Source organism: Amblyraja radiata, chromosome 11, assembly GCF_010909765.2.
Source record: "Amblyraja radiata isolate CabotCenter1 chromosome 11, sAmbRad1.1.pri, whole genome shotgun sequence".
Taxonomy (NCBI): Eukaryota; Metazoa; Chordata; class Chondrichthyes; order Rajiformes; family Rajidae; genus Amblyraja; species Amblyraja radiata.
Genome location: NC_045966.1, coordinates 62,643,379 through 62,708,479, shown reverse-complemented (window position 1 = coordinate 62,708,479; position 65,101 = coordinate 62,643,379). Strand labels below are relative to the sequence as shown.

Below are 65,101 nucleotides of genomic sequence, written 5' to 3'. Positions count from 1 at the left end.
TCGAGACTTTGCGCCCCACCCAAGGTTTCCGTGCGGCTCTCAGAGATTGTTGTCAGTCTCCCTACCTGCTTCCACTAAGGGCGGCATGGTGGTGCAGTGTTAAAGTTGCTGCCTTACAGCACCAAGAACCCGGGTTCGATCCTATCTGTACAAAGTTTGTACGTTCTGTCCGTGACCGCGTGGGTTTTGTCTGGGTGCTCAGGTTTCCTCCCACATTCCAAAGATGTTTAGGTTTGTAAATAGTCCCTAGTGTGCAGGATAGTGCTAGTATGCAGGTATCGTTGGTCGGCATAGACTCGGTGGGCCAAAGGGCTTATTTCCACCCTGTATCTCCAAACTAAACTAACAAAAGGTCTCTGGATCTGACCCGCTGAGTTACTCCAGCATTTTGTGCCTATATTCGGTTTAAACCAGCATCTGCAGTTCCTTCCAACACATCTTGTCTGCTCCCCTACAACATCTCCACAAGGTGTGCCTACTTTGAAGTTCTCCTCCTCTCTCCGACGACGGTGTTGGCTCGAAGGGCCGAATGGCCTCCTCCTGCACCTATTTTCTATGAAAGTTCTGCAACATCCTCTCTCACTACTCCCCCTCTGTGATTCCTCCTGCTCTCCGAAGTTTTAACCCAGACTCGCTACCACAGCCACAGATGTTTTACAACCTAGTGGTATGAATATTGATTTCTCTATCTTCAAGTAACCCTTGCATCCCCTCTCTCTCCATTCCTCCCCCACCCAAGTCGTATCAGCTTCAAAGTCGTTTTGTTGAGTGTCATTGTCGGTACTAAACTTCATCAGCACACAGCTAACAATGGCCAGTTTCCTTTACTATCATTACTGTTTCGCATATCTTTCATTTATTTGTTCCATCTATCTCGACATCATCGTCTATATCTCTTGTTTCCCTTTCCCCTGACTCTCAGTCTGACGAAGGGTCTCGACCCAAAACTCCTGAGATGCTGTCTGACTCACTGAGCTACACCAGCTTTTTTGTGTCTATCAACTTAAAAAAAGATGCTGGAGTGTATTTCCACCATTTTTTGTTTTGTTTCTATCCAGGGACCTTTTCTTTTACCAGGTCCTGCCAACATGGTTATGAAATGCCCCTATGATTGTACTCAGAACATTTGTCTTCTCATTCTTCGTGACTTTCCCTGAAATCCTCTTTAGATTTCTACCCATCTTCTCCTCTTTTCTTGCAGCCTTCGCTACCAGGAGGAAGCAGGACTTGGAAGAAGCACATACAATAGCAAAAAGGTGGAAGGCTCTCTGAGTGAGGAGTTCAAAGTCCAAGTTTGAGAATAGTTCAGTCACATCATCACCGACCAAGCTGTACAAGAGTTGCCAGAACAGGATGCCCCATCTTACAGCATCTCATTGACGACCTTTCCCATCTCCTGTGGCTTTACGGTCAGACAGCATCTCTGGAGTTTTGGGCCGAGACCCTTCTGCAGACTGAGAGTCAGGGGAAAGGGAAATGAGAGATATAGGCAGTGATGTAGAGAAGAATGGTGCACAGGGGAGAGACAATGACTTTTCCTTCCATCACAGTGAGGAGGAGATTCACTGTGATGGATGTTTGTATAAATTGTGTTAATTGGGAGTCTTGGTTTTTTTTCTTGTGGTATGACGGCAGAAACCAAATTTCGTTTAAACTTCATTTGAGGTTCAAATGACAATAAACGGTATTGTATTGCATTGTATTAAGGATAGAATCAACACGAGGGAATAATCAACATGACCTCTTACTCAACAATCTACATTGCAGAACCATTTGTCCATAATGATATTAGCTGGTGACCATTACATGGTCCTGGTAAATAAATAATTCCATCTTCATAGAGGACCTCACTCAGTAATGTTGTGGCACTGCTCATATGATAAATGGGATAGATTCACGTCAAAATCAGCAGCACAGCACTGAACATGGATGTGGGATATCATTAGTAGCTACCATTATCATTAGATTAGATTAGATTAGACTTTATTAATCCCCTTATTCAGGGCAAATTCAGATGTCCTTGCAGCACACTAATAAAAATACAACATAGTATTCATGAAGAAATTCAACACCAAAACATAAAAACATCCCCCCACAGTGATTCCCACTGTGGGGGAAGGCACAAAGTCCAGTCCCCATCCTCTTGTCCACCCAAAGTCGGGCCTATTGAGGCCTCCACAGTTGCCGCCACGGTGCCCGGTGTTCTCGCCGGGTGATGGTACTCCGGCGTCGGGAGAACCCCCAGCGGCTTGGGGTGCCAGGAACGGCCGCCTTCCCACCGGGGCCCGCGGCTTCCAAGCCAACAGATGCTCGAATACCAATCCTGATTCAATGTGTGTAGTAGGCAGGCCCATGAGCAGTACCAGGCTGTTACCAGATTATCTACCAGACTCTGGCAGATAACATTAACATTACCGATAATTCTGAGAGAAAAATGTATAAGTACACAAAGGAAAATAGAATAAGCAGTGAGAGAATAGGACCCACAAGGATCATAGCAGTCAACTCTGCATAGAGCCACAGGAGATAGAAACATAGAAAATAGGTGCAGGAGTAGGCCATTCGGCCCTTCGAGCCTGCACCGCCATTCAATATGATCATGGCTGATCATCCAACTCATGGGAATGGGAAACGTCGTCAATTTTTACCTTGGAGAAAGACACGAGGACTGGGGAACTTGGGTCAGTCAATGAAAGGGTCTTGGGAGCAGTCAGTATTGTGGTCGAGAGGGTGCTGAAGGTCCTGACTTGTAAGAAGGTGAGCAAACCTCCCGAGTCTTATCAGATATATCCGAGGACACTAGGAAGGGTCTTGACCCTAAACTGGGAAGCTAGAGAGGAGATTGCACGTGCCCTGGCTGAGATTAAATAGTCATCATTAAATACAGGTGAGGTGCCAGAAGATTGAAGAGTGGAAAATATTGTGCCTCTATTTAAGAAGGGCTGCAGAGAAAAGCCAAGGTACTACAGCCAGTGAGCCTAACATCTGTGATTGGAAAGTTACTAGAGAGAATTCGAAAGGATAAGATATACATGCATTTAGATGGACAAGGGCTGATTAGAAACATAGAAAATAGGTGCAGCAGGAGGCCATTCGGCCCTTCGAGCCAGCACCGCCACTCATTGTGATCAGGGCTGATCGTCCCCAATCAATAACCCGTGTCTGCCTTCTCCCCATATCCCTTGATTCCACCAACCCCTAGAGCTCTATCTAACTCTCTCTTAAATTCATCCAGTAATTTGGCCTCCACTGCCCTCTGTGGCAGGGAATTTCACAAATGGGATAGTCAGCATGGATTTGTACATGGGAAGTTATGTCTCACGAACCTTATTGAGCTTTTTGAAGATGTGACCAAAAAGATTGATGTGGGCAAAGCTGTCCATGTATATACACATGTACATATGGATTTCAACAAGGTATTCGACAAGGTTTTACATGGTAGGCTGCTCTGGAGGTATCGCAATGGATCCAAGGAGAGATAGCTAAATGGATAGAGATTTGGCTTCATGGAAGGAAGTGGAGGATGGTGGTGGAAGGATGTTTTTCGGACTGGACTGTGACAAGAGGTGTGGTCCAACGCTCCGTGCTGCATCCATTGCTGTCTGTCATCTATATCAATGATTTGGGATGAGTATATTCATGGCATGATGAACAAGTTTGGAGATGACACTAAAGGGGTGGTATTATAGATAGTGAAGATGGTTGGCTAAAATTACAGCAGGATCTTGATCAGTTGGGCAGGTGGGCTGAGGAATGGTAATGGAATTTAATACAGAGAAATGTGAGGCGTTGTATTTTGGTGAGACTAACACGGGCAGGACCTACACAGTGAATGGTAGGGCTCTGGGGAGCAGAGGGTTCCAGGAGTGCATGTGCAAAGTAACTTGAAAGTGACATCACAGGTGGATAGGGTGGTCAAGAAAGGTGGAAAGTGGTTAATAAATTGGTCTTCATCAGTCAGAGTATTGAGTATAAAAGTTGGAAGGTCATGTTAGTTATATAAGACATAGGCGAGGCCACATTTATAGTATTATTTAGTTTAGTGATACAACGTGATAACAGGCTGTTTGACCCACAGAGTCTGCACAACCAGCAATCCCATACACTAGCACTAACCTACCCTATTCATGTACCAGTCTAAATGTTGCTTAAACGTTGTGATAGTACTCTCCACGGGCTCCCTGTGCGGTCCCAAATAAATTTCAAGATCCTTCTTTATGTTTACAAAGCCCTTAACGGGCTTGCCCCCACCTACATCAAAAGTCTGCTTACCCACCATACCACCTCCAGGTCCCTCAGATCGGCCGACTTGGGGTTACTGAACATCCCGCGGTCTAGGCATAAGCTCAGGGGTGACCGCGCCTTTGCGGTTGCAGCTCCTAGACTGTGGAACAGCATCCCCCTTCCCATCAGAACTGCCCCCTCCATCGACTCTTTTAAGTCGAGACTTAAAACTCATCTTTACTCTCAAGCCTTTCTTGACGTCCTCTGACGAAGGGCTATATGTATGTATGTACTTAATCTATGAACCACTGTTGTATGGCGTTAGTACCTCCACCAATGTAAAGCACTTTGGTCAAAGATAGTTGTTTTTTAAATGTGCTATAGAAATAAAAGTGACTTGACTTGACTTAGACAAAAGTGCTGGAGAAACTCAGCAGGTGCAGCAGCATCTATGGAACGAAGGAAATAGGCGTTTCGGGCCGAAACCCTTCTTCAGACTGTCTACCCTCGATTTTCCAGCATCTGCAGTTCCTTCTTAAACACTTGACTTGACCTGCTTCATCTACCTATTTTGTTCAGTTTTGATCATCATGTTTTAGGAAAGATGTTGCCAAGCTTGAAAGGGTTGAGAGAAGATTTACCAGGATGTTACCAGGACTATAGGGAGAGGTTGAGTAGACTTGGACTTTATTCGTTGGAGTGCAGGAGGACGAGGTGTGATCTTATAGAGGTGTACAAAAGCATGAGTGGAATAGATTGGGTAAATGCAGTCTTTTGCCCAGAGTAGGGGAATCGAGAACCAGAGAACGTAGGTTTATGGTGAGGGGGAAAGATTAAATGGCACCCTGAGGGCTATCTTTTTCCACAAAGGATGGTGGGTGTATGGAACAAACTGCCAGAGGAGGTAGTTGAGGCAGGTACTATCTCAATGTTTTAAAAAACATTTAAAATGTTACATGGGTAGAGTAGGTTTAGAGCAGGGGTCGGCAATCTTGTTCTACACAGGGGCCAGGACGCATGTCTGTGAGCGGATTGCGGGCCACATCTATCACGTGTACACATGGATCCCGCCCCCATCGTGTACTGCTCGGCGCTGCTCAGCGGCTTCTTAAGAAACCACGCCTGGGCGTTGCGGCCTCGGGAGGTACCGTAGATGACGGAAGTCTGCAGGCCAGATAATTACGGGAAAAAAAATGCCTGCGGGCCGGATGATTTCGGGTTACGGACGGCATTCGAACCGGGGGCCATAGGTTGCCGACCCCTGGTTTAGAGCGATATGAGCCGAAACAGGCAGGTGGCACTAGTGTGCATTGGGCATGTTTGTTGGCGTAGGCAAGTTGGGGCGATTGACATTCTATAACGTCGAAGTGTCAATTGATGAAGCTACAGCAGTGGGCTGAATGTTTGCTAAATTATGAAAATAGCTAACCCACAAACAATGGATTAGATCAAGGTTCCGTATGTTTGGCACATCCAGTTGCGGATATTTATAGATAATTAAAGAGTTAAAGGATGGCACCATTGTCGAAACTTCCAAATATAATTGAAAACTGTGGGGTGGCACAGTGGTAGAGCTGCTGCCTTACAGTGCCAGAGACCGGGATTCGATCCTGACATCGGGTGCTGTCTGTATGGAGTTTGTACGTTTTCCCTGTGACCACTTGGGTTTTTACCGACTGCTCCGGTTTTCTCCCTTACTCCAAAGATGTATTGGTTTGTAGGTTAGTTGGCTTAGGTAAAATTATTAATTGTCCCTAGTGTGTAAGATAGTGCTTGTGTACGGGGTGATCGCTGGTCATCACAGACTCAGTGGGCCGAAGGGCCTGTTTCCGTGCTATGTCCCTAAAGTTTAAAATGTTGATATTATGAACCTGAAATGAAAATAGAAAATGATAGAAATATTTAGCACCTCAGGCAGCATCTGTGGGAAAAGAAACAGAGCTAATATTTTAGCTTGGGTGACCTTTTGCCTTTCCTCCATCATAATAACAGAAGTAGCCAGGTTTGCCCACACAAATTTAAATTAGCTGGTTTTTGTAACAACTTGTCATATGTCCTTAATGCATTGAGCGAATGTGCATAATTATCTATTATATTTTGCTCTTAAATGCAATTCCCTCTTCCCCTTGCACATACATCCAGGAGTCTAAATGTTTGTCAAAGATTGCACTATGTTAATGACCAGGCACAACATCTCCAATAATGCAACAGAACAAACCTGGACATTTTCACAATAAGTGACAATAATCTTGCAACACAATTACTAGGCAACGACCATTTCCAACAAGAAAGAATCTAACTAATATGTGACATTCCACCCATATCCATTGACTAAACGATAGGTTAGACACGCCACAAATGTAGGTCAGGAATCGGGCATTCCATGAATGTCAATGTATGATTAACTAATTTGAAAGGTCAAAAGTAAGGGGAAATTATACAGTTAATGGCAAGGCCCTAAACAGAATTGGGGTCCAAGTCCATAGTCCCCTGAAAGTGGCAACACAAGTAGATAAGAGTGGTAAAGAAAGTGTATGCTTACCTTTATTAATTGGGGCATTAAGAAAAAGTCAGGAAGTCATCGTCCAGCTTTATAGGAGTTTGATTAGGTTGCATTTGAAGTATGTGTGCAATTCCTCCATTATAGGAAGGATGTCATGGCTTTGGAGGTGGGGTAGTTGAAGTTACCAGAATGCTGCCTGGATTTGAGGGTATTAGCTATAAGGAGAGGTTGGACAAACTTGGATTGTTTTCACTGGAATATCAGAGGTTGATAGTTGTAGAGGTCCTGATAGTTGTATAGCCACCATATACTGTATAAGGTAGACTGTCAGAACTTTTTTCACAGGGTGTAAATGTCAAAGACTAAAGGACGCAGCTTTATGCGGAGAGGAGCAAACTTTAAAAGATATGTGCAGGGCAAGTTTTATAGACAGGGATTACTGGGTGACTGCAACCCATTGCCAGGGAACGTGGTGGAGACAGATAGAATGGCGGCATTGAAGAGGCTTCTAGATAGGTGCATGATATGCAGAGAACAGAAGGATATGGATCGCATGCAGGTGGAGGAGATTAGTTTTCAATTGGCACAGACATTGTGGGCCAACAACCTTTTCTATGCATTACTGTTCTATGTTCTAACATCTTAAAGCTCTTCCACTATTGCAAGATACGTGTGATAGAATATTCTCCGTTGCCTGGATGAGTGCTACACCAACACATGCTTCTTGCTAGTTGCTAGCTAGTTGGATTGGCAGCTCATATAATGACTAAGTATTACTCTTTCCCTGCTCTGTACACTTTGACAGCTATGTAGGACTGCAATTTTACAATTTTTTTAAACAAAACCATAACAGGTAGGAAAATAGTCATAAAACAATCAATGAGATTCCAACTAAAATGATCTAGGATCACTTTCAATGTACACACATTCTACAATTATGGCTTTTAGAAAAGTTTAAAATGTTTGTTAGAGAATGGTAATATCCTTGGATCTGTCAAAATGCACTGAATAATAATCACATACGTATTAGAATAAATTACTACAGGTGTCGTTCTGAAGCCTCCTGACAAATTGTTCAAAGAATAACTACAGAAATCATAACATCGCGTCATGCCTTTTTAATGATAAGAAATGTGGCAATTCAAATGTTTTTTTGGTCATTATATTGAAAAACAGAAATTTAGAGAAAATCAGCCCTCTTACTGCAATATCATGAAAATTCACCCACTTAAAGGGCGCTGCGACTAGTTAGAAATCAAATAGAGCATAAAATTGCAGATTTACAAGTATAAAAAGTCATGGACTAAATATTCTCTTTCATCAAAGTTATTTCTTTTTCATCTTGTTTGTTGATGCTTCAGACATTTCCAGAGGAAGAAGTTTCATGCTTGTATTTGTCAAACCCTGCAAAATACAATACAGATGTAAATGTGTATACATTTTCTCACTGACTGTCTCAGTTCTTTACAACTTCATATGAAAATGCTTTAATTTTTTTCAAATGATCCACAGGCAGTCGTTTTTTGTAGACAAAAAGGTGCCAGTAGATAAACATAAGTGTCACATTGCTGGGAAACAAAGTAATGATGTTTAACTTTTTAGAAGTGCCGGTACACCATTTATCACAAGTAAAATCAGTCCACAGGTGTCAAATCACTCCCCATTGATGAAGTCACCAGAGGACAGAGACCCATGGTTCAGGTTTTGCCTTCGTTGTCATTTGGCATGTATGTCTCTCACCAGATGCTCTTCCTCGAGCTCAATAATTACATCCTCTCAAAGTAATGAAGCTGACAGTAAGTAGGTATAAAGAGATGTAGAATAGATTGTAAAGAATGCTCACTAGTAATTCAAACAGCTGGCCTTCCAAGCCTTTGTTAATTATAGAAACATTTGTACAAGTTTTAACAATGGTGAAGCAAACTTAGAAATAAACTGATACTGAACTAAAAGCGTTATTGATTAAAGTAGTAGATAAGTGTGCATTCTAGGAAGAATCATGTCTTATAAATTTGACTGTGTACAGTTTTGGTTGCAACGCTATAGGGAGGATGTCATCAAGTTGGAGGATGCAGAAAAAATCAGGAGGATCTTGCCTGGACTGTAAGACCCGAGTTATAAGGAGAGATGGTAGAGTCTGGGACTGTTTACCTTGGTGTGAAGGAAGCCGAGGGGTGATCTTTTAGAGGTTATTAATTGAGGGTAAGAGGGTATATATTCACGGTCTTTTCCCAGGGTAGGGCAATCTAAAACCAAACGGCATAAGTTTAAGGTGTGAGAGGAGAGGGGATCGAACGGGCCAGCTTTTCACACGGAAGGTAGTGGATATGTGGAAAGACCTGACAGAGGAGGTGACAAGAGGCAGTACAATTACAACATTCAAAAACATTTGGACAGGTGCATAGATAGGGAAGGTTGAGGGGAACAAACACAAGCAAATGGCATTAGTTTAGACAGCATCTTGATTAGTATGGAGGATGTTGGAGGGAATTTTGTGTTCAACCTGTATCCTGAAACCGGCTTTCACGTGTGGCCCAGTTGCCCTCTTAATTTACGACTCCGATCGGAAAAGACATAAAGAACATCTCGTAGAGCAGTGGTGAGTTTCTGAAACATGTTGGCTTATTCAAGGCCTTATCGGTATGCACAGAAAAAACACTCTGAGAGAACCCAAAGTGTTTCAAAGAATCGCAACACCCCAAACATTTTTATATTTCCATGACACAAGGGTTACATGTGGATTTTACACCTTTGAAACAATTTACCATTGATCAGTCGCCATAGCCTTTCATCTTTAAGTTCCCCAAAGTTACCTTTAACAGGGGGGTGGAATCTCGTGCAGGACAGAGGCACGTGAGAGGCTAGAAGTTGGTATGGCGGGTGGTATGGAAAAGGTTAGTGGACAGAATAGGCACGTGAAAAGCACAGAGTGAGGAAGGAGGGTTGGTTTAAACTGCACGTATTTTAATGCTAATGGCCTGATGGGTAAAGCAGATGAGCTTAGGGCATGGATAGGTACGAGCGACTGGGACGTTGTAGCCATGACTGAAACCTGGTTAAGAGTGGGCTCAACGTTCCGGGGTACAGGAGTTTCGGGAGAGACAGGGGTGAGGGAGAAAGAGGAGGGGGGGGTTGCATTGTTGGTTAAAGAGGATGTCTTTAAAGGCAGTGATCATAGGTAACATTACGGACGGTTCATCAAGTGAGACTATATGGGTGGAACAAAAAAGGGATGGTCACCTTGTCGGGGGTGTTCTACAGACCCCCGAATAGTCAACGGGAATTAGAAGAACAAATATGCCAGGAGATTGCAGACAGCTGCAGACCAAATAAGGTTATTGTAGTAGGGAATTTTAACTTTCCCAATATAGACTGGGAAAATCATAGTGTGAAGGGTTTAGATGGGGGGCAATTCCTCAAAAGTGTTCAGGAGTGTTTACTTAAGCAATATTCTAAATGCGGAGGAATGGTTGATGGAATTAAATCCAGAGAAGTGTGAGGTGTTAGCATTTTGGGATGTCGAACAAGGGCAAGGCCTACACAGTAAATGGTAGGCCTCTGGGTAGTGTTGTAGAGCAGAGGGATCTAGGAGTACATGTGCATGGTTCTTTGAAGGTCGAGTTGCAGGCAGATAAGATGGTCAAAAAGGCTTTTGGCACTTTGGCCTTCATTAGTCAGAGTATTGAGTATAGAAGTTGGGAGGTCATGTTGCAATTGTATAAGATGTTGGTGAGATCGCATTTAGAATATTGTATTCAGTTCTGGGCACCATGTTTTAGGAAAGATATTGTTAAGCTTGAAAGGGTTTAGAAAAGATTTACAAGGATGTTGCCAGGACTTGAAGGGAGAGGTTGAGTAGGCTGTGTTTCTATTCCATGGAGCACTGGAGGATGAAGGGGTGATCTAATAGAGGTGTCTTAAATCATGAGAAGAATAGATTGGGTAGATGCATAGTCTCTTGCCCAGAGTAGGGGAATCGAGGACCAGAGGATCTAGGTCAGGAAATTGGTCAGGAAATGGTGTTAGGTAAACTGTTGGGACTGAAGATAGATAAATCACCGGGGCCTGATGGTCTGCATCTACAGTACACAAGGAGGTTGCCGTAGAAATTGTGGATGCATTGGCTAATCATTTTCTAATGTTATCTCGACTGGATCAGTTTCTGTGGACTGGAGGGTAGCCAATGTAACCCCATTTTTAATAATGGAGGGAGAGAGAAAACAGGGGATTATAGACCAGTTAGCCTTACATCGGTAGTGGGGAAGACGCTTAAGTCAATTGTTAAAGATGTTATAGCAGCACATTTGGAAAACAGTGACAGGATCAGTCAAAGTCCACAGGGATTTATGAAGGGGAAATCATGCTTGACTAATCTTCTGGAATTTTTTGAGGATGTAACAAGTAGAATGGATAAGGGAAAGCCAGTGGATGTCAGATAAGGGAAAGCCAGTTGGACTTTCAAAAAGCCTTTGAAAAGTGTGCAAAATTAGAGCACATGGTATTGGGGTAGGGTCTGGACATGGATAAAGAACTGGTTTGCAGACAGAAAGCAAAGAGTAGAAATTAACGGGACCTTTTCAGAATGGCAGGCGGTGACTAGTGAGGTGCCGCAAGGCTCAGTGCTGGGACCCCAATTATTTACAATATATATTAACGATTTAGACAAGGGAATTAAATGTGCGGATGACACAAAGCTGGGTGGCAGTGTGAGCTGCGAGGAGGATGCTATGAGGCTGCAGGATGACTTGGATAGGTTGGGTGAGTGGGCAGATGCAGTATAATGTGGATAAATGTGAGGTTATCCATTTTGGTGGCAAGAACAGGAAGGCAGATTATTACCTGAATGGTGTCAGATTAGGAAAAGGGGAGGTGCAACGAGACCTGGCTGTGCTTGTACATCAGTCACTGAAAGTAAGCATGCAGGCACAGCAGGCAGTGAAGAAAGCTAATGGCATGTTGACCTTCATTGCGAGAGGATTTGAATATAGGAACAAGGAGGTCCCACTTCAGTTGTACAGAGCCCTGGTGAGACCGCACCTGGAGTATTGTGTGCAATTTTGGTCTCCTAATTTGAGGAAGGGCATTATTGCTAATGAGGGAGTGCAGCGTAGGTTCACCAGGTTAATTCCCGGGATGGCGGGACTCCTGCACCTATTTTTCTATGTTTGCCGACATGGAAAGCAGCAAAATCTGCAGAAGTACAGAGATAATATTGCGGGTACCAATTCAGGGCAGGATGACCCAGCCAGCTAGAGTTGGCATATTTAAATATAGGGCATTGTATTTAAATACAGTATTTTGTTGCACATGGTTGATTTGCAGGCCTTTTCTATGTGAACATTGTTATGGGCCAGATGCAACACGGTTGCCAGACAGGATAAGGGGAACAGATTCATTTCTCTGAAAAGCTTAGGTGAATCAGATGAAGTAAGCAAATTCAAAACCACCAGAACAGACACTAATTTTTCAACATAATCACTGAGTTTAATGTCTTGAATTCCCATTGAGCGACTTTGCCTCATGTCCCTATATCATTAATAGAAATCTCTAGAATACCAATCCAGTAAATTAATCCTACACAGCTATGTCCATTGGTTGGGTTTTCAGATTCCCTTGTGTTTCCCTCTCAAAGCTCTTCCTCTTCTTTCAAGATCATCAGTACAAACTATCACTTATATCCCCATTTATGGGTCTATGTCAAAACTAGTTCTATTACCAATACTTTGGCTAAAGGCAATATATTAACATAACTCGTTGTTATTTCCTTTACAACAAAAGTATTGTAATCGTGGTCATGAACATCAGGGGTATAAGGCATAAGAGCCAAACAGCGTGAAAACAGGCCCTTCGGCCAACCTACCCATGCCGACCAATCTACACTTGTCCCACCAGCCCACGTTTCACCTATAGGTGTGTAGTCAGGAGATATGAGGGAGTTTCTAAATGAATATTTCACTAGAGAGGATGTGAAGGAGTGAGGTACACTGTTATTCTGGAATATGTCGGTGACAGAAAAAAGAAATTGGTGAAGATATTGGCCCATTTGGTAGAGTTGGCAAGGCATAGCGGGAGCGCTGTGTTGGGAGAGAGGCTGTGTAGTGGTGAAGAGCTACAGTATGTGGAGAGTAAGTACGGTGCTTTGGCTTAGGAGGCTCAAGTGATGTGTGGAGGGTAAATGTGAGGCTTTGGCTCAAGAGATTTCGACAAGGAGGTTAAGGCAAAGAGGCCGAGCAGAGGGGACAGGAGGTACAGATGCTATTTCTTGTCTGTAATTGTTGTGTTTATTTTTCCTCTTGGTTTAGCTCAGTTGTGATGGCAGGTAGAATGGTGCAATGTTCCTCCTGCAGGATAGAGTCACAGAGTGATACAGTGTGGAAACAGACTCTACGGCCCAACTTGCCCACACCGGCCAACATGTCCCAGCTACACTAGTCCCACTTGCCTACGCTTGGTCCATATCCCTCCAAACCTGTCCTATCCATATACAAGGTACACAAAAATGCTGGAGAAACTCAGCGGGTGCAGCAGCATCTATGGAGCGAAGGAAATAGGCGACGTTTCGGGCCGAAACCCTTCTTCAGACTGATGGGGGGTGGGGGGGAGAAGGAAGGAAAAAGGGAGGAGGAGGAGCCCGAGGGCGGGGGGATGGGAGGAGACAGCTCGAGGGTTAAGGAAGGGGAGGAGACAGCAAGGGCTAGCAAAACTGGGAGAATTCAACGTTCATGCCATCCGGACGTAAGCAACCCAGGCGGAATATGAGGTGCTGTTCCTCCAATTTCCGGTGTTGCTCACTCTGGCAATGGAGGAGACCCAGGACAGAGAGGTCGGATTGGGAATGGGAGGGGGAGTTGAAGTGCTGAGCCACCGGGAGTTCAGGTAGGTTATTGCGGACTGAGCGGAGGTGTTCGGCTGTCTGTTTCTTGAACGTTGGGATAGTCCAGCCTCAACTACCTCCTCTGTCCGGCAGCTTGTTCTATACACCCACCACCCTTTGTGTGAAAATGTTACTCCTCAGATTCCCTTTAAATCTTTTCCCCTTCACCTTAAACCAATGTCCTCTGGTCCTTGATTCTCTGGGTAAGAAACTATCATGTTTGTATATACCTCAATAAGATCACCCCTCATCATCCTGCTCTCCTAGGAATGGAGACCCAGCCTACTCAACCTCTCTCTAAAGCTCAGACCCTCTAGCCCTGACAACATCCTTGTAAATCTCTATACCCTTTCCAGCTTGACAATATATTTTCTATAATGTGGTAGCCAGAACTGAACACAACATTCAACCACTTGCCACATCTTCCCATCTCCTCCCCTGTCTACTTTCTGCAGAGACCGCTCCCTCCGTAACTCCCTGGTCAATTCGACCCTTGTCACCCGAACCACCCCCTCTACTGGCACTTTCCCTTGCAACCGCAAGAAATGCTACACTTGTCGCTTTACCTCCTCCCTTGACTCCATTCAAGGACCCAAGCAGTCTTTCCAGGTGGGGCAGAGGTTCACCTGCACCTTCTCCAACCTCATCTATTGCATCCGCTGCTCTAGATGTCAGTTGCTCTACATCGGTGAGACCAATTCATATTTCGCTTGGGCAGTTTGCACCCCAGCGGTATGAACATTGACTTCTCTTATTTCAGGTAGTCCTTACTTTCTCCTCCCCATCTCAGCTCTCCCTCAGCCCTCTGGCTTCACCTCTTCCTTTCTTCCTACCGCCCCCACCCCACCCTCACATCAGTCTGAAGAAGGGTTTCGACCCGAAACTTTGCCTATTTCCTTCGCTCCATAGATGCTGCCTCACCCACTGAGTTTCTCCAGCATTTTTGTCTACCTTCGATTTTCCAGCATCTGCAGTTCCTTCTTAAACAACATTCGAAATATGGCCTCACCAACGTCTTATATAACTGCAATATGCTCCCAACTTCTATACTCATTACTTTGACTGATGAAGGCCAATGTGACTCAACTTTCAAGGAACCATGCATCTGTGCTCCTAGATCCCTCTGCTCTACAACACTCCCCAGGGCCCTACCATTCACAGTGTAGGCCCTGCCCACGTTAGACTTCCCAAAATGCAACACTTCACATTTCCCTGTATTCCATCAACCATTCCTCAACCCACCTGGCCAGTCGATTAAGATCCTGCTGCAATTTTTCATTAATCATCTTCACTCTCTGCAAAACCACCCCCTTTTCTATCATTTCCACCATCACCCTCTACTTCCTACCATTAAGCCAATTTTCTATCCATTCAGCTATCTCTCCCTGGGTCCCATGTGATTTAACCTTCCAGAGCAGCCTACCATGCGTAACCTTGTAAATGCTTTGCTGAAGTCCATGTACACAACATCTACAGCTCTGCCCTCATTGACTTTTTTGGTCACGTCTTCAAAAAACTCAATCAGATTTGTGAGACACGATCTCCTACGTACAAACCCATGCTGACCCTTGTCTATCTAAATGCCTGTATATCCTATCCCTCAGAACACTCTCTCGTAACTCTCCAATTACAGATGTTAAGCTCTATATATTCACAAGGGGTAGTCCATTTAACAATGGGTAGGCCATTTAGAACTGAGATGAGGAAAAAAAATTTCACACAGAAAGTTGTGAATTTGTGGAATTCTCTGCCTCAGAAGGCAGTGGAGGCCGATTCACTGGATGCATTCAAAAGAGAGTTAGATAGAGCTCTTAGGGCTAGCGGAATCAGGGGTTATGGGGAGAAGGCAGGAACGGGGTACTGATTGTGGATGATCAGGCATGATCACATTGAATGGCGGTGCTGGCTCGAAGGGCCGAATGGACTACTCCTGCACTTATTATCTGTGTATCTATAGTTCCCAGCATTTTTCCTGCAGCCCTTCGTGAATAGAGGCACAACATTTGCCACCCTCCAGTCTTTCGGCATCTCTCCTGTATTTAAAGACGACTCGTAAATTTCACCCAGGGCTCCTGCAATTTCCTCTCTGGTTTCCCACAATGTCCTCGGATATATCTGATCGGGCCCTGGAAATTTTGAACCTTCATACACGGTAGTACCTTCAGCACCTCTTGGACCGTAACACTGACTGCTCTCAAAACACTTCCATTGACTGCCCCAAGTTCCTCTGTCCTTCTGTCATTCTCCTCGGTAACTACAAAGGGGAAATACTCATTGAGGACCTTGCTCATCTCCTGTGACTCCACATGGAATTGACCACTTTGATTCTTGAGGGGTCCCACTCTCTTTCCAGTTACCCTTGTCCCCCTAATGTATTCATAAAATCTCTTGCGATTGCCCTTAATGCTATCTGCCATAAGGTATCTCCTGGCCCCTTTTTGCCCTTCTGATTTCCTTTTTTACTTTGCTCCTTAGTTCCCGAAACTCCTCCAGGGATACACAGCTTCGCAGTTATAGTGAGATGGTTGCTTCTAAGGTACAGGAAGACAGTAGATGGCTGAGATATGAGGAAAGGGAATAGACAGAGAGTGCAAGTGCCCCTGCGGCCATTCCCCTTCAAAACAGTTGTAACCTTTTAGATACTGTTGGGAGAAATGACCTGTCAGGTGTGAGCAGCAGAGGCAGTCAGGGCTGTGCCACTGAGCCCGGCTCCGAGGGTCAAGGACATCTCAGAGGAGCTGCATGACATTCTCAAGGGTGAGGGGGAGCAGCCGTAAAGCCCCTGTCCCACTGTACGAGGTAATTCACGAGTTCTCCCGAGTTTTCCCCTGATTCGAACTCGGAGAATGTCCGTAGCGGGTCCGTAGGAGTTCGTGGATGTCTCGTAGCGGCTCGTAATGCTAACGGTAGGTATAAAAAGTAACAACTTTTTTCATCACGGGTATTTTTTTACTCGTGGACATTTTTTGCAGGGATGAAAAAAACGTCACGTGTTTACCGGATGACCCAAGCACCTACCGTTAGCATTACGAGCCGCTTTGAGACATCCACGAATTCCTACGGACCCGCTACGGACATACTCCGAGTTTGAATCAGGGGAAAACTCGGGAGAACTCGTGAATTACCTCGTACAGTGGGACAGGGGCTTAAGTCTGTGCATGTTGGCAGAAATGAGATAGGTAGGAAAAGGGATGGAGTCCTGTAAAATGATAATAGGCAGTTATACAAATGGTCTGGCAAATCCAGACTCCAGGATAGAGATCTCTGGATTACTCCTGGTGCCATGTGCTAGTGTGGCGAGGAACAAGAAGATAGGATAGGTCAATTTGCAGCTGAAGTGTTGGTGCGGGGTGCAGGATTCAGACTTTTGGACCACTGGGATCTCTGGGTCAGAGGTGACCTGTACAAGAGGATGGGTTGCACCTGAATTGAGGGGAACTAATATCCTGGCAGGCAGGTTTGCTAATTCTACATGGGTAGGTTTAAACTAGAATGGCAGCTGGGCAGGATCCAATGCAAGATTGATCTAAGTGAGAGGCTGGAAGTCAGAGTGGAAGGTGGTTAAAGAAGGTTCAAGGACAGGAGCATGGCAGAGAGAGAGGAAGAAGTGTTGGATTGAATTGCACTTATTGAGAGGCGTGAATGGGTAGGTATGTGAAACTGGGACATCGTAAACATTACAGAAACCTGGTTGAGAGAGGGAAAGGACTGGCATCATAATGTTCCAGGGTAACGATGCTACGGGAGGAAGTGGTGGTGCTTTATTAATGAAGAAAAATGTCACGCAGTAGTCCGAGATGATGGTTTGTCCAATAAAGCTACATGAGTAGAACTGTGAAATAAAAAGGGGATGATCACCTTGTTGGGAATGTACTATAGGCCCCCAAACAATCTATGAAAATGAGAAAAGCAAATATGTCAGAAGATAGCAGGCAGCTGCAAAACTACGGAGATTGTTATTGTGGGGGATTTCAACTTTCCCATTATGGACTGTGACTGTCATACTGCCAAGGGTTTAAATGGGGTGGAATTTGTCAAATATGTTCACAAAAGTGCCCTTAGGCAATATGTAGAGGGCCCTACAAGAGAGAGGGCAAAGCTTGATCTACTCTTAGGAAATTGGGATGGGCAAGTGTCTGAAGTGTCCTTGTGAGAGCCTTTGGGACCTGCAAACCACTCTGCTATTAGCTTTAAAGCAGTTATGGATAAAGACATGGCAGGCCCTCAAGGTAAGATTTTGAACTCGGGCAAGGCCAACTCTGATGGTATTAGATTGGAACTTGCTCAAGTTGAATGGAGTAGGTTGTTTGCTGGCAAAGGAACATTTGGTAAATGGGATGCTTTTAACGAGTATCCCTTGATGAGTTTCTGCAACTGAGGCGCATATTTAGGAAGGTAGTCAGGTGGGTAGAAAGGGGTCAGGAGATAGCTCTGGCAGATAATATTAGGAACACCCAAAGATATTTTATGTACATTAAGGGCAAGAAGGTAACTAGAGAGAGAATAGGGGCCCATAGACATCAAAGTGATAATCTCTGTGGGGAACCACAGGAGATGGGCAAGATCCTGAATGACTATTTCTCCTTTGTTTTTACCGTGAAGAAAGTCATAAAGACTGGTGATCTTGGGACACTTAATGGAAATGTCTTGAGGACAGTCCATATTACAGTTGAATATCCAAAGAAGTATGAAGGTCGATAAATCTCCCGGGCCTGATCAGATATATCCGAGGACACTGTGGAAAGCTAGAGAAGAAATTGCAGATGGCCTGGCTGTCAACATTAATGAATCAACATTAGACAAGGGCGAGGTGCCGCAGGCTGGGTCTCGACCCGAAACAGCACCCATTCCTTCTATCCAGAGATGCTGCCTGTACTGCTGAGTTACTCCAGCATCTTGAGTCTATCTATGGTGGGTGGCTAATGTTGTTCCTTTATTTAAGAAGGGCTGCAAGGAAAAGCCTGCGAAATATAGACCAGTGTGCCTAAAACTCAGGAAAGTTATTTGAGAGTATTCTGATGGATATGATGTATATGCATTTGGACAGACTGGGGCTGATTAGGAATAGTCAGTAAGGTTTTGTAAATGGGAGATCATGATTTACAAATCGACAGAGTCGTTGTCTATATGGACTTCAGAAAGGCATTTGATTAAGTTCCACATGCTTGGCTGCTCTGGAAGGTAAGATCACATGGGATCCAACGAGATCTAGGCAACTGAATAGGGAATGGGTTCATGGATGGAAGCAGAGGGTGATGCAGGAAGGTTGTTTTGGGGATTGGTGGTGTGCCTCAGGGATCGGTGTTTGACCCATTGTTGTTTGTGGTTTATATCAATGATTTGGATGCAAATGTAGAATGCATGATTTGTGAGTTTGTAGATGACACCAAAGTGGATGGTACCAAAGGTAACAAAGGTGGTTAACAAAGATTACAGCAGGATCTTGATCAGTTGGGAAAGTAGGCTGAGGAATGATTAATGGAGTTTAATGGAGATAAGTGTGAGATGTTGCATTTTGTGAAGTCAAACCTTCACAGTGAATGGCAGGCTCTGGGGAGTGCTGTAGACCAGAGGACGTGAGGGCTTTGGATATAGAGAGAGGTTGATGCAGGCTGGAACTTTATTCCTTGGAGGGCAGGAAGATGAGGTGACATTATAGAGGTGTCTAAGATCATGAGAGGAATAGACAGGGTAAATAAAGTATTTTATCCAGAGCAGCAGAATCAAGAAATGCTCTATTTCAAAAGTGGCAGTAGAGATAAGTCTCACAATGCCAGAGATTAGGGTTTGATCCTGACTAACAGTGCTGTCTATGTGGAGTGTGCATGTTTTTCCTGCATTCGGTGGGTTTCCTCTTGGTGCCCCGGTTCCTCCCACACCCAAAGACGTACGGATTGGTTGGTCTGTAAATTGCCCCTTGTATGTGGGGATTGGATGCAAAAATGACATAACATAGAACTAATGTCAACGTGTGATCGATGGTTGCTGTAAACTCATTGGGCCGAAGGGCCTTTTTCCACACTGTATCGTTCAATTCAATTCAAAATATAGGCTAGCCAGTCATACGTCAGTGGTAGGAAAATTATTTATTTTAATTCCAATAATTTGGATCGCATAGGATCCCAGGAGAGTTATCCGACTGGATAGAAAATTGGCTTCATGGAAGGAAGCAGAGGGTGCTGATGGCAGATTGTTTTTCGGACTGGATGTCTGTGACTCATGCTGTGCCTCAGGGATCGGTGTTGCCTCCCTTGTTGTTTATAATTTATATCAACGATTTGCATGAGGATGTACAAGGCATCAATAGTATGTTTGCAGATGATACTAAAGTGGATGGTATTTCGTTAGTGGAGTTCATAATCAACATTTACAGCAGGATCTGATGAGTTAGGCAAGTGGGCTGAGGAATAGTCAACGTCTGATGAAGGGTCCCAACCTGAAATGTCACCTGTCCATGTTCACAGAGCTGTTGTCAGACCCACTCAGCTACTCCATTTTAAAATCTTTTTCTGTTTTCACATTTTTAATATTTTGCCCTTGCTTCGGCCCTAATCATATATATACAATATATATACAAATTTATTTGTCATTTGAGCCCCAGTGAGACTCAAACGAAATTTTGTTTCCACAGCCATACAAACAAAAACAATGTCCTACAGACATACACACAATTAAGTTCACACAAACATCCATCACAGTGAACCCACTGTGATGGAAGGCAAAAGTATTTTCTCTCCCCTGCTCTCCATGTCTCTCCCGTGAATCATGTGAAATTCATCAAAAACCAGGGATGACCAGGGATGTCAGGAACCTGCTGAGAGAACGGAACTCAGCCTTTAGATCTGGCAGTGATGAATTGTACAGCACTGCCAGATCTAAACTAAAGAGAGCCATTAAGGAGGCAAAGACAGCCTATGGAAGAAGGATAGAGGGGTATTTCAACGAGAGGGACCCTCGGCGTGTCTGGCATGGCATTCAGCAACTCACAAACTATAAGGGCAAGGGGGGGCCGATCATCTGCAGCAGTAACAACTCGCTAGCTGAGGAGCTCAACAATTTTTTCGCCCGGTTTGAGCTGAATGAGGCAGAGCCTGCACCTGCAGCCGCACCCAGCACTGACAACCCGCCACTCGCTGTGAGTACGGCGGACGTCAGAAGAACACTCCGCAGGGTCAACCCCAGGAAGGCTGCTGGACCAGATGGCATCCCAGGGAGAGTATTGCGGGACTGTGCAGACCAGTTGGCGGAGGTTTTTAGCAAAATCTTTAACCTCTCTCTGTTAACGTGCACTGTCCCTAAATGCTTTACGACTGCTACCATCGTACCTGTACCCAAAAAAACATTCATTACGAGCTTGAATGACTATAGACCTGTTACTCTCACTTCGACCGTGATGAAATGTTTTGAACGGCTGGTCCTGGCCCACATTAAGTCCTCACTCCCACTCACCCTGGATCAGCATCAATTTGCGTATAGAGCTAATAGGTCAACGGAAGATGCCATCAACACAGCTCTACATTCTGCACTGGCACATCTGGAGCGTCCTGACTCATATGTGCGGATGTTATTTGTAGATTTTAGTTCTGCATTTAATACTATCATCCCCAGCAGAATGGTGGACAAACTGTCTGATCTAGGTGTTAATGCAAACACATGTGGATGGATTAAGGACTTTTTAACAGACCGCCCACAGACCGTCAGGATGGGGTCCAATTACTCCCCAGTCCTGACGCTCAGCACAGGTGCGCCACAAGGATGTGTGCTGAGTCCAATCTTGTATACAATATACACTTACGACTGTACACCAACACACAGTACAAACAGGATCATCAAGTTTGCGGACGACACGACTGTGGTGGGACTGATAAACAACGATGACGAGTCTGCCTACAGGGATGAAGTCCAAAAACTGACCGTCTGGTGTACCAAAAACAACCTGGTACTAAACCCATCAAAGACAAAAGAACTTATCGTTGACTTCAGGAGGAAGAGGAGAGAGGAACCTGCTCCCTTATACATCAAAGGAGACATGGTGGAGAGAGTCAACGACTTTAGGTTCCTGGGAATAAACATCTCCCAGGACCTCAAATGGCAAATGAACACCGTCACTCTCTTGAAGAAGTCTCATCAGCGGCTGTATTTCCTGAGGTCTCTACGAAGAGCTAACGTCTCACAGCCGCTGCTGCTGTCCTTCTATCGATGCGCCGTGGAAAGTATCCTCACCTATGGAATCCTGGTGTGGTTTTCCAGCTGTACTGTGGCTGAGAGGAGGGCGCTGCAGGGAATTATAAAAACTGCGCAGCGCATTACAAATGCTAACCTGCCCTCCTTGGATGACATATACAAGGCCCGATGCTTGCGCAGGGCCATAAATATCAAGAAGGACACATCCCACCCTGCCAACCACCTTTTTACTCTGCTACCCTCGGGGAGGCGACTCAGGTCTCTGCAGGCTCGCACCGGTAGACTAAAAAATAGTTTCTACCCACGTGCGGTAAAAGAGCTTAACTCCAATAGTGAACACTGGGAAGCAAGAAGTAACTTCGAGGAATACCGCTAAATTCTTTTAAACTCTTTTCAAAATGTATCTATTATTTTACTATTAACTGCACATATGTGTATTGGTTGTTGTGTTGTATTTCTTTTAATGGAGGAGAAACAAATGGAATTTCGTTGCTCAGTTTTGTGCAATGACAATAAACATATTCTATTCTATTCTATTCTAAACTACAAAGATGACATGTGGCCATCCAGAATTTACATTTCTGGAATAAAGAAATAAACGATTCCCACTATTCACTGTGTTAACTTGCCTGCAGTGTCAAATCTGCACAGCGAGGCGGTATCAAAAATTATTCAATTCAATTCAATTCAATTCAATTTATTGTCATTTGGACCCCTTGAGGTCCAAACGAAATGTCGTTTCTGCAGCCATACATTACAAACAAATAGACCCAAGACACAACATAATTTACATAAACATCCATCACATTGCTGTGATGGAAGGCCAAAAACACTTATCAAAAATTAAGAAAATCATAACAAAATTAACTTCCCCAGAAAATAATTTCTAACAATCTGCAGGAGATTTGTTCCCTTTACCTATGGAGCATAAAGGTGCATTTCCAAAAGCACAATCTGATAATTTCTTCCTTGATTTTTTTTTTGGCTTCATTTTTGGGTTATTTTTGTCTTGACCAACTCTTTTAAGAGTCAAAAATATATCTGCATTTCATATGCAGGTGAATTGACAGAGAGCTGATCAAGCTCTAATTGAGCCCTGGATCTATAATACACTATGGAGATAATGCTTTCAAAGAATCACAATGTGCCCCAGAATATGTTTTGGCCAAAGAAAATGGTGTTCTTTCAATGGAGGATGCAGATCAAGGTTAAAATTCAAATTGCAGAGCCCCTTTAGGAAATTGGCTGAATGGATAGATATATCTAAGTAGCTTACATACACAGATTATCACAGCGGTCTTGATGTGAGTTTTTCCCACGTGAAAAAAATTTGACATTTTTTATCTGCTACTCGCTGCTTATTGCAGTTTGCAGCCAGGAATTCAATAATGTGTGGGTAAAAATGGATTTGTTATAGGACGTTAGTGTGATGCTCAGAATCATTTTCCATTTAGTTATCTCACAAATAACAATAAATCACAATGAACTCACAAATCCTTGGTCACTGAATTTTTTTTTGAAATGTCTGGGAAATGGTGAAATATATATTTGACGTATGAAGGTGGATAAATCTCCCAGGCATGATCAGATATATCTGAGGGCACTTTGGGAAACTAGAGAAAAAATTGCAGACAGCCTGGCTGAGATTTATGAATCGTCATTAGACACGGATGAGGTGCCAGAAGACTGAATGGTTAATATTGTAACTATACATAAAAAGGATCTGCAAGGACAGGCCTGGGAACTATAGACAAGTGAGCCTACCATCTGTGGTTGGTAAGTAATGGAGAGTATTCTGAGTGATAAGATATCTCTGCATTTGGATAGACAGGGGCTGATTAGGGATAGTCAGCAGGGTGTTGTACGTGAGAGATCGTGTCTTACGAATCTGATTTTTAAAATATCTGAGTTTTTTTTTAAATGTAACCAAAAAGAAATAGACATTGTGTATCCAGGCTTCAGTAAGGCCTTTAAGGGTCCACAGGGTGGTCTGCTCGAGAAGGTTAGATTGCATGGGATCTAAGAAGAGTTATACGACTGGATAGAGAATTGGATACATGGAAGGAAGCAGTGGTTAATGGTGGATGGTACACAAAATTGCTGGAGGAACTCAGCGGGTGCAGCAGCATCTATGGAGCGAAGGAAATAGGCGACGTTTCGGGCCGAAACCCTTCTTCAGACTGATGGGGGGTGGGGAAAGAAAGAAGGAAAAGTATTTGGATGAGAATGGAGAATGCATGATTAGTAAGTTTGCAGATGACACTGCAGATGGTATCGTAGAAAGTGAAGATGGTTGTCAAAAATTAAGTAGGATCTTGATCAGCTGGGCAAGTGTGCTGAGGAATGGTTAATGGAGTTTAATGCAAATATGTGTGAGGTGCTGCATTTAAGGAAATCAAACTAGGCAGGTCCTTCACAGTTCCTTGAAACATAAAGAGTTAGTTTCTTGAACATAGGTACATGGTTCTTTTAAAGTGACATTACAAGTAGATAGGGTGGTAAAGAAGGTTTTTGGCACACTGGCATGTTGGCCATCATCAGTCACGGTATTGAGTATCGAAGTTGGGATGTTGTGTTACAGTTGCATAAGATATTGGTGAGTCCGGATTTGGAGTATCGTGTTCAGTTTTGCTTAATCTACTTTAGGAAGTATATTGTTAAGCTGGAAAGAGTGCAGAGAAGATTTACTAGGATAATAACCATATAACCATATAACAATTACAGCACGGATAATAATAATAATATATCTTTTATTGTCATTGCACGTCAGTGCAACGAGATAATGCCAGGACTTCAGCCCAACTTGCCCATGCCAACAAAAATGCCCCAGCCACAGTAGTACTAATTGCCCACGATTAGCCCATACCGCTCTAAACCTTTCCTATCCACGTACCTGTCCAAATGTCTTTTAAATGTTGTATTACCTACCTCAATTACCTCCTTTAGCATCTCGTTCCAGATACCCACTATTGTTCACGTTCCTTTTAAATCTTTCCCCTCTCACCGTCAACCTATGTCTTCTGGTTCTTGATTCCCCTAAAATAATCTGTGCATTGACCCTATACTTTCTCCTCATGACCTTATACATTGGTAAATAATCATTCCGTTTTATTCTGCACTCCAAGAAATAAGGTCCTAGCCTGCCCAACCTTAACCCGATAGCTCAGGCCCTCTAGTCCTGGCAACATCCTCAAAAATCTGCTCTGCACTCTTTCGAGTTCAGCAACATCTTTCCTATAGCAAAACATCCAAAACACAATAGATGAAATGGATTTCACCCTCAAATGAAAAATAAATTCTAATAAGAATAATCTAGAACTTGCAGCCACAGAGCCGCCCCACACACTTTGTATCATTAGAGCATTCTTGCATTAAGGAGTATGAAATTAAAAAATAACCATATTCCTACCTTGTCATTTTTAGCTTTAAAACGCCCACAAGTTTCAGAAAAAGGTATATAAAGCCCATAGTAAAAGTAGTCCATATCATCACAGCAGAGAGTGCAAGACAATTATATTCAAGAGTCTGTGAGAAAGAAACAAAGTGAACAATTTTAGCAAACCACAAATTACTATTTTTAAATGAAACATTTTAATACAAGTTGGCCAAGGTGTGGACTTGCAATAGGTATGTGTCAACCAGATCAAGTTGACATAAGACGCAACACCTCAAGCTCGCAAACATTGTAATGATCAAGGTCCATACTTCATGATAGAGGCACATAAACTACGTGCTGAAATTTGACACAAATCAATGAGCACCCCTGTGGCCATTCCCCTTCAAAAGGGGGACATGCTTTTGGATACTGCTGGGGAGAATGACCCACCAGGAGTGGGCAGTAATGCAGTCAGGGCTATGCCACTGAGCCTGGTTCGAAGGCACAGGGGGAAGGATAATATCAGGCAGAGCCATAGTGGTAAGAGGATTAAGGGGGAAAGACGGGAGATTCTGTGGCAGCAATTGCAATTCCAGGATTGTATGCTGCTTCTCTGGTGTTAGGGTCCAGTATGTCTTAAAGCAGCTGCATGACGTTCTGAAGGGGAAGGGTGAGCCGCCAAAAGTCGTCGTGTATGTTCGGACAAATGACATGGGAAGGAAAAGGGATGAGGTCCTTTAAAATGAAAACAGGGAGGTTGGCACCATATTAAAAAGCAGGGTAGACAAAACTGCTGGAGAAACTCAGCGGGTGAGGCAGCAACTATGGAGCGAAGGAAATAGGCAACGTTTTGGGTCAAAACCCTTCTTCAGACTGATGTTTTAAAAAGCAGGTTTTCCGGGGAAGTGATCTCTGGATTACTCCCGGTGACACGTGCTAGTCAGGGATGACACAGAAGATATGAAAGATGAATACATGGCAGGGGGCAAGAATTCAGGCCTGAGGTAAGGCAGATGAGCTCAGGGTATGTGCGACTGGAATGTTGGAGCCATTCAACAACCTTGCTATGTGAGGGACAGGGCTGACAGTTTAATGTTCCAGGGTACTGGTTCTACAGGAGAAGCACAGGTGAGGTGAGGATATAAGAGGAGGGGGTGTTACTTTATTGATTAAGGAAAATGTCATGGCAGTAGTCCGAGATGACATTATTGATGGTTTGTCCAGTGATATATCAACAACTTGGTTGAGAGTGTAGAAGACATGATTACTAAGTTTGCAGATGACACTATAGTGGGTAGCATAGACAGTGAAGAAGTTTATCAAAAAATACAGCAGGATCTTGATCTGTTGGGAAAGTGGGCTGAGGAATGGGAAATTGAGTTTAATGAAAGTAAGTGGAGGGTGTTGCATTTTGGGAAGTCAAACTATTGCAGGAGCTTCACAGAGAATGGACCTTCACAGAGTAGTGCTATGGTGTGTTGTACAACAAATCAGAATCAGAATTTATTCGCCAAGTGTGTTTTGCAACATACGAGGAATTTCACTGGCCAGGTCAGTCATACAATGAAAAGCAACAGATTCAAAAACACATTTTAACATGAACATCCACCACAGTGACTTCTACACATTCTCACTGTGATGGAAGGCGAAATGAAGTTCAAGTTCTTTCTTTTGTTCTTCCTCGGTCGGGGGCCACGAGCCCTCCGTTGACGGGACGGTCTTGACTCCCGTAGCCGGTGGCGTTCGTGCCCTCCGTGTCGAGGCGTTCAGCTCCTGCATCGGTGAGTTGTCAGCTCACCCGCGCCGGGCGATCGAATGTCGCGTTGGGGCTGGTCGAACCTTTTGCGGCGTTGGAACTCCCGACTAGCCTCTCCCGAGACTGCGAGCCCGTGATGGTAAGTCCGTAGGCCGCGGTGAGAGCGATCCCAGGCAAGGGATCAGCTCCGATGTTATGTCCGCGCCCCGCCGTGGGGCTCACGACAGTCCGAGGAGGCCTCCAGCTCCAGCGATGGTAGGCCGCAGAGCCCGGAGAATGTGAACCGAAATTGATCACATCTCCGGCAAGGTAGGAACTTGAAAAAAAGTTTCCCCCGATCCCCTCCCCCCTCCCCCCACATAAAACAAACCGAAGTACATTAAAACAAACTTTTAACAAACGCAAAAAATAACAAAAAGATGTACAAAAGAACCGACTGCCGGCAGGGCTGCCATCTCCCCGGCGCCCCTGGTGGTCATAATGGGATCTTGGAGTGCAGGTACCCAGTTCCTTGAATAGATAAGAGTGGCCAAGAAGGCTATCGGGCCATTGACCTTCATCAGTCAAGATATTGAGTATAGAAGTTGGGATGTTATGTTGCTGTTGTACAAGACGTTGGTGAGGCTGCATTTGGAGTATTGTGCTCAGTTTTTGTCATCTTGGTATAAGAAAGATGTGGTTAAGTTAGAAAGAGTGCAGAGATGATTTATGAGGTTGTTGCCAGGACTTCAGAGCCTGAGCTATAGGGAAAGGTTGGGCTGGCTAAGACTGTAATCCTTGGGAGCATTGGAGGATAAGGGGTAATCGTATAGAGGTGCATATGATCACGGGGAATGGATAGCGTATTTGCATAATTTTTTACCCAGAGTAGGTGAATGAAGAACCTAAAGACATAGATTTAAGGTGAGAGTGGAAAGATTTATTAGGAACCTGAGAAGCAACTTTGGGAAACTGAGAGTGGTGGGTATATAGAATAAGCTGCCAGAGGAAATAGTTAAGGCAGCTATTATAACAACATTTAAAGGACATTTAGGCAAGTGCATGGATAGTAAAGATCTAGAGAGATATGGGCCAAATGCTGGCAGGTGGGACTAGTGTAAATGGGGCATGTTGGTCGTCATAGGCAAGTTGGGCGGAAGGACCTGTTTCCATGCATTATGATTCTAGGGATCCAAGGAGAGCTAGCCGACTGGATAGAGAATTGGCTTCATGGAAGGAAGCAGAGGGTAATGGTGGAAGGTTGTTTCACACATTAGGATTAACTAACAGTGTGCCTCAGGGATCGTGGCTTCCGCGAGGAGAAGCCCATCCACCCGCGTGACAGACGGCCGAGTGCGAGTCGACTGCGGGTTTTGGGGGGTGGTTAACGTAACTCGCAGCTCGTGAAAAACAGTGCCCAGCAGGCTGCGCGTTGAAAACTCTGCGCAGCTGGCCGCGAGGAGCAGAGACATTGTGACGTCATCAGCTCGTTAGCTTTAAAAAATCTTAGATTAGTGAACAATTTAAATAAAATAATGAATCAAAATTTCAGATGAGTCAATTTTCGAGATCATGAGGTAAATCTCTATCGGAATATGTAAAAATTTCACCGTTAGCGCGTCGTGTTTTTGAGGAGATTTGAATCACAGAAAAACACACAAATCCACACATAAATAAATACAACCATATCCAAGATAAGAGTTTTATGTATATTGATTGATGGAATGGAATCAGGCCCTTTGACCCAACTCATTTGATGTCAACCAAGGTGCCTTCCTGAGCTAGTCCAATTTGCCTACATTGGTCCATATCCCACCAAACCTTCCCTACCATTTATCTGTCCAAATGTTTTTTTTTTTTAATTGTAATTTTACCCACCATTCCCAATTCCCCTGGCAGCTACTTTCATATACCCACCACCCTTTGTATGAAAACGTATCCCTTTAAATCTTTCCCCTTTCACCTTAAACCTACATCCTCTAATCTGAGTCTTCCTTATCCTGGGACCATTCACCTAGCTAGACACAAAATGCTGGAGTAACTCAGCAGGACAGGGAGCATCTCTAGAGAGGAATGGGTGACGTTTCGGGAATTCAGGAATGGGAGACCCTTCTTCAGACTGATGTCAGGGGAGTGGGTGGGACAGAGATAAAATGTAGGCAGAGACAGTAAGACTGGTGGGAGAACTGGGAAGGAGGAGGGGATAGAGAGAGAGGGAAAGCAAGGCTTATTTGAAGTTAGATAAGTCAATGTTCACACCGTTGGGGTGTAAGCTACCCAAGCTGTTCCACCAATTTGCACTGGGCCTCACTCTGACAATGGAGGAGGCCCAGGACAGAATGGTCAGATTGGGAATGGGAGGGGGAGTTAAAGTACTTAGCAACTGGGTGATCAGGTAGGTTAAGGCGGACTGAGCGGAGGTGTTCAGCGAAACGATCGCCGAGCCTGCGTGTGGTCTCGCCTGTATAAACCAGCATCTGCAGTTCTTTCCTACACATTGTGACCATTCACCTTATCTAAGCCCCTCACAATGTTATAAATCTCCAGAAGGTCACCTCTCAGTTTCCCTTGCACCAGGGAAAACAGTCTCAGCCTATCCGTTTCTTCTTTCAACACAAGCCCAACAGCCCCAGTAACATCCTTGTGGAACTTTTCTACACCTTCTCTAATTTAATCACATCTTTCCTATAACATTGTGACCAGAAATGCACACAATATTCCAAGTGCATCCGCACCAATGCTTTCCAGTTGTAACATGGCTGTAATATGACGTCCTGAACTATACTTCTTTTACACCACCTTCAGGGATCCATGCTCTCTAGTCTACAGGACCTGTGCATTTCCTGTTATGGGTCAATTAATCAACATGCTTTATCTTCTAAGAGAAGAGGATTTGATTTAAGAATATTCCTGAGAGGAGAAGTTTCAGTTCGAAAAATATCTAAAAAAGGAATATTTAACAAAGCTGGCAACAATAGCTTTCATAAATCATATGGAATGAATCATAAACAGTTTGATAGAAAAAGACCAGCAAATGTGGTTACAATACAGAAACAAAATGAAAGGAGTTATGAGTCTGTGATCGATAAACCCTGCTGTTTGTTGGGATTTGTCATTTTTAAGCAGCTGGTGTGGTATCTGGTTAGTTGTTACAATTCAGTGTTGTTCTGTTATCTGTAGACATTTCTTAACTGTATATTGAGTGTTCTTTCATTTTCTGCTATGAAATATTCTATTCTTCTACCAAGCTGGATGGTGTCTCTGATGCTAAAGGATAGGTTTCATACATTGAATGTATTTGTTAAATATGTGCAGGAATGAACTACAGATGCTGCTTTAAACCGAAGAGACACAAAAAGCTGGAGTAACTCAGCAGGTCAGACAGCATCTCTAGAGAAAAGGAATAGGTGATTCTCAGAGTCATGGAGTCATAGAGTGATACAGTGTGAAAACAGGTCCTTCGGCCCAACTTGCCCACACCGGCCAACATGTCCCAGCTACACTCGTCCCACCTGCCTGCGTTTGGTCCATATCCCTCCAAACTTGTCCTATCCAGGGATTTACCGGAGTCGCTGCCTCAAAAAGCAGCCAGCATCATCAGAGACCCACATCACCTTGGCCTTATACCATTTCACTCCTGCTATCGGGAAGAAGGTTTAGGAGCCTGAAAACTGTAACATCCAGGTTCAGGAACAGCATCTTCCCTACAGCCATCAGGCTATTAAACACTACAATCTCCAAATAAGTTCTGAACTCCAATAGACTATTATTGTTATTATTGCACTATTATTGTTTATTTGTTGTGTGCATGTATGTGTATATATATATATATATATATATATATGTGTGTGTGTGTGTGTGTGTGTGTGTGTGTGTGTGTGTGTGTGTGTGTGTGTGTGTGTGTGTGAGTATGTATACAGTGGCTTGCAAAAGTATTCATAGCCCTTGAACTTTTCCACATTTTGTCACGTTACAACCACAAACGTAAATGTATTTTATTGGGATTTTATGTGATCGACCAACACAAAGTGGCGCATAATTGTTAAGTGGAAGGAAAATGATACATGGTTTTCAAATTTTTTTACAAATAAAAAACTGAAAAGTGTGGCGTGCAAAAGCATTCAGCCCCCTTTACTCTGATACCCCTAAATAAAATCCAGTGCAACCAATGGCCTTCAGAAGTCACCTAATTAGTAAATAGAGTCCACTTGTGTGTAATCTAATCTCAGCATAAATACAGCTGTTCTGTGAAGGCCTCAGAGGTTTGTTAGAGAACATTAGTGAACAAACAGCATCATGAAGCCCAAGGAACACACCAGACAGGTCAGGGATAAAGTTGTGGAGAAGTTTAAAGCAGGGTTAGGTTATAAAAAAATATCCCAAGCTTTGAACATCTCACGGAGCATTGTTCAATCCATCATCCAAAAATGGAAAGAGTATGGCACAACTGCAAACCTACCAAGACATGGCTGTCCACCTAAACTGACAGGCCGGGCAAGGAGAGCATTGATCAGAGAAGCAGCCAAGGTAACTCTGGAGGAGCTGCAGAGATTCACAGCTCAGGTGGGAGAATCTGTCCACAGGACAACTATTAGTCGTGCACTCCACAAATCGGGCCTTTATGGAAGAGTGGCAAGAAGAAAGCCATTGTTGAAAAAAAGCCATAAGAAGTCCCGTTTGCAGTTTGCCACAAGCCATGTGGGGGACACAGCAAACATGTGGAGGAAGGTGCTCTGGTCAGATGAGACCAAAATTAAAGTTTTTGGCCTAAATGCAAAACGCTATGTATGGCGGAAAACTAACACTGCACATCACCCTGAACACAACATTCCCACTGTGAAACATGGTGATGGCAGCATCATGCTGTGGGGATGCTTTTCTTCAGCAGGGACAGGGAAGCTGGTCAGAGTTGATGGGAAGATGGATGGAGCCAAATGGAAGAAAACCTGTTTGAGTCTGCAAAAGGGGCAGAGGTTCACCTTCCAGCAGGACAACGACCCTAAACATACAGCCAGAGCTACAATGGAATGGTTTAGATCAAAGCATATTCATGTGTTAGAATGGCCCAGTCAAAGTCCAGACCTAAATCCAATTGAGAATCTCTGGCAAGACTTGAAAATTGCTGTTCACAGACTCTCTCCATCCAATCTGACTGAGCTTGAGCTATTTTGCAAAGAAGAATGGGCAAACATTTCAGTCTCTAGATGTGCAAAGCTGACATACCCCAAAAGACTTGCAGCTGTAATTGCAGCGAAAGGTGGTTCTACAAAGTATTGACTCAGGGGGGCTGAATACTTTTGCACGCCACACTTTTCAGTTTTTTATTTGTAAAAAAATTTAAAAACCATGTATCATTTTCCTTCCACTTCACAATTATGCACCACTTTGTGTTGGTCTATCACATAAAATCCCAATAAAATGCATTTACGTTTGTGGTTGTAACGTGACAAAATGTGGAAAAGTTCAAGGAGGTATGAAAACCTTTGCAAGCCACTGTATATACACACACTCAACTATCTTTTCTCTCTCTCGTTTATTATATTGTTCACAATGTACTATGTTTACATATTCTGTTGTGCTGCAGCAAGTAAGAATTTCATTGTTCTATCTGGTATAGATGACAATAAAACACTCTTGACTCTTGATCCAGAGTCTTAACAAAGAAACATAGAAAATAGGTGCAGGAGGAGGCCATTCGGCCCTTTGAGCCAGCATCACCATTCATTGTGATCATGACTGATCGTTCCCAATCAATAACCCGTGCCTGTCTTCTCCCCATATCCCTTGATTCCACGAGCCCCTAGAGCTCTATCTAACTCTTTCTTAAATCCATCCAGTGTCTTGGCCTCCACTGCCCTCTGTGGCAGGGAATTCCACAAATTCATAACTCTCTGGGTGAAAAGGTTTTTTTTCCACCTCAGTCTTAAATGGCTTCCCCTTTATTCTAAGGTTGTGGCCCCTGGTTCTGGACTCGCCCAACATTGGGAACATTTTTCCTGCAACTAGCCTGACCAGTCCTTTTATGATCTTATATGTTTCTATAAGATCCCAACTCGTCCTTCAAAACTCCAGTGAATAGAAGCCTAGTCTTTTCAATCTTTCCTCATATCACAGTCCTGCCATCCCAGGGATCAATCTCGTGAACCTACGCTGCATTGCCTCAATCACAAGGATGTCCTTCCTCAAAACTGTACACAATACTCCAGATGTGGTCTCACCAGAGCCCTAAACAACTGCAGAAGAACCTCTCTACTCCTATACTGAAATCCCCTTGTTATGAAGGCCAATATTCCATTAGCTTTCTTCACTGCATGCTGCACCTGCACGCCAACTGTCAGTGACCGGTGTACAAGGACGCCCAGGTCTCACTGCACTTCCCCCTTACCTAACCTAACCTCGTTTGTCTTGTACCTGTCTAACTGTTTCTTAAATGTTGGGATAGTCCCAGCCTCAACTACCTCCTCTGGCAACTTATTCCATACACCCACCAACCTCGGTGTGATAAAGTTACCCCTCAGATTCCTATTAAATCTTTTCTCATTCATAGTACCTATGTCCTCTTGTCCTCGATTCCCCTACTCTGGTCAAGAGATTCTATGCATCTACCCGAGCTCTTCCTCTCATGATCTTATACACCTCTATAAGATCACCCCTCATCCTCCTGCACTCTGAGAAATAGAGACCTAGCCTACTCAACCTCTCCCGATAGCTCAGGCACTCTAGCCCTGGCAACATCCTCGTAAATCTTCTCTTAACTCTTTCATGCTTGACAATATCTTTCATGTAACATGGTGCCCAGAACTGAATACAATACTTTACATGCGGTCTCACCAACGTCTTATACAACTGCAACATAACCTCCCAACTTCTTTACTCATTACTCTGACAGATGAAGGCCAATGTGTCAAAAGCCTTTTTGACCACCTTATCTACCTGCGACTCCACCTTCAAGGAGCCATGCACCTGCACTCCTGGATCCCTCTGCTCTACAACACTCCCTAGAGCCCTACCATTCACTATGTAGGTCCTGCCCTTGTTAGACATCCCAAAATGCAACACCTCACATTTCTCTGTATTAAATATCATGAACCCTTCCTCAGCCCACCTGGCCAATCGATCAAGATCCTGCTGCAATCTTTCACAACCAACCTCACTATCTGCAAATCCACCCACTTTTGCATCATTCTTTAGACCCTTCTTCAGACTGAGAGTCAGGGGAAAGGGAAACGTGAGATATAGATGATTTGGAGAGATATCGAACAAATTAATGAAAGATTCGCACTAAAGTAATAAAGTTAAAGGAAATAAACCATTGTTAGCTGTGTGCTAGGTGAAAACAAGTACAGACAATGAGACTCAAACAATCAATCAATCAATCAGATGTATTCATCACATACACAATAAAGTGCAGTGAAATGAACTTGCCAGCAGCTGTACAATCAAAAAAGAACACACACTATTCAATAAAAAATTTAACACAAACATCCACCACAGCATTCATCACTGTGGTGGAAGGCACAAAGTACAGTCAGTCCTCCTCCATTGTTCCCCCATGGTCGGGGCCATAAACCTCCGCAGTCGCCGCTGCAGGCGGCCAGATGTACAGGCCCTCGTCGGGACGGTAAGTCCCGAATCAGCGTTTCTCTACCAAAGACCATGGCTTCAGGATGTTGTAGGCTGCAGGCCAGCGGTCGGAGCTCTTCTCCGGGGATCCCCGGCGAGTGATCCCGCTCCGGATGGTAAGTCCACGCTACGCCCGTGGCTAACTGCTCCGCAGAATGTGGCTTCAGGTTGTTATCAGCCACGGGCTGGTGGTCGGAGCTCTTCTCCAGCGATCCTTAGCGAGGGGTCCCAGGTTCCGGACGCTGCGCCCATGGCTAGAAGCTCCGCAAACCACGGCTTCAGGCTGTAACAGTCTGGGCGCCAGCGATCGGAGCACTCCCTTCTGGCGACCCCAGCAAGGGCTCGCCCGCTCCGCGATGAAAAGTCCATGCTGCGTCCGTTGCTGAAACTCCGGGCCCGACTGCGGGAAAGGCCGCACCAATCCATGGTGTTAGGCCGCGAGGAAGGCGACATGGAAAAAGTCGTCTCTCCGTGGAGGTGGCGACCGAAAGCGGTTCCCCTTACCCCCCCCCCACAAGACACACCAAGAGAGATTAAAACACACATTTAGACACACTAAAAAAAAAAAAAAAAGTAGAAATGACGAACACGCTGCTGGCAGGGCAACCGTCTCGCAGCGCCCCCGCCGACCACAAGACCTCTTTGAAGCTGGTATGACGGGTGGGGGAGGGATGGAGAGAGAGGGGATGCAAGTGTTACTTGAAGTTAGAAAAATGGGTATGAATATTGGTTTCTCTAACTTCAAGTAACCTGGAAACAGAGGAAATACAAAAGAGGCAACCGACCACATTGGAAGGAAAAGCCACATTTCCTGTAAAAGGACATTTCAGATATCCACGAATGGAAGGCTTGAGAGCAGATTGGTTTGGTATATTATTGCCGTGACCGAGATACGGTGAAAAACATTGTGTGTTCTAAGTTCATGTCATAGGAGCAGAATTACGTCATTCGACCCGTAGGGTCTACTCCACCATTCAATCATGGCTGATCTATCTTTCCCTCTCAACCCCGTTTTCTGGCCGTCTCCCCATAACCTTTGACACACTCACTATTCACGAACCTGTCAATCTTCCCTTTCATTAGCCATCTGAATACCACAGATTCACCACCATCTGGCTAATGAAATTCCTCCTTAACTCCTTTCTAAAGGTACATCCTTTTATTCTGAGGCTGTGCCGTCTGGTCTTAAACTTCCACGTGGAAACATCCTCTCCACATTCACTCTATCCAGGCCTTTCACTATTCGGTAAGTTTCAATAAGGTCCCCCCCATATCCAGTCAAATCATGTCATACACAAGTTCAATGGGTAATGGAGAGAGAAAAATACCAAGTGCTTAATATAGTGTTGCACCGTTACAGGAGGCATAATTAAAGAAACTGTGAGAGGGGGGTGGTGTCCTTACATGAGACAGTGGAAGGAGGTGCTGTCTAGTAGCTGTGGAAATCAATGAGTGTTGTAAATGTTTGTGGAAAGTTTGTCGCCACTGACATTTGTGAAATGTGATATTCAGCAATATATTTCATTGTTTACAACAATTTCTGGATGGGATTCAATGTCTATCGCTGTTTTGTTGATGTCTGCTGTAAAATTCTGCTGGTGTGCTATCATGGGACCATTTTTAGCCTAAAATTAAAAGGTTTCAAAAGTCAATGAGACTTTGCTGAAAATGTGCGATCGGACCAACGCAGCATAATACCACACTGCTGTTTGTGACATAGATAAGGTTAGGGTACAATGACTTTGACTGCATGCTAAAGGGCCTGTCCCACTGCAGGGACCTAATTTGTGAGTTTAGAAGAGTTTGCCCTCGACTCATACTCGCAGCATGGTCGACACGTGGTCCTAGGAGGTCCATGTAACTGTCCTTCATGCTTGAGAGTAGTCCCCGCATACTCGAGACCTCCGTTTTTTGTTTTTTTTAAGCCACCTGAAAATTTTCTGCGAGTATAAAAAGGTCGGCATGGAAAAAAGTAGATATTATTTTTTATCGTAGGTTTAGTCGAAGTAGGTCGTAGAAGGTCGGCATGTTATTCATAGGTAATCGAAGGCAATCGAGGGTAATTGAGGGTAGTCGAAGGTAATCGAAGAAAGTCGAAGTTAGTCATAGTGTTAGTATAGTCAATGGTAGTCGAAGATGGTCGTCTTCACTCTCCACTATTCGGTGTCCAATTTTCCCAAAGCTAGTCGAAGCTAGTCTTCAACATAGTCGAAGGAGGTAGAAGGAGATCGAAGGAGGCCTTTTACTTAGTCGAAGGAGATCTTCTACATTTTCGTAGGAGGTTCTCTACATAGTCGAAGGAGATCGTAGGAGGTGTTCTACTTCGGCGATAGAAAACGACCATAACATTATTTGAACTCTCCTAAACTCTTAAATTAGGTCCGCACAGTGGGACAGGCCCTTTAGGGTCATTGATCCTTGTGTCACTGTATTCAGATTGTTGGGCACAACATAGAGCCTCAACAGTACATCCCTGTATTTGTATACAAGCACTCTTGAAATAACCGCTAGCTTTGGGTTTGTTTTCTTTACGACTGATTCGATTTGCAGATTAATCTTTTGTGAATACTGCACCAGCACTCCCAAGTCCCTTTGCACCTCCCATTTCTGGATTCTGTCCCCATTTAGAAAATAGTCTACGCCTTTATTCCTACTACCAAAATGCATGACTCCACATTTTGCTATATTCCATCTGCTACTTCTCTGCACACTCTCCCAACCTGTCCAAATCCTTTTGCAGAGTCCCTGCTTTCTCTACACTACCTGTCCCTCCACCTATTTTCATATCACCCGCAAACTTGGCCACAAAGCCCCTTGTCCAAACAATTAATATACACCGTGAAGAGTAGCGGCCCCAGCACCGACCCTTGTGGAACTCTGCTAGTCACTAGAACAGTTTCATGTGTTCATTCATTATTTCTAGTGTAATTCTGCTTCTGAAAACAACATGCTAAATGAGAAATAAAACACCTAAATGGGTTTTTATTTGATTACAGACATGTGACAAATTTATATATCTAGGCATGGGAGCATGTTCATCACTTGGGGAAATAGGTCTTAATGAAAGTGTTTACAATTGAGAGAGTTATGGAAAAGGTGAAGGATTTGGGAAAGATTCCCTTGAGTGACAAAAGGGTGTTGGCATGAGGGGATAAGGGAACATGCGTTAAAATACAATCAGTAAGTAATACAATCAGACACATATTGCTGAAAAATATTCCAGAGAAAGGACAGGTCAGAGAAAAACATAAAAACAAGAACAAAATAATGTGAATTTGAAACATTAGGTTTTATGAAGCAATAAAGGCCAATGAGGATGAGGTTATAAAAGCCTGATGACAGAGTATGAATAATACATGTTTACATTTAATAAAGCTTATGGGGTTTGTGAACATGACATTGGTCATAGAATACTGGAGTACTCAAATGGTAATAAAGACATGTATGAGGTCTTCAGTTCAAGGAGGCATAAGCGGCTGTAGATGCTACAATTTGGAGCAAAAAACAAATTGTTGAAGGATCTCAGCAGTTCAGACAGGATCTGTGAAGGCAAGATGATTGTCCATGGTTTGGGTCAAGACCCTGCATCAGGACTGAGAGTATAAAGAGAAGAGAGCCAGTATAAGGAGGGATGAGCAAGGGGCTGACAAGTGATAAGTGGAGCCAGGAGAGGAGCAGCATGATAGCCAGATGGAGCCATGTGAGAGGGGTGGAGTTGTAAATAACAACGTGAATGATAGGTAGAGACCGATAATGAGTTTGAAAAAAGGGAAGATGGAGCCGGGGGTGGGGGAAGGGGAGGCTGAGGTTAGAGAATCAGACTGTAATGTGATACGTTGAGGCACAAGAGGAATTTGGTAAGCAAGGAAGGCGATCAGTGAAACTAGGTAAGGTAGATGATGGGCAGATGGAAGCAGTTGGTGAAGAGGATATTCAATGGGTATAGTATGTGGTAGCTAGTGGAGGAGGGGTGCAGGGAGGCATGTGCCATGAGTAATTACTCAGGGTAGGCAGTCAATCGGCTTTAAAAAAAAATCTTAAACTGCGCATGCGCAGATTGTTCTCCTCTCTGTAACAATAAAAAATAAAAATAAAAATTATCAATTCAATTTGCCCAAGGCTTCCAAATCTCCTTCATTCTGAATTACTGAATGGGTGGGGGGTGGAGGGTGACGGCAGGTGGATAAATGGTGGAAAAAACGGGAGCACGGGAAAAAACGGGACAAGTTGAATCAGTTGTGATCTTATTGAATGGCAATAATGAATGAATGAATGAATGAATGAATGAATGAATGAATGAATGAATAAGTTTACATTAATACTAATTCAAGGGACCAATTGGGGGAAGAGCACCTTTCACAGCATGTGGAGAGTCTGACCAGGGGTAAAGTAGCGGGGAGGGCAGGAGCATTGAGAAGGAGGGGTCGGGGATCACGTCAGTATCGGGTGGCTGCGAGCGGCCGCCGGGATCCGACCGCAGAACTGCCGCCACTTCAGCGCCTTCTGCCGGTCCGCTCACCTCTGGCAGTGCTCTCCGTCTGAACATCTCTCACCTGCCGCTCGCCGGCTTCGCTCATGTCAGCCGCTTCCCGCAAATCCTTATATTCCAACAGCCGAGTAACCTCAATTGGTCCCTTGATCGCGCTGTCGGAATTTAAGGATTTGCGGGAAGCGGCTGATATGAGCGAAGTGGCCGGCGAGCATGATCCCCGACCCCCTCCTTAACAACGCTCCTGCCCTCCCCGCAACTTTACCCTGGGCCACTCCCCACACGCTGTGAAAGGAACTCTTCCCCCCCCCCCCCCACCCACCCCGGGAAATACGGGTATTTAAAAACATATAGCACCAAGAAATTCACTTAACTCATTATCGGTACACAAACTTAATTCTTCTCTCTCTGTTTCCTAAGATACTTTTAAGATAATGACAAGCCATGTTTGAAAAACCCGCCAAGAAACTTGCGCTGTGCATGCGCAGTAGGCTGCTGCGCATACTCAGTACTGCAAAGGTAGAATTTCAGTTGCCTTCAGCTCTCCCTATCATTGATGGCTTGAAGCAGCGCCGATGGCACATGGGCTGCACAGACCTTCGCGAGTTGCAAGTACTGCGGATGAAAGGCACGGAGAATTATGCCTACCTAAGAGATAGAACTCTTAGATAGGCATAATTCTCCCATGCCTTTACTATTTATATTTAATACTTTCCATTTTATAATTTTAGTCAGGGTAGGCAGTGCCTACCTTGCCTACCCTGGGTGCAGGAGATGAATTGGTGGATAGGGATGGTGTGTGAGAATGTGTGGATCAGGAGAGAAAGGCGCACAGAATGTGGGCTATCTTAAATTGGAGAATTCAAACCATTGGGTTCCAGACTGCCCAATACCCATGAGATGTTGTTCACTGTTTCTACGTTGTTTGGAGCAGAAACAAAATATTATCAAAAAACACAGTTGGATTGCAAATCAATTTGGATTTGCCACTCATGCACCACAAAAAATGTAGAACTGCTTGATCCAGTGGGCAAGTTAAAAACCACAGCTGAATACCAGAGCTTCAGTTATTTTCATCCTCAGAAATGTAACTCCAATGAACAACCGAATGGAGAACTGTATGCAAAATTAGTTAAGTAATATAATTCTGTTTTCAGTCCTTCTGCATTGTGGATTAATTAAGATACTGATAGCATGCTGTGATTTGACAAAGATGCTTCTTTAAAATAATGACTTTGATCTTATAATCTCATAAACCATAAAACATGGCTTTACTTACCACCATTTGTCCTTGGTCAATATATAATCCAGTAAATATCACACCCGATAAACCACCACTCATGTAAACTAAAACAAGATACAAATATTAGTACATTTGGCAAATTCATCAATAATAAAACTATTCATGTAATTTAAACTATATAGTGTCTGAATGATTAATATTAAGTAACAGAAATTGAGCATTCTGCATTTGGAATGACAGACATTTATTCAACAACATAAATATTATAAAATGGATCACCCATATAAATGTAGTTCAATCTCCATAAATCTAATGCATTGGACTCTTCATTGTAGATATGAGCCTTGAAATGACATTAATATTAGCAGATAAATACATCATTCATTCTTTCTTTTCTCTCAGAATCGGGTGCCATTTTTTGCTTATTTGTATTTTCTTGTGTGGGTCTTTTCCTGCAAGCGCTGAATATAGAATGCATAATTCCATGACTTTAGAAAATGGAGAATGTTGGAATGGTGATTCATATCCAAATTAGCATGTGGCAAAATTTGCAGTGAGCATGCATTTAATTAAAAATAAATTAAAATATCATTGGTGTGGGCAGCCATACCGTAAGGCAAATGTATTCTCCATGCATCAAAACTGACCAAGCTTTACATGCCAGCAGGAATGGGGAACCAAAGAGCTTTAGAATGAATATTTACAAGAGCTGAAAGAAATACTGGAAGAGCTATTCATTAAGAGACAAGTATTTATTTAATTTCAGTTTACTGTTTCCCTCCAGGAGGAAGGTGGTCTTGCTGTTCACAAGCTTTGCAAATCAACAGAGGTAGTAATCTTGAGTACACCAAAGGCTTTACAAATGTTAATGGTCAGGTCGTTCTTGGAGTGAAGCCCATTCATCGCCCTCTCAAAATGCTGGTAAACCTTGAAATGTTCTCATCAAAATATATGTGTGATAACTGTTGAATATCAAACAGAATTTCTTAATGGCAAGGGTCTGGTTCATTAAATCGACCAATTCATGGATACGACACATGTAGTTACAGAATTATAATCACACAGCATGGAAACAAGATCTTTGTCCGAACTCAATTGTGCCGACCAAGAAGTCCCATCTAAGCTAGTCCCATTTGACCGGGTTTGGCCTGTATCCCTTCTAACCTTTCCTATTAATGTATCTGTCCAAATGTGTTTTAAATGTTATTACAGTATCTGCCTCAACTACATTATCTGGCAGCTCATTCCAAATAGTCATCACCCTCTGTGTGAAAACGTTGCCCCTCAGGTCTCTATTAATCTTTTCCCCCTCACATTATTCACATAGCCTTGGAAAAAGAGTTTATGCATTGTTCACCTCATGATTGTATTCACCTTTACAAGATCATTCCTCAGCCTCTGGCATTCCAAGGAATAATGTCCAAGCCTGCCCAAGCCCTCGAGTCCTGACATCGTCTTCATATATCTTCTCTAAACTTTCCAACTTAATAGCATTTTTTCTATAGCATTCCTATTCCTAAAACTCAACATAATATTCCAAGTGCGGCCTCAGGTGCTAAAAGTAATCATAACCAGCCTGAATGTGGAAATGTTCAACCTCATGTCTTACTTAAACTAGGCCGTTAGAACCTGAGGCTTATAAATCAACCAGTAATTCCCGCAATCTGTGAATATAGATCATGTAAACAAGAATGGCGAATAAAGACAAATTCTGGAGACAAATTGATAGCAGCCAGCAAAATTTGATCTTGAAAGGAAGTGTACTGAGCTGCAGAGACATTGCAGTTAAGGGACTGTCCCACTAACGCGACTTTTCAGGGACTGTCGTTGACCTTCAAGCTCGAGGACACTAGCCTGAAAAACCTCGAGCTGGATTGAACGTCTACCCACCCTCACACACACACACACACACACACAAACACATCGCAAAGGCAGGGGCCAGGGAAAGCGGGGGAGCGCTGTCTGAAATTCACACCCGTGATGAACAGTAAGGTAAAAGACGGCTGGCACAGTTACGGTAAGTCCTTTCGAGAGCGCGGAGAGGGGGGGGAAGAGAAGGAGAGAGAAAGGGAGAGAAGGGAAGAGAAGGGGGGGGGGGGGTGGGGAAGAAGGAGTGGAGACACTTTTAAGAAGCCAGACAACTTATAATAAAGTTTAGCGGGCATTTAACATTACCGGTCGGTTTTCCTTGGTTCTGAAAACTCCAATGAGCCAATTAAAATGCCCGGTCAGCAAAGCAGATTGCCTACGGCTACCTCGGCAGCCTAGCGACCCCACTCCACTATGAGTTCAAAAGAACCATACCGACCAATTGTTACTCGCGGAAAAATTTTCAGAGTGCTGAAAATTTTTCCTCGACCAAACTGAGGCCGCGAGTATGCGGGAACTTCCCTCGAGCATGAAGGATAGTTCCAGTGACCTCCTAGGACCTGCTAGGACCACGTGTCGATCATGCTGCGAGATTGAGACAAGAGCAAACTCTTCTAAACTCGCAAATTAGGTCGCCGCAGTGGAACAGGCCCTTTAGGAAGGTCTATCATATCAGTCACCAGAGATGTACATTGTCAGGTCGGAAGCATATAGACCTCTAAGAAGTTTGTGAATGTGCAGTGTCAACCTCATGGATTATTCATAGCGGATTTTAGCAGGTTAAGTGAAAGCCATTACCATAAGTTACTGTAATCAGTAATGGTTGATCTTCATAGAATAAAAAAATATGTTTCATCATCATCTGATGAATTCTCAACTGGGGTAAGGCCAACCTTGAGTGTATGAGAGAAGGTCTCGCTCAAGTTGACTGGAGCAGGTTATTAGAGGGGAAAGGAACATCGGCCAAGTGAGATGTTTTTAAAAGTTTGCTGATGAATGCTCAGGATATGTACGTCCCCGTTAATGAAGGGCAACGCAGTTAAACGTAAGGAAGCTTGGGTGACGAGGGAAATTGAGACATTAGTCAAAAACAAGAAGGATGCATGGGAAATGTATAGGCAGCTGGGATCAAGTGCATCCCTGGACTTTAGGGAACAAAGGAGTAAACTAAAAAAGGAAATCAGAGGGCAAAAAGGGGCCAGGAGATAACTCTTTAGCATTAAGTAGCATTAAGGGCAATCCCAAAAGATTTTATAAATACAGAAGGGGGAAAATGGTAAGAGAGAGAGTGGGACCTCTCAGGAATCAAAGCGGTCACCTCTGTGTGGAGCCACAGGAGATGGGCAAGGTCCTAAATGAGTATTTCTCCTCTGTATTTACTGAGGAGAAAGACAGTAGGACGGAGGATATTGGAGCAGTCAATGCAAGTGTCTTGCATTACTGTCGAAGAAGTACTGAAGGTTCTATCGTGTATGAAAGTAGACAAATCTCCAGGGCCTGATCTGATATATCTGAGGACATTGTTGGAAACTAGAGGGGAAATTGCAGGAGCCCTGGTTGACATTTACAAGTCGTCTTTAATTACAGGAGAGGTGCCTGAAGAGGGTGGCAAATGTTGTGCCTCTTTTCAAGAAGGGCTGCAGGGAAAATGTCTGGAACTATAGGCCGGTAAGCTTAACATCTGTCGTTGGTAAGTTACTGGAGAGTATTCTGAGGGATAGGTTATACAGGCATTTGGATGGGCAAGGGCTGATTAGGAATAGTCAGCATGGTTTTAAACGTGGGAGATCGTGTCTCACAAGTCTGATTTTGACCAAAAAGGTTGATGAGGGCAGAGCTGTAGATGTTGTGTACATGGACTTCAGTAAGGCATTCAACAAGGTTCCCCATGGTAGGCTGCTCTGGAAGGTTAGATCTCATGGGATCCAAGCAGAGATAGCTGAATGGATAGCAAATTGGCTCCATGGAAGGAAGCAGAGGGTAATGGTGGAAGGTTGCTTCTCAGACTGGATGCCTGTGTCTAGTGGTGTGCCTCAGAGCTCAGTGCTGGGCCCGTTACTGTTTGTCATCTACATCAATGATTTGGATGAGAACATACAGGGTAAGATTAGCAAGTTTACTGATGATACAAAAGTGAGTGGTTTTGCAGATAGTGTAGATGGTTGTGAACAATTGCAGCAGGATCTGGAACGATTGGCCAGGTAGGCGGAGGAATGGTTGATGGAATTTAATACAGAGAAGTGTGAGGTGCTGCATTTTGGGACGTCGAACAAGGGCAGGACCTACACAGTGAATGGTAGGCCTCTGGGGAGTGTTGTAGAGCAGAGGGATCTAGGAGTACAGATGCATGGTTCCTTGGAGGTCGAGTCGCAGGTAGATAACGTGTCAAAAAGGCTTATGGAACTTTGGCCTTCATCAGTCAGAGTATTGAGTATGGAAGTTGGGAGGTCATGTTGCAATTGTATAAGACGTTGGTGAGACCGCATTTAGAATATTGTGTTCAGTTCTGGGCACCATGTTATAGGAAAGATATTGTCAAGCTTGAAAGGGTTCAGAAAAGATTTACGAAGATGTTCCCAGGACTAGTAGGTGTGAGCTATATGGAGAGGTTGAGTAGGCTGGGTCTCTATTCCATGGAGCGCAGGAGGATGTGGGGATATCTTATAGAGGTATACAAGATCATGAGAGGATTAGATCGGGTAGATGCACAGAGTCTTTTGCCTACAGTAGGGGAATTGAGGACCAGAGGCCATAGGTTCAAGGTGAAGGAGGAAAGATTGAATAGGAATCCAAGGGGTAACATTTTCACACAAAGGGCGGTGGGTGTATGGAACAAGCTGCCAGAGAAGGTAGTTGAGACTGGGACCATCCCATTGTTTAAGAAACAGTTAGACAGATACATGGATAGGACAGGTTTGGAGGGATATGGACCAAGCACAGGCAAGTGGGACAAGTGTACCTGGGACATTGGAACGTTGAATTCTCCCAATTTTGCTAGCCCTTGCTGTCTCCTCCCCTTCCTTAACCCTCAAGCTGTCTCCTCCCATCCCCCCGCCCTCGGGCTCCTCCTCCTCCCTTTTTCCTTCCTTCTCCCCCCACCCCCCATCAGTCTGAAGAAGGGTTTCGGCCCGAAACATCGCCTATTTCCTTCGCTCCATAGATGCTGCTGCACCCGCTGAGTTTCTCCAGCATTTTTGTGTACCTTGTACCTGGGACATTGTTGGCTGGTGTGGGCGAGTTGGCCTGTGGACCCGTTTCCACACTGTATCACTCTATGACTCTATTTATTAAATCAACAGGACACAATCGCCTAGAGTAGGCAATAATTCAACCTGCAACTGGTAGGTTAAACATGGATATTGGTGCTGGAGGATGCCGTTTGACTTAGAGAAAAACTTCTATTGATAGTGTACCCAGCTTTGCTACTTCCCTCCTTCTTGGCTGAACTGACTTTGTTGGAGTGCTTTAATACTTGATGTTGAAAGAATTGGAAGGTAGAAGATTTAAACTCAGAAGAGTGATGACCAGTGAGGACTCTGTGGGCTAGAGATCCTGTTTTCATGCAGTATCTCTCCATACCTTGAGTCATAGAGGCCTTCGGCCCAACTTGCCCACACCGGCCAACAATGTCCCAGCTACTCTAGTCCCACTTGCCTGCGCTTGGTCCATATCCCTCCAAACTTGTCCTATCCATGAACCTGTCTGTTTCTTAAACGATGGGATAGTCCCAGCCTTAACTACCTCCTCTGGCAGCTTGTTCTGTGCACCCACTACCCTTTGTGTGAAAAAGTTACCCCTCGGAATCCTATTAAATCTTTCCCCCTTCAGCTTGAACCTATGTCCTCTGATTGAAAAGACTGGGCTTGTATTCACTGGAGTTTAGAAGGATGAGGGAAATCTTATAGAAACATATCTTCTATATTACTAAAAGTCTGATCTTGACCGCTTTTGGCCCACTGTGCTGCGATTTCTGAGCCCCCCTCTGCCTTCCGGGACCGGAGGATTTTTCCCATCGATGAAAAATCAGAGATATTAATGGGTTTTTTAAAATCGCCATTCTCTCTGCTGCACCTGCTGGCGGCAGGGGGGAGGGACTATAAAACCCTCACTCAGTCTCTGCCAGACCCAGGAAGCGAGAGGGTCACGGCTCCCTGAGCTGCGAATAACGCTGAACGCACATCTACTCCATGGTGAGACCCTTCGATGCGGCTGTAAAGTGGCTGCTGCCCAATTGTTTGCCTTGCCCTTTTTTAAAAGTTTGTGTTCACAAAATGAATTTTGGTTGTCAGGTGGCTGCTGCCCAATTGTTTGCCTCGCCTTATTAAAAAGTTTGTGTTCACAAAATGAATTTTGGTTGTCAGGTGGCTGCTGCCCAATTGTTTCCCTTGCCTTTTTAAAAAGTTTGTGTTCACAAATTGAATTTTGGTTGTCAGGTGGCTGCTGCAATTGTTTGCCTCGCCTTTTTAAAAAGTTTGTGTTCACAAAATGAATTTTGGTTGTCAGGTGGCTGCTGCCCAATTGTTTGCCTTAGCTTGGCTTTTAAAATTGTTGCAACAGTTGGCTGCCAGCCCAAGAATCCATTCGGCCCACAATGTCTATACTAGCTCTCTGGAAACCAGTACCTTCGGCCCGCAACACCCATACTAGAGCAACAGAAATCCCCCCCCCCCCCCAAAGGCGAGCAATATTGGAATTGGTGGAGAGGTGGAATATTGCGTTGGTGACCAGCTCTCCTGTGTGATGCTGGGACCCAACGGATCCTACTTAGTCTAGTAAAATTATAAAAGGACTGGTCAAGCTAGATGCAGGAAAAATGTTCCCAATGTTGGGAGAGTCCAGAACCAGGGGCCAGTCTTAGAATAAAGGGGAGGTCATTTAAGACTGAGGTGAGAAAAAACTTTTTCACCCAGAGAGTTGTGAATTTATGGAATTCCCTGCCACAGAGGGCAGTGGAGGCCAAGTCACTGGATGGATTTAAAAGAGAGTTAGATAGAGCTCTAGGGGCTAGTGTAGTCAAATTTAGGTGGGCGGCGCGACCGACGTCGCAGCGCCCTCTGCAGTCTGTCTGTGTATTTTTTATTTTTTTGTCCCGTTGAGGGTTTAGTTTGTAGCGGGTTTTTAAATGTGTATGTGTGGGGGGTGGGGAAACTTTTAAATCTCTTCCCTGCATGGAGACCCGACCTTTTACCTGTCAGGTCTCCGTTGCTGTTGGGGCCTAGCGCCGTGGAGCGGCCTCCAACCGGAACGACCTGGAGGCTCAAGTCACGAAGCCTGTGGAGCTGTGGAGCCGTGGAGCTGTGGACCTACCTTCGTGGAGCTAGCCAGCTTCGGAGCGTGGAGAGCTGCGGCGGCGCGCTGCTGCGACCCGGCTCCGGTGGATGGTGACACCGGGAGCTCGCGGGTCCCCGGTGGGAGACTGCTTTGCGGGGCACTGGCAACGGCGACTTCTCCCGCTCGAATTGCGGGGTTCAGAGTGACCTGGAGCGGGGCCTTACAACGCCAGGCGCGGCTTTAAATTGCCGCGGACTTGCTAGCGCCCGCCGGGGGCTCCAACACCAAGACCCGGGGCAGGGCCTTACATCGCCCCGCGTGGCTTTGAGTGGCCGCGGTCTTGCTAGCGCCCGCCGGGGCCTTTGACCTCGACCGGGAGAAGAATGGAGAGCAGGGGAGAGACAAGACTTTGCCTTCCATCACAGTGAGGAGGAGACTCACTGTGATGGATGTTTGTGCGAATTGTGTTGGTGTGTGTCTTGGTTCTTTTCTTGTATGGCTGCAGAAACCAAATTTCGTTTGAACCTCATGTGAGGTTCAAATGACAAATAAAAGGTATTGTATTGTATTGTAAAGGGATATGGGGAGAAGGCAGGCACGGGTTATTGATAGGGGACGATCAGCCATGATCACAATGAATGAGGGTGCTGGCTCGAAGGGCCGAATGGCCTCCTCCTGCACCTATTTTCTATGTTTCCTCGATTCCCCTACTCTGGGCAAGAGACTATGTGCATCTACCCAACCTCATGATTTTGTATACCTCTATAAGACCTCCCCTCATCCTCCTGCGCTCCATGGAATAGAGACCCAGCCTACTCAACCTGTCCGTGTAGCTCACACTCTCTAGTCCTGGCAACATCCTCATTAATCTTTTCTGAACCCTTTCAAACTTGACAATATCTTTCTTATAGCATGGTGCCCAGAACTGAACACAATATTCTAAATGCGGTCTCACCAACATCTCATACAACTGCAACATGACCTCCCAACATCTATACTCAATAGTCTGACCGATGAAGGCCAAAGTGACAAAACTTTTTTTGACCACCTTATCCACCTGTGACTCGACCTTCAAGGAACCATACACCTGTACTCCTAGATCCCTCTGCTTTACAACACTAGCCAGAGGCCTACCATTTACTGTGTAGGTCCCTGCCCTTGTTCGACGTCCCAAAATTCAACACCTCACAATTCTCTGTATTAAATTCCATCAACTATTCCTCCTCCCACCAGATCCAGATCCTGCCGCAATATTTCACAATCGTCTTCATTGTCTGCAAAACCACTCACTTTTGTATCATCAGTAAACTTGCTAATCTTGCCCCGTATGTTCTCATCCAAATCATTGATGTAGATGACAAACAACGGACCCAGCACTGAATCCTGAGGCACACCACTAGTCGTAGGCCTCCAGTCTGAGAAGCAACCTTCCACCATCACCCTCTGCTTCCTTCCATGGAGCCAATTTTCTGTCCATTCAGCAATCTCTCCCTGGATCTCATGCGATCTAACCTTCCAAAGCAGTCTACCATGCTTATTCAACCTTGTTGAATACCTTACTGAAATCCATTTACACAACATCTACAGCTCTGCCGTCATCGACCTTTTTGGTCACGTCTTCAAACAAATCAATCAGATTTGTGAGACACGACCTCCCACGTACCAAACCATGCTGAATATCCCTAATCAGCTCTTGCCTATCCAAAAGCCTGTATAACCTATCCCTCAGAATACTCTCTCGTAACTTTCCAACCACAGATATTAAGCTCACCGGCCTATAGTTCCCAGCATTTATACTCCAGCCCTTGAGACATAACATTTGCCACCCTGCAATCTTCCAGCAGCTCTCCTGTATTTAAGGACGACTCATAAATTTCAACCAGGGCTGTAGTTTCAGCTCTAGTTTCCTGCAATGTCCTCAGTTATATCTGATCAGCTCCTGGAGATTTGTCTACCTTCATACACGATAGTACCTTCAGTACTTCTTCGACGGTAACACTGACTGCTCTCAAGACATTTCTATTGACTGCCCCGTTCCTCCGTCCTACTGTCTTTCTCCTCGGTAAATACAGAGGATAAATACTCATTGAGGACCTTGCCCATGTCCTGTGGCTCCACACAGGGGTGACCGCTTTGATTCCTGAGAGGTCCCACTCTCTCTAATTACCCTTTTCCACCTTATGTAATTATAAAATCTTTTGGGATAGTCCTTATTGCTACCCGCCAGAGCTATCTCCTGACCCATTTTTGCCCTTCTGATTTCCTTCTCCTTAGTTCCCAAAACTCCTCCAGGGATGCACTTGATCCCATCTGCCTATTACCTGTCCCATGCATCCTTCTTGCTTTTGACCAACTGTGATGTTTGGTGGACTGTGTGGGGTCCTCCCATGCAGCAAGTGGCGCAGCACAGGACAAAGGGAGATGTATTGTATAAAGTTTATCCTGTCTGTAGACAGTGTGAGTGGGCAGTCAGAATCTGTGTGTGTGTGTAGCTATTTTGAGTAGTCTTGCTGCCAGCATTGAGCAAAGCATTAAAGACTTCTGTTGTAAATTAAAGACTCTCAAGTTTTGTGCAGAAAACGAACATGAAAGTGGTGTCAGGCGTGGGAAATTTCGGATTGTGATCAAATACCCAGATAAGAGCCTATTTTTCGATTAAAAAAAAAAAATATATATAATTTTTGAGTTCTGTAGTGTAGTCAAACTAACATGTCTCGGCAATTCGATCGTTTCGATCCCGAGCGAGAAAGGTGGTCGTCGTATTTAATGCTAGCTGAGTTTTATTTTGAAAGTATGGCAATTACAACTGACCAGAGGAAGAAGGCTCTCTTGTGTTCTTTTGCACTGCTTCAAAATTTACTTACAGAAGAAGTAACTGAAGCCTCATATGCTGAAATCACAACGGCTTTGCAGCTGCATTTCGAAGAAAGTCAAAATTTCCTCGAAGCTCGCCATGATTTCGACAGGACGGTGCAACAGGAAGGGCAATTTTAAAACTCAATGCTGCGAAAAAAGTGCCAAGACAATGCGTTGCGGGATAGACTGGTCATGGGCTGCAGGCACACATTCATCCAGCAGGCGATTCTCAAGGAATCGGATGCCTTATTGAAGAATGTGCTGCAGTGTTAAGATGGCCGCCGATGCATCGCCATATGGTCATGGAGCTGTAATCTCACAAACGGAGCTGAACGGCAAGGAAGAACCAATTGCGTTCGCATCAAAAACGCTGACGATCGCCGAGAAAAACTGCAGCCAAGTGGAGAAAGAACAGCATACTGAAAGCATATAGTGATATCACTTCAAAAGAGAACATTGAGGAAAACTCTATTGATTCTGAGCCTTTAGCAAAAGTTGTGAAATGCAAAAAAGGCTGGAAAAAAAGAGTGAAGCGAGGTCCAGCCAAATGGAGACGTTCAAACTGGAAAGGGGGAATGTGATGTTTGGTGGACTGTGTGGGGTGGAAGCAGGTGGCGCTGCACAGGACAAAGGAGGATGTTTTGTATATAGTTTATCCTGTCTGTCGACAGTGTGAGTGGGCAGTCAGATTCTGTGTGTGTGTGTGCAGCCATTTTGAGTAGTCTTGCTGCCAGCATTAAAGACTTCTGTTGTAAATTAAGGACTCTCAAGTTTTGTGCAGACCTAGAAAACGAACACGAAACCAACGTTGTAAGGTACAGGGACAGAGTCCCCCGTGTCCTGACCTTTCACCCCATCAGCCGTTGCATACAACACATAATCCTCCGACATTTTCGCCCCCTCCAACACGATTCCACTAGTCACATCTTTCCATCTCCACCCCTTTCCGCCTTCCAGAGACTGTTCCCTACACAACTCCCTGCTTAACTCATCCTTTCCCACCCAAACCTCCCCCTCGCAGGCACCTTCTCCTGCAACTGGAGGAGATGCAACACCTGTCCCTATACCACTTCCTTCGATTCTGCCCATGGTCCCCGGCAGTCCTTTCAGGTTAGGCAGAGGTTCAGTTGCACCTCCTCCAACCTCATCTACTGTACCCGTTGTTCAAGATGTTGGTTCATACACCGACCGGACCAAATGTAAACTGGGCAATCGTTTCGCCGAACACCTTCATTCAGTCCGCCTGGACCTACCTGATCTCCCAGTTACTAAACACTTTAATTCCCCTTCCCACACTGACCTTTCCGTCCTCGGCCTCCTCCATTATCAGAGTGACACTAAACGCAAATTGGAGAAACAGCATCTTATATTACGCTTGGGCAACTTAGGTATGAGTATTGATTTCTCAACTTGGGTATGAATATTGATCTCTCTAACTTCAAGTATTCCCTCATTCCCTCTCTCTCTCTCTCTGTCCTGATGCTGGCTGTCCTGCTAAGTTACTCCAGCATATTGTGTCTATCCTCTTAAGAGCATAGCTGCCTCAACCCACCACTCTTTGTATAAAACCTGCCCTGCACATCTCCTCGGTACCCCGCAGCTCTGCGGAACAAGATGGTTCCCCTCTTCCATCATCGATGAGGCACTCACATGTGTCTCCTTGGTATCCCGCAGCTCTGCTCTTGCTCCCCCTACCCCCAGTCGCAACAGGGAGAGTCCTCTATTCCTCACCATTCATCCCATCAGCTGTCGCATACAACACATAATCCTCCAACATTTTGTCACCTCCAACGGGATCTCACCACTAGCCAAATCTTCCCATCTACACTCCTTTCCGATTTCTGCAGAGACCATTCCCTCTGAAACTCCCTGGTTAATTCATCCCTTCCCTCCTAAACCACCCCCTCCCCAAGTACTTTCCCATGCAACCGCAGGAGATGCAACACCTGTCCCTATATCACCTCCCTTTACTCCATCCAAGGACCACAACAGTCCTTTCTGGTGAAGCAGAGGTTCACTTGCACCTCCTTCAACCTCTACTGTGTCTGCTGATCCAGGTGTGGGCTTCTATATATCGGTGAGAACAAGCGCCGGCTCGGCGATCGTTTCGCTGAACACCTCAGCTCAGTCTGCCTAGGCCTACGCGACCTCCCGGTTGCTAAACACATTAACTCCCCTCCCATTCCCACACTGTCCGTTCTGTCCTGGGCCTCCTCCACTGTCAGAGTGAGGCCCAATGCAAATTGGAGGAACAACACCTCATATTTAGTTTGGGCAGTTTATAACTCAGCGATATGAATATTTAGTTCTCTAACTTCAACTAACCCTTACTTTCCTTCTCTCTCCATCCCTCCCCCACCCTAGTTCTCTGACTAGTTTCACTGTCCAACTAATTAGTTTTACTGATTGAATGCTTTGTTGTCACCTGCCCCTCAGCTAGCAATGAACCATCTGTGTCTATCTATCCACAGTTAAGATTGAACCCAGGACATCCCTGTGGACCCCACTAGTCATAGACCTCTGGCCAGAATTGCTCCCTTCCACCATAATATTCTATCCTCTATGAGTAAGCCAGTTCTGAATCCCTACAATAAGTCACCATGAATCCCGTGCACCTTAATCTTCTGAATCCAACTTTCATGAGGGACTTTATCAAACGCCTTACTGAAATACATGTAGACAACATCCACTGCTCTACCCTCATTGATCACATACGTCACCTCCTTAAAGAACTCAATAGTTAGTAAGACATGACCAGCTGCCTACAAAATCCTGTGACTGTCCCTAATTAGCCCATTACTTTCCAAATGTGAGTAAATCCTATCCCAAAGAATTTTCTCCAATAGCTTTCCTACCACTGATGTGAGGCTCACCATCCTATAATTCCCTGCATTCGTTCTACTACATTTCTTAAACAAAGAAACTACATTGGCTACTCTCCAGTATTTTGGGATGTTGCCTGGGGCTAGAGAAGCTGCAAATATATGCCTCTGCAATCTCATCTCTCACCTCTTAACAACCTGGGATAGATCCCATCATGCCCAGGGGATTTATCCATATTAATGCCCTCAAAGAGCGCCAACACCCTCCCTGTTGATCTCAAACTGCCTATGCATATTATTAATCTCCATACTGACCTCCCTGTGCTTCTCCATTCTGAATATAGATGCAAGGTACTTGTTTAATACCTCGCCTTCATCCTCTCACTCCAAGCGCAAATTATCTTCTTTATTCTTGAGTGGTCCTACCTTCTCCCTATTTACCTTCTTGTTTTCACTGTAAGTTTAAAAAGACGGGATTTTCTTTAATCTGACTCAACAAATACATGATCGTTTGAGTTTGTTCTTTCTTGCTTTATATTTCTCAAAGGCCTTGTCTGATTTCATCTTCTTAAAGCCTTACATACGCTTCCTTTTTCTTTTTGACCAGGTTTACTACCTGTTTGGTCATCAATGTTTCCTAACCTTGCCATCCTTATCCCTCGTCCTGACTGGAACATGCATGTCCAGAACTTTGATTAAATAGCCTTTAAATTACTCCCATATATCAGATGTGGATTTACCCAACTGCTCCCAAATAACACTCACATACCCCTGCCTAATATCGTTGTAATCTGCCTTTACTCCAATTTGGTACCTTCCCCCAAGGTCCAGAATTATCCCTATTCAAAACAATCTTAAAATTCTGGAGTTGTGATCGCTATCCTCAAAATGCTCTTCCACTGAAACACCAGTCAACTGGCCAGGCTCATTTCCCAATGCCAGGTCAGTATAATGCTGCCTCGAGTTGGATCTTCCACAAACCTTTTTAGGAAGTCCTCATGGATACACCTAAAAATTTAATTGATTGATGGAATTGATTGAAAGATATAGCATGGAAGCAGGCCTTTCGGCCCACTGAGTCCACACCAACCATCAATCACCCGTTCACACTAGTTCTGTTATCCCACTTTTGCATCCTTCTCTGCACACTAGGGGCAATGTACAAACGCCAATTCACCTTCAAATCCGCACATCTTTGGGATATGGTAGGAAACCGGAGCATCTGGAGGACACCCATGCGGTCACAGGGAGAACGTGCAAATTCCACACAGAAAGCACCCGAGGTCAGGATCAAAGCTGGGTCTCCGTGCCACAGTCATGTCTCAATGCCGCCTCAATTCTGATCCATCTAAGGCATAGTATGTAAGTAAGTAAGCAAGTAGGTCCCAGGCAATATTGGGACAGTTCAAACTACCCACTGTTACAACCCTATTGCCTTTAAATATCTCTGTAAACTGTCTACATAGCTGTTCTTGTATTTCCCGCTGACTATTGGGGGAGGGACTATAATGTAATCCCATTAAAGTGATTGCACCTTTCCTATCTTTGAGCTCTACCCATAACCACCTCATTGGACGAATCCTCCAGTATGTCATTTCTGACTGCCACTGTGACATTCTTCCTGATTGGTAGAGCAACTCTTTCGACTCATTTACCTCCCTCTCTATCAAGTTTGAGACATCAAAACTCTGGAGCTTTGAATAGAATCCCTTTTGCAATTAAGTCTCCATAATGGCCACAACATCATAGTCCCAAACACTGATCCAGGCTCTAAATACATCTGCTTTACTCAAATTGCTCCCTGCCTTGAAATAAACACTCTGCAGCCCACCTGTTTCATGATATTCCTTAACCTCGCCATAGCTCCCATATTCACTCGCAGGACCTCATCCCCAATCCTACCTATGTCATTTATGCCAATGTGCACAACGACTTCTGGTTGCTCCCCCTCCTCCTTTAAAATGTTCCGAAGAGCGCTTAATGGAGTGAGTCATGCTTCGGAGAAACCTACACACAGAGAATAAACAATAAAATACAACATGTTTACAACTTATGTATTGGGAGAACAAAATGTCAAGTATCCCAACAGGCCCTGGGAGGTTACTACCAGAGAGACAGACAGAGAGAGACAGAGAAAAATGTTGTGACCACAAAAAAACAGTATAGTGAAAATGATCACATGGTTGAGAGCATAGTTGAAGATAGCATTACGACTCTGTGGTGTGACCTTGAGAAAACAGTACAGACAGCACCAGAGACCCGACTTCGATACTGTTCCTGGGTGCTGTCTGCGAGGAATTTGTATGTTCTCCCTTTGACCGTCTGGGTTTCTGGTGATCCGGTTTCCTCCCACATCCCAAAGACGCTTGGGTTTGTAGGTTAATTGGGCCCCTGTAAATTGCCCCAAGTGTGTTGGGAGTGGTTGCTAATGTGGGATAACATAGAACTAGTGTGAATGGGTGATCGATGGTCAGTGTGGGCCAAAGGGCTTGTTTCCATTCTGTATCATGAAATTAAACTAAAGAAAAGCTGTCACGAAACAGCCATTTTGTAAAAGGACACTATGATGAGAGAAGGGAAATATGAACAGACAACATTATCAATATAAACTATATAGTCTGATAAGGAAAAATATGTACTTTTTTTATTCAGTCGTTAGATATGTGACAATATGAAATGATTTACTTCAGTCATGACAGCCTTGAGATAGTGAGTGACTTTTATCAGACTAAAGGAAAAATCAAGACATAGGGTGAACCGTGGCACTAGTAATGACAACCCAGGAACAACTAACTCAAGAAGGAGGGTCCTGAGTTTGAAATTAAGAAAAAAAACACCCTGCTACCAGTAGAGTGAATGCCCCCCCCCTCCAACATGATGCCAAATGAACTAATTTCCTCTCACTGCATGTGATCCATACTCCTCCCTTCCTATTGTCCATCCAAATGCCGCTTAAATGCCAATGTCGGATCTACCCCACCACCATTCCTGGCACATATTCCAGCACCCTCCACCCTCTGTGTAATAAACAGACGCTCCAGAGATACCAATCCAAGTTTATCCAACCTCTACCAGCTAAGTTACTCCAGCACTTTGTATTTTGCTCAAGATTCCAGCATTTCCAGTTTCTTGTATGTAGTTTAGTTTGTTGTCACGTGTATCAAGGTACAGTGAAAAGCTTTTTGTTGAGTGCTATCCTGTCAGCTAAAAGTCTATATAAGATCACAATCAAGTGGTCCACAGAGTACTGATACAGGATATAGGGAATAATGTTTTATGCAGGATAAAATCTTAGTAAAGTCCAATTAAAGATAGTCTGAGGGTCTCCAATGAGGTAGATGATAGCTCAGGACCGCTCTCTGGTTAGTGAGAAGATGCCTGGAGATAGCTGGGACGGAACTGTTCCTGAATCTGGAGGTATGGGTTTTCACACTTTTGTACCTCTTGGCTGATGGGAGAATCCAGGATGAGACTCGTATTTAGTTTAGTTTAGAGATACAACGTGTAAACAGGCCCTTCGGCCCACCGGGTCTGCGCCGACCAACGATCCCCGCACATTAACACTATCCTACACCCAAAAGGGTCAATTTGTCCATTTACCAAGCCAATTAACCTACAAAACCTGTACATCTTTGGAGTGTGGGAGGAAACCGAAGAACTCAGAGAAAACCCACGGTGGTCACAGGGAGAACGATCAAACTCCATACAGACAGCACCCGCAGTCGGGATCGAACTCGGGTTTCCGGCGCTGCATTCGCTGTAAGGTAGCAACTCTACCGCTGCGCTTCCGTGACCGCCCTTGATTATGCTGGTGGCCTTGCTGAGGCAGGGTGAACTGTACATGGTATCAATGGTAGGGAGGTTGGTTTGTGTGATGGTCTGAGCTGCGTTCACAATTCTCTGCAATTTCTTGCGGTCTTGGATGGAGCTGTTCCCAAACCAGGCTGTGATGCATCCTGATAAAATGCTTTCTACAGCTCATCTGTAGAAGTTGGTGAGAGTTGTTGGAGACATAGCAAACTTCCTAAGCCTTCTTAGGACGTAGAGGTATTGGTGTGCTTTCTTGACCATTGCTTTGATGTGGCTAGTCCAGAACAAGTTACTCATAATAGTTACTTTTGAAGCTTTCAACCAACTTTACTTCAGCGCCCTTGATCTGAATGTGTACTGTTCCGCTTCTTGAAGTTGATCACTGTCTCTTCTGTCTTACTGACATGGAGGGAAAGGTTGTTGTCATGACACCAGGTTACGAGATTCTCAATCTCTTCCCTGTACTCTGTGTCGTTATCATTTGACATCGGGCCCACTATGGTGGTGTCGTCTGAGAATTTGTTGATTGAGTTGTATATGTATTTGGCTGCACAGCCGTGGCTGTAGAAGTAATAAAGAAGGGGATTGAGAACACACCCTATGCGCCAGTGTTGAGGATTATTTGTCACCTATCCTCACTGATTGTGGTCTGTTCGTCAGGAGGTCAAGGATCCAGTAGTACCAGTAGATACTACTAGTAGAACATCATTTCATTCAGACAATAAAGGATCTATCTATCTATCTATCTATCTATCTATCTATCTATCTATCTATCTATCTATCTATCTATCTATCTATCTATCTATCCATCTATCTATCCATCTATCCATCTATCCATCTATCCATCTATCCATCTATCCATCTATCCATCCATCTATCTATCTATCTATCTAGATGAGGGCTGACTCCAATTTCCACGAGTTTAGATATGAGCTGGGATGGGCTAATGGTACTGAAAGCAGTGCTGTAGTCTGACATAGGTGTCTCCCTTATCCAGATAAGAGTTATAGGGCCTAGGACATGGCATCAGCCTTGGACCTGTTGTGGCTGTAGGTGAACTGCAATGGGTCAAGGTTGCTTGGTAGATTGGATTTAATGTGTTCGATAATCGGCCTCTCAAAAGCACTTTATGATGGTGGATGTCAAGGCCATTTGATGGTAGTTGTTAAGGCTTCTATGTCTCCTTATAGCAAATATCCTCTTATCCAGGCAGCATTCTGATGAACATTTTCTGCAATCCTTCCAAAGCCTTCCAGTCTCGACGACTAGAACTGCACACAACACTGCAAATGTGGACAAACCAAAACCCTATAAAGCTGCAACATGATTTCCGGTCTTTTATGCTTTGTCCCGACTGATGAGAGTCTTCTTTATTATTCCATCTACTTGTGTTGCCACTTTCAGGGAGCTGTGGACTTGGATCCAAGATCCCTCTATACATCAATGTTATTAAGGCACTGTTTAAACTCCAGCTGCTATTCCTCTGCCCATTACTGCAGCTGATCATATATCCTGCTGTATACGTTGACAGCCTTCCTCACTGTCTGGAACTGTTCATGACAAGCCATATTTCTCCTCTAATAACATCTATATTTTCTACCTGGAAAACTTTCAGCCTGAGTTTATCTTCAGGAATTATTGGAAGACTTAGTATCATTCCAAAACCTTTACTTGTAGCTCCTCATAACCTTTCTTGAACCAGACTCTAATGAAGGGACAGAACTAACACTCGAGTATGCTGGATGTACTGATTAAATTCCATAATTGTTCATCCCCAGGGCCTGATGGTCTGCATCCCAGGGCACTTAAGGAAGTGGCTCTAGAAATCGTGGACGCATTGGTAATCGTTTTCCAATGTTCTATAGATTCAGGATCAGTTCCTGTGGATTGTAGGATAGTTAATGTTATCCTACTTTTTAAGAAAGGTGGGAGAGAGAAAAAAGGGAATTATAGACCAGTTAGCCTGACAGTGGTGGGGAAGATGCTGGAGTCAATTATAAAAGATGAAATAGCGGCACATTTGGATAGCAGTAACAGGATCGGTCCGAGTCAGCGTGTATTTACGAAGGGGAAATCATGCTTAATTAATCTTCTGGAATTTTTTGAGGATGTAGCTAGGAAAATGGATAAGGGAGAGCCAGTGTATATAGTGTACCTGGATTTTCAGAAAGCATTTGATAAAGTTCCACATAGGAGATTAGTGGGCAAAATTAGAGCACATGGTATTGGGGATAGGGTACTGACATGGATAGAAAATTGGTTGGCATACAGGAAACAAAGATAGGGATAAACGGGTCCCTTTCAGAATGGCAGGCAGTGACTAGTGGGATGCTGCAAGGCTCGGTGCTGGGACCGCAGCTATTTACAATATACATTAATGATTTAGATGAAGGGATTAAAAGTAACATTAGCAAATTTGCAGATGACACAAAACTAGATGGCAGCGTGAACTGTGAGGAGGATGTTATGAGGATGCAGGGTAACTTGGACAGGTTGGGTGAGTGTGGACAAGTAATGTATCTGGGAATAACCATTTTGTAAAGGGACCAAATGATGAGAAGGGAAATATAAACAGGCAACATTATGATTAAGAATTCTCTGGCATGCTTAAGAAGATTGAAGGAAAAATCATACAGAAGCATGACGATCCAACATATTGACAGTGACAACCCAGTAATAACCATCGCAAGGATAGTCCTGAGTATGAATCTCAAATTCCTACCAGCAGAGTGAATCTGGCTAATTCATTCTTTTGGGTAGCATCTGAGTCCAAGCCGTGATTCTTGTGATTTAGAGAAAGACGAGATAAGCTGGAATTGTAAATGAAATGAGCAGTTATTAGAAATCAGTAGATTGCATGAATGCTTAGGTAACTCAAGTGCCAACAAAGATTAGGTTGCACTAAACTTTTGATTCCCCTACCCTAGTCCTGGCGACATCCTTGTAAATCTTTTCACTCTTTTCAGCTTAATGACATCCTTCCAATAACAGGGTGACCAAAACGGAATAAAGCAGTACAACCTCACCAAGGTCATATACAACAGTAACATAACATGCCAACTTCTATACTCAACAATGTAACAACAATTTTTTTAACCACCCTATCAATAGGTACGCAATTTTCAGGGAACTACATACCTGGACTACTCACAAAGGTAGACAAAAATGCTGGAGAAACAGGTGAGGCAGCATCTATGGAGAAGGAATTGGCGACGTTTCGTGTCGAGATCTTTCTTCAGACTGATGTCGGGGGAGGGGGCAGGATAAAGAAAGGAAGAGGCGGAGACAGTAGGCTTGTGGGAGAGCTGGAAGGGGAGGGGAAGGAGAGAGAAAGCAAGGACTATCTGAAATTGGAGAAGTCAATGTTCATACTGCTGGGGTGTGAACTATCCAAGCGAAATATGAGGTGCTGTTCCTCCAATTTGCGCTAGGCCTTACTCTGGCAATGGAGGAGGCCCAGGACATGATTCGGAATGGGGGGGGGGAGTGGAGTTGAAGTACTGAGTCACCTGGAGATCAGGTTGGTTATTGTGAACTATGCGGAGGTTTTGGGCGAAGCGATCGCCAAGCCTGCACTTAGGCTCACTGATGTAGAGAAGTTGACACCTAGAACAGCGGATGCAGTAGATGAGGTTGGAGGAGGTGCAGGTGAACGTCTGCCTCAACTGGAAAGACTGCTTGGGTCCTTGGATGGAGTTGAGGGGGGAGGTAAAGCGACAAGTGTAGCATTTCCTGTGGTTGCAAGGTAAAGTACTCGGGGAGGGGGTGGTTTGGGTGGGAAAGGACAATTTGACCAGGGAGTTACGGAGGGAATGGTCTCTGCAGAAAGCAGAAAGGGGATGAGATGGGAAGATGTGGCCAGTGGTGGGATCCCGTTGGAGGTGACGAAAATGTCAGAGGATTATATGTTGTGACGGCTGATAGGGTGGAAGGTGAGAACAAGGGGAACTCTGTCCTTGTTACGAGTAGAGGGACGGGGAGTGAGAGTGGAGCTGCGGGATATAGAGGAGCCCTTCGTGAGAGCCTCATCTGTAATAGAAGATAGGAACCTCCGTTCCCTAAAGAATGAGGACATCTCCAATGCCCTGGTCTGGAACACCTCATTCTTTCTTAAACATTTCTTGTGCTAGACACAATATGCTGGAGTAACTCAGCGGGACAGGCAGCATCTCTGGAGAGAAGGAATGGGTGACATTTTGGGTCGAGACCCTTCTTCAGACCTGTACAGTTAAATCATTGTTTTATAAAACATATAAAAATTTTAAGGGATTGGACATAATAAAATAGGATGGTAAAAAAGGCATGTAGTATGTTTGCCTTCATTGCTAGGGACATTGAGTACAAGGGTTAGATCATGATGAAGTTCTATAGGACAGGGTTAGGCTGCATTTGGAATATTCCATGTACTTCTGGTTGGCCCATTCCAGGAAAGACGTGGAAGTTTTGGAGAGTACAGAGGAGGTTTCCTAGAATGCTGTCTGGATTAGAGGGTTTCAGTTACAGAGAGTGTTTGGATAGACATGGACTGTTTTCCTTGGATGGTTGAAGGTTGTGGGAAGACTTGGTAGAAGCATATAAAATTATGAAAGATGGGGTAGACAGTCAACCTTTTTCCCAGGGTGGAAAGATCCAACACGAGGGCATAGTTTAGGTGTCCTTGAGACTCTTGAAAGGCGTCCATAAATAAATTTATTATAGTTGTAAAGTGAGAGGAGTAAGTTTAATGGGGATATGCAGGGCAAGCTTTTCTTACACAGTAAGGTGGAGACATGGAACGCATTGCCAAGGGTGTTGGTGGAAGCAGACACAGTTGTGGCATTTAAGAGGCTTTTAGATAGGCACATAGAAGTGCAGGGCATAGAGGGATATGGACCCTTTGCAGGCAAATGAGAACAGTTCAGCTAGGTATCATGTTCGGCACAAACATTGTGGGCTGAAAGGCCTTGTTCCTGTGCTGCACTGTTCTATGTTCTAAAACTTACTAATCATGCCTTGTACAATCTTATCTAAATCGTTCATATAAACAATGGGCCCAGCACCGACCCCTTAGGCACACCACTCATCACAAGACTCCAATCCAAAAAGTACCCTTGCACCACCACAATCTGCTTTCTTCCACGAGGCCATTCTGCATCCAGTAAGCTAGCTCACCTTTAATATTGTGCAATATAACTTTCCAGAGCAGCCTACCATGTGGAATCCTATCAACAGCTTTGCTGAGGTTCATATAGACAACATCTACGGCCTTGCTCTCGTCAACATTTGTGGCTACTTCTTCAAAAGACCCAATCAAATTCGTAATGCATGATCTTCCACATACAAAATCATGCTGACTTTTCCTAATTAGCCCCTGCCTATACAAATGCATATATATCTTATCCCTCAGAATCTTTTCCAGTAGCTTACCTACCATAGATGTAAGGCTTACTGGTCTCTAGTTACCAAACACTAATTTCCCCACCCCAATTTTCTCAGAATAAGTTAAGCTTTACCCTTTCCCTTATAGGGCCTTCTAAATATTTCCTCGGGAAACCTTTCTGAGCGCATTTGACAAATTCAATACTGTTTAGGTAAGCCATTGGCACTATGACAGTCCCAGTCTATATTGGGAAAGTTAAAATCCCCTACTATGACAACCCAATTCGTCTTGCAGCTGCCTGCATTCTCCGATTCTTTCTTCTAATTTCCGTTGACTATTTGGGGCCTATAGTACACTCCCAACAAGGTCCCCTTTTTTATTTCACAACTTCTCCCATATAGCCTCACTGGACAAACCATCAGTAATATCTCGGTTTACTGGTGTGAGATGCTCCTTAATCAGTAGCTGTGAGTCAGGGGAGAGGAAAATAAGAGATATGCAAAGGTGCATAGAATAAATGAATAAAACGTTTGCAAAAGGACAAATGAAAGCCAGCAACGATGATCAAAGAAAGATGGAGCCCACAACGGTCCATTGTTGGCTGTGAAGAACATGATAACGAGTGATAAATACAGTGAAACTCATCAGGACGACAGTGAAAGAAAGTAGTACGACAACTACGATGGGGGAGGGATGGAGTGAGAGGGGATGCAAGGGTTAGTTGAAGTTAGAGAAATCAATATTCAGACCACTTAGTTGCAAGCTGCCCAAGCGAAACATGAGGTACTGTTCCTTGAATTTGCATTTGGCCTCACTCTGACTGTGGACGAGGGCCAAGACAGAGAGGTCGATATGGGAACCCACTTGGTCAATTTTCTGTAGTGGCTATAACATCCCAGTCACACCTTGGCCTGAGTTCTCCTGGTTTACTCATCAGGTCTCGCACATTGACATAAATCCAACTTAATCATAGAACAATGAACAGTACAGCACTGATCTCATCTGCCCGTGTACGAGCCATATCCCTCTATCAACTGCACTTCCATGTGTATATCTAAAAGTATCTTAAACTTCACTATCATATCTGCCTTCATCTCTGACAATGTGTTCCAGGCCCTCACTACTCTCTGTGTAAAAAACGTGCCCCCTACATCTCCATTAAACGTTGCCCCTCTCACCTTATACTGTAGCTATGCCCTCTAGTGTTGGGCATTCCACCAGGAAAAAGGTCTACACTATCTATGCCTCTCATGATTTTATAAACTTCCATCGTCTTCCCTCAACTTCTGACATTCCACATAAAACAACCTAAGTCTATTCAATCTCTCCCTGTAGATGAAACATAGAAAATAGGTGCAGGAGTAGGCCATTCGGTCCTTCAAGCCATCACCGCCATTCAACATGATCATGGCTGATCATCCAAAATCAGTACCCCATTCCTGCTTTCTCCAAATGTCCTTTGATTCCGTTAGCCCTCAAAGCTATATCTAACTCACTCTTGAAAACATCCAGTGAATTGACCTCTACTGCCTTCTGTGTCAAATAATTCCACAGATTCACAACTCTCCGGGTGAAAAAGTTTCTTCTCATCTCAGTCCTAAATGGTCTACCCCTTATTCTTAAACTGTGACCCCTTATTCTGGACTCCCCCAACATCAGGGACATTTTTCCTGCATCTAGCCAGTCTAATCCCTTAAGAATTGTATATGTTTCTATAAGAATCCCTCTCATCCTTCTAAATTGCAGTGAATAGATTGAAACCCTCCAATCCAGGCAGCATTTTGGTAAACCTCCTCTGCTCCCTCTCCAAAGCCTCAACATCTTTCCTATAATTGGCCAACTAGAACTGAACACAACATTCCAAATGCGGCCTACAAAAAGTCCTAGAGATGTGTTGACTAACTGACTCATAGATTCAATGGCCCTAGCAATTTAGACATGCATACCATGCGACTTCTTTACCACTACTACTATCACTATCTTATTGTGCTGCCACCTTCAGTGAATTATAAACTTGAACACCAAGATTGTGCACATCAATGCTATTGAGGGTATGTATACTCATTCCTTATATTCAACCTCTCAAAGTGAAATACCTCACATTTGCCCAGGTTAAACTGGTCATTAATCAGCCATTTTTCCACTCATTTCTGCAGCTGATCTATATCCTGCTGTATTTTATAACGGCATTCCTCACGGTCTGCAATTCCATCAATTTTAGTGTTGTCAACAAACGTATTCACCAATCCATCTACATGGCCACAAACTCTTTGAATCACTTCCCTCTGAAAGGTGACTCCAGACTGTCAAAGCTGCCACAGCCAGACATAAAAACAGCTTTTTTTTTTGCGAGTAGTAGCTCTACTCAATAATCAAAAATCTGTAGCCTCCTTTTGTTCTGGTATTTTATTTAATTCACATGTTTAATCGATAATGTTTTATTATTAATGTTTAATGTTTTATGTGTCATTCTTAACTGTCACTGTATGTCATGTTGTCACTTGCGGGTGGAGCACCAAGGCAAATTCCTTGTATGTGAACACTTGGGCAATAAACTATTCATTCATTATTCATTCATTCACGTATAGGTCATATATATCACAAAGAGCAGAGATCCCCGCACAGATCTCTGTGGAACTCCACCTAGTCACAGCCTTCCACAACTCTCTATCTTCTATGAATAAGCCAGTTCTGAATCCATATGACCAAGTCATCGTAAATCCCTAACATCTTCTTCTGGATCAGCCTACCATGAAGAACCTTAACAAAAGCCTTCCTAAAATCCACATTTACAACATCAACCGCCTTACCTTCATCTATCTCCTACGTCACCTCCTAAAAAAACTCAATCAAGTTAGTGAGA

The 65,101-nt window shown here is 44.2% G+C and overlaps 2 long non-coding RNA genes across 2 annotated transcripts; one reads left to right on the top strand and one right to left on the bottom strand.

Moving 5' to 3' along the window:
• Nucleotides 1-7,829: 7,829 nt before the first annotated feature.
• On the bottom strand, nt 7,830-55,003 carry LOC116978694. Its single transcript, XR_004413504.1, has 4 exons — nt 54,972-55,003; nt 40,288-40,355; nt 25,195-25,310; nt 7,830-8,131 (listed from the first exon to the last, which is right to left on the bottom strand). It is a non-coding gene; the product is annotated as an uncharacterized LOC116978694 (long non-coding RNA).
• Nucleotides 42,650-61,573, top strand: LOC116978695. Its single transcript, XR_004413505.1, has 3 exons — nt 42,650-42,659; nt 44,727-44,733; nt 61,531-61,573. It is a non-coding gene; the product is annotated as an uncharacterized LOC116978695 (long non-coding RNA).
• The last annotated feature ends 3,528 nt before the right edge of the window (nt 61,574-65,101 follow it).